Source organism: Hevea brasiliensis, chromosome 15 (genome assembly GCF_030052815.1).
Source record: "Hevea brasiliensis isolate MT/VB/25A 57/8 chromosome 15, ASM3005281v1, whole genome shotgun sequence".
Taxonomy (NCBI): Eukaryota; Viridiplantae; Streptophyta; class Magnoliopsida; order Malpighiales; family Euphorbiaceae; genus Hevea; species Hevea brasiliensis.
Window position 1 is genome coordinate 55244450 of NC_079507.1, and position 72089 is coordinate 55316538.

Consider the following 72089-nt stretch of genomic DNA (forward strand, 5'->3'; position numbering starts at 1 on the left):
TCAACACAGGCCTCCTGTCTCTTCTGTTCTCACTCGGGCTGTGGAAGTTTTTCTCCCTTGCACTTCCTTCTCCCTTGGATGCGCATGGCTTGGGTAGGTCCACCCTTGCCGTAGGGATTGGGAGAGTAGGGTGAGGATTGGTCCCACTTCCTTGGGCCACTAATCTTGTAAGCAACACAAGCTTTTCCCATATGTCCTCCATTTCTCCCCTCAACTTTTCTACCTCTTCTTTAAGCACACGGTTGTCTTCCCTCATGATGGACACTTCCTCGGCGTGGGCAATTTTCAGGACCTCACTTTCATTTGCCACCTTGTCAAGGGCCTCTTTGAGTGCGGCTTGAAGTTCTTCATGGCTCTCCTTCATGTCTCCTCCAAGCTCCATCAGCCGGCTCTCCAGCTCCTCAAAGCAATCCTCCCTATCGATCAAGTAGTGCTGCATTCTGGTCACCCTAAGTTCAATGTCCCCTAACTCATTTCTCGTTCGAGAAGGGTCCATAGGTTTGGCCAACCCCTTACTCCTTGCACCAGCCGTTTGCTTTTCCACCAACAAAGGACTACCTTGCACCTTGTTACTTGAATTAGCCATCTTGCCGAACACTCACCTTGGAGCTCTGATACCAACTGTCACGGGGGAAGATTTTACTAACCCAAAACAGCTCCTAAACCCCGTGCGCCACTTATTCCTCCACTATCTCAATTCCCATGCAAGTGCCATGCTTCACGTAAGGCTTCCCCATGCCATGCAATTCACGTCCCTCTTTTCCCATGGCTCGGCCACCATGTCCCATGCACACAATGCCGCTTCATTTGGGTAGCCTTCAAGCACAAAATATTTTGGACTTCTTAAAACAACTCTCAAATGTGTTCCTCTCGCACACTCACCCTAGATCTCTATGCTTCTACCTTTCTTTATGCTTGCTTGTTGTGTGTGTTGATGGTTGTTGAGTGCTGCGCATTGTTGTGTTGCCTTGCGTGAGATTGGTTGCTTGTTGCTTGAGTGAGTTTTGGCCATTGTAACTCTTGTGAGTTTGGGTTTGTTGGCATTGCCAACTTGTTGCCGTGTGACTCTTGTGTGTGTAAACTTGTTGCCGTGATCTTTGGGTGACTTGTGTAAGGCTTGTTGCCTTGAGGATCCTTGGGACATTGTAGTGAGGCCGACTTGCTTGAGGAAGTGCAAGTGCTGCACGGTTTGGGAGGTGTTTTGGGTTGTTAGATATTTCCCCCGTGACACGTCACACGGCGTGGCCGTGTGTTTTTGGGTTGGCACATGGTGTGGCTGACCTCCATTCTGTGCTTGTGTATTTTGGTCTCCTTTCTCTTGACAACTCGTGATTTGACTGTAGAGCTTGGTGGATCTTTTTGATGCCTTATCATGTGCAGTCAGTGTATTGAGTATGTTAAAAAGGCCTTAAATTTTATTTTTTTGGCCAAGTAAAAATAGATACATGCATTTAAGGTTAGTAATGATAATAGACTACACTTCAAATTTTGAGCTTTTTAGTATTTACAAGTATGTTTTTAAGTCAACTTATGTGCATAAAGACTAAATTTTCTTATCGACTTAGCTTAATCAAGATAAAAAATTTTAAAGTTTTTTTTAAAAGAGTTAAATTGTAATAACTTGAAAAATTTTTTTAAAAATTCATAATTTATAAATTAGACCATTATAATATTATTTTATTAAATAAATATATTTCATGAGATTATTATTTTTTTTAAGTTTTAAAATTTAATTTTCAAACTTTTAATTAAAATTACTATGATCGTGAAATTTTACAATTTTATGAGTTAAATATTTCAAATTTATAATTATTATTATTATTATTATTATTATTATTATTATTATTATTATTATTATTATAATATAATTTTAAATGTATTAAATTAGAATTTGGCCTAGTTGAAAACAATTTTTAAACTTGTTTAAAAGATCTCAAAAATTTATAGATCAATTTATAGTTTTGCTTTTAAATTAAAAAAAAAAAAACAAAAGTTAAAAATAGATGGCATCCCCCCCCCTCCACTTTTCTCTCTCTCTCTCTCTCTCTCTCTCTCTCTCTCTCTCTTTTTTCTTTCTTTTCATTTTCTTTTTTCTACCATAACTTCCTTTTTCGGTAATCGTTTCCAACGTTCTTGGTATCAAAACGCTCCTCTCTTTGTAGATATCGTGTAGATATCAAGTTTGCGCTATATCATTTTCCGATTTGTGCGAATTAAGCTTTAGAAGTTTTAACCCATTTTCACTTATGGGCTAGATCTTTCTCAAACCATAAATCCTACTGAAAATACGAGACTACCAGCGCGTCCTACATGTCGAGAGCTTCACAATGACACTAATTTGAAATTTTTTTGACATAAAAAATCTAGGGGTCATATGAAATTATCAGTGATTTTTTGGGTATTTAATAAGTCTTTTTAACTAAATAAAAATTATATTCTAACTCTTTGTGTCGTGGGCTTTGCGTAGGTATTTTCATTTCGAGGAAATTCCACTGGCGACTAGGACCACATTTTTGGGCTAGACAAGTAGGTTGCTGAACCCACTAATATTACAGTATTTTTCACCATTTTTAGATGCCTTGAATGCGTTCCAGGTGTCAAAATTAGTGTAGGTAAACCCGAACTCTAAATTACCCTTTTTGTCTAATGCTATGTTTAGAATAAAATTCATAAAATATTTATGGGTAGCCAGAAAATTATAATTCCTTTTGCAATAGTATATTAGCATCGCTAAGGACTGTCGAGCATGATTATAGAATTTTTGGGATTAGTTTGGATAGTTTTTGCAAAATGTTAATTTTAAGCTTAATAGCTAAATTGTGTAGTTATATAAGTTTTGACTGGTTTAGCGAGCATAGAAAGGGCAGTATGATGTTGTTGTGATGTGGGCTTGAGGCCATTGGATTAGGAAATGTTGTTTAAGTTACTTTACAGGTTGGGTAGGTCCTAAGTACAGGGAAAACTCTATCAAATTTCCGGCATAAATTTAGGATGCCTTTGACTCTTTAAATTCTTGTTTTATTTTAATATTGATAAATTTATGAATATAATTGTTTAGGTGATTCGAGTCAACCCTCCTCCTCTGCCTAGCCGCCTCAGTGATCTTCGGTTGATCTATGAGTAGATATTTATTTTATTTATGATTTTAATATTATTAAATTATATTCAAGGCGTGCTCATGTGTGTGTGTGTGTATATATATATATATAGTTAAATACTAAGCACACTTTTGTGTTGCATATTTTATTGATGAACTTGATTATGGATATCGCCTTAAGGTAATTTGGAGCTCTGTGTGTGTGTGTGTTTTTTGGCGTGCATGTGGTGTGGATATGGATAGGACAGGTAGTTGCGACTAGACTTATATGTGGATAAGTCAAGGTGAGTACAGCTTTGAGTTGATCTCGCTGACTCCCGCACTTGGATTATTAAGAGAAAGTCCGGTTTGAGTTAACCTCGCTGGCAAGTATTAGAATTAAGAGAGCTGTAGAGGAGATCAGCTCCCTTGTATGAATATTGATGTGACACATAGGCGTGTGAGTGCTTCAAGTTATCTTTTGTGTGAATATTATTTGACTGGTTTGAAATTATGTGTATATGTTACATTTCATACATAGGAATGTATTAGGTTTAGATAGTTATAGAAATTGTATTTAAAATTAGTATCTTACTCTATGAGTCGAACGCTCACCCCTGTTAAATTATTTTGCTCAGGTGATAGGTGAACTTGTTGAGAATAACCTACTTTCTTTCTCGCAGGTTCAACCAGAAAAGCTTAGTTGTGTTTTTATTATCCTTGCTTCAATTATAGAACTCCATATTTACTAGTAGCATATTATTTTTATTTGGGGTTATAATAACTTAATTTTCTGGAATTGTAAACTTAGTCGTATGGGATTGCTTATATGCTTGGGATTTCATTAGTATGGATGGAGGGAGCTGAGCTCCCAAATATTTATTTATCTGTTTGAGGATTGTGAGGGTAAGCTAAGCTCTCCAGATTTTTATTTTTTGTACTTACAAGTCGGGTGAGTTAATGCTCTCTGTTTGATAGTTCAATTTATAGCTGGAATCTGTCCGTTTGTTTTCTTGAATTTGGACTATATTCACCGGATTTATAGTTGGGCTAGAAATAATTAGGCTTACTATGGGTTTTGGGGGCCTTATGCCAACCCAAGTCCTAGTGTCGTTTCGGCCCAGAAATCAGGTAATGACAAAGTTGGCATTAGAGCATAGGCTATAGATTCATGGGAATTGTTATCTTAGATTTGTCACATGCAGAGTATAGGATCCTGTTTTGTCTTTTCTATAATTCCTTGCTATAGTTTCAGCATTTTCCCTCAGTAGCATTCCTTGGAATGTGTCTAATGTATCAGTTCTTATAGGAGTACAAGTGATATAATTTGAGTTAGTAGATGTGCCGATATCTACCATAGTGATAAGTACCCCAAGAGATAATTTGATTAGTCAGTATAGGGCCATGTGGCGTGCCTAATTAGTGTAAGGCACGAGTACATAAAAGGAGTTATGATAGTGTAGCTGCCCTAAATGAGTGTGAGAGTACTATTATGACTATTGTCAGTGGGTTGGCTGGTTAGGGCAAGTTTATGGTATTAATTTAGTATTCTATCATAATAGTTTTCCATATGATTTTTTAAATTAAAGTGCAAGGGGTTAGAGATGACAATCTTTTGGGACGTACCACAGTAACTTATGAAATGCTTTCGTTGTTTGTGCTGTAAGCTACAGATTATAGTACGAACACAAAATTATTGTGTAGAGCTGTGTGCATCCCCATGGTGTTCCATGATTAACTTTTACAGACATCCTCTATTTTGGTACAATTGCACCATAACAGAATTCTATTCTTAAAAAAGAGTTAGGAACTCCTAGTCATGGTTTAGAGTATCAGATGCTGCTTTTGGGCAATAACTAGAGTTGGTGATTCGGTTATCCTATCTTGAACACAGAGTTATAGCATGAGTTGTCATGGGATTAGAGGTTTAGTATGGTTGCAGTGTAAGAATGGCACCTGCAAAGTGAGATCATTTGGTTTTTGGTATGGAATTTTTGACAGTTTTGGAATTACGATGAATGTTTTGCCTAAAATTTAGTAAGAATAGTATCTCCTTTGTGTGGTAACGAGGTGCAAAGTACAACTTTGCTCCCTAAAGGAGACCAGGGGTTATGAATAATAGTCATAGCTTATGAAATAATGTTTAGGGAATTTTTATAATATGAGAAGAGAGTAGATAGCCTTACCTAGTTATGACAATTTGGTAAATGTAGTGCCTCTCTTACAGTCAATTGTGCTATAGAATATTGTAATGTCTTTTTAGGAGAGACAAAAGAATACTACCAATGTTAGTGACCTACTGAATGACATCCTAAATGGGATTATAGTGTGATAGAGAGTTGTTGGCTCATGTACCCTAAGTACGGTATAAGCTCTATTATAGGAATCATAAGTGATCAAAATTAGGATAGATGTAGTACTTTTAAGCTTAGTGATGGGAATTGAGTACTCAGTACCTTAAGTTCAACTGAATAAGTAGCAATGGAAGAAGGGCACCATACGGATTCCCCTCTATGAGGCTGTAGAGGGTAGTCTATAATCTAGCAAATAGGAATAGAGATCATGCAATATATGTGTGACTGCTATTTCCTGAGTTCTTTCTCAGCTTCTTACTACCCAAAATAAGAGTATAGTTTAACCAGAATAATGTTAAGGGTAGTAAGTTAGCGGAGATAAATCACAGAATGCCAGTAGATAGAGGAAGTGTAGAAATGAAATTTTGAATAGTTGGTTATAGATGCAGCATAACCTGAATGCTAGTGTAAGTGGTAGGAAGAGTGATCAGAAGATAAAGTCCAAGTAGCACATAGATGTGATGACCTAGCAGAGACTCTAAAAGATATAGTTAGCTAGTATAGCTATCAGGTTGGGAAAAAGAATGGAGCTAGGAATAAAATAGTCAGAGTTTTGTTCTGGGTAAGATGAAGGAAATAAATGAAAGGACAACCTGAAGGGTGCAGAATAAAAAGAATGAAGTTGAGATACAGAGTAGGCTAGGTGTTGTTTATGGAAAGGTAAATGACAAGGAAGGAGAACCTATAATGGGACCACATTAATGAGAATAGTGATGGAGGTATGGAACCCAGTAGTGTGATACTCATAGCTTGACGTAGTTGTGATAGTGCCAGAGGCTAGAATGTAAAGCTTAGAGTTATAGGATTGGATCATACTCTATCTGTTCCCTATTCCTAAGGTGAGGTGGGTAGCAATGGGACAAGATACCTTTAACCTGTTAATAGTACGAGAAGAGTTAGGCAAGGAATGCCACTTGGGCAAGTTGTGACTAGATAGTGTACAATGGTGTCTTGAACTATCTTGTTAGGCTGAGGAACGAAACTAGTAAACAATAAGTTGATTAAGGTCAATGTAATGGATCATATAGGTATGATGAGAGGATAGAAGGGTAGGTAATGACACATAGGCTTTAGGTTAGACTATTGAAATAATGAGAAGGTAGTTAAAGGTTTGTTATGAATATCAGGTAAATGTCTTTAGTGTGACCAATAGAATCACTTTGCGTAAAGCAATAATGACAGAACAGTAGTAGGGGTAGAACGGGAAGAGACTGGTATAGATGGTCATAAGTCACTAGTAAGTATGAGGACCAGAGTAATGATAATAGGTATGATTGAAGTTAGCTCTGGAAGAATATGTTAATAAGAGGTATCTTCCAAAATATAGCAGAAGGCAAGGTACAAGATAAATATGGTATGTCAGGTTAGACAGTGGTACAAAAGAGGATTGGTGTGGCTAATATTTTACAGGTAGAGCATGTAACACCCTTATTCCCTACTATAGATTTACTTCCCTTCTTTCCCCAGAACCGTGGAGTCTAGCCAATCGGAGCTTTAAAAACCATCAACCTGATTCTCAAACATTAACATCTGCAAAATCGATCGCAAGTACCAACTCATAAATATCACATCTCCATCCATAAATTCATACTTTAAAGCTTCTCCTGGACGGAAGATAAAGCTGCTGCCCCTGCTCAACCCCTGCTCTGCTACTATTCATCATCTTCGTCCCTTGTCTCTTTCTCTAATTTATGATATTGTAGACCAAATTCCTTCTTTTTCCCTTTCTAGCATCCTTCCTCACTAGAGAAACTCTAAAGAATTTAGCTATCCTTCCTCCTTCCTTCTCTTCTTCTTCTTTTCCTTCTTCTTTCTTTCTTTCTTTTTTTCCTTTCTTCTTCCTCCTCTCCTCTTTCCCGATTCCTCTTCCAATTTCTTTTTTTTCTTCTTTTATAGAGCCTGCTGGAGAGTCACATGGGTTGCAACCTGCTGTCCAAATTTTTTTAAACTAAATTTCATTTTGGTCCTTTAACTTTTTAACAATCTTATTTTTCACCTCGAAACTTCTATAACTTTTCTTTCAAGTCTAAGTTCAAATTAAAATTTTCTCCCCAAAATTTTATAAATTTTGTTTCTATTCAAATAATAACCATATATAATATTTTTTCAAAATTTGGGGGTGTTACAAAGCAAAAATAATTGCAAAGAGATGATGAAATTTGAAAAGGAAGACCAAGAGATACAGGTTAAACATTATTATATAGACAATCTTTTGTGGTTGGCTATAGGAGGAGATTTCTCCTTCTCTTTAAGTTTAGCTTATGCTTTAGCTCTAGAATGCTATATAAGGAAGGGAGACTGTGTCGAGGTAATCCAATTAATTGAGAATTTGGTAGGCATCAGTTCATACACAATCTCCCGAGAAGGGAATGACGGTAAATACATACTTAAGGTCAAGGATTAAAGGACAATCAGGGTAGTGATAAAAGTTAGATCAAGTTAGTTACTAAGGTTTGCAGCCCTTTTGAACTATAAGTTAGATGGAGTGCCACCCGCAGACAAGATTCGATGGATGTAACTTTGCTAATGGGTGAATTTTATGCTGAAGTTTAGAAAATTGTGGGCAATAGATGTGGTTATATCAAAGAGAATGAACATGTGAAATATCTTATCTAGGATTATAGTGCAACACATATTTTCCACTATCATGTTAGAGCTCCCAACTAACAATGATGAGTAATTTCCTACAAAGGATAGTAGGGAATGATAATATTCTAATGATCAAGTTGGGAAATGAGGAACAATAGAAACCTTCCATGGTGAATTATATGTGTTATAAAGCACGAGTAATAGGTCAACACTATAGTGTTGTATAACATGAAGGATGTGTTGGTAGGAATAAATTACAGCATTAAAATTCTATAAGAAGTGAAGCTAGCAATCATGTTAAACTAAGAAATAAATAAAGGCTCAAATTTGATGATGGGATGGACATCTTTGAAGGAAGAAGCACAAAGGTGAAAAAGGAAAAGTTATGAAAAATGATAGGTTAAGAGAGTAGTTGAGCTTTGATCTAAATGCCAATGTGTTAGAAAGTACATCAAACAGTAAAGAAGTTTTAGGTTAAAGTCAAACAACTCTCATTCTAGAGGAAAGGAAAATGATAAAGTCATGCTAACTAAGTTGTTTTGGAATACATAAACTTTTGTCAGGTCAGAGAAGAGACCCAGTTTACTTTCCAATATTGATAGATGGTATATGAATGTTCGGCACTTAAATGGAGCTCTACACAGCTAGTTACATAAGATAGGTATGAGTTAGTATAAGGACCTCATGGCAAAAAGTAAGCTAGAAGCTCATAATATCATGGAATTAAGAAGTATATGCGCCTTAAGCACGGAGAAAGATTTATCAAAGCTTTAATGACCAACAAGATCAGCAGTGATCTCGGGTAAGATATGCGAAAAAGTAGTTATTTCAAAAGGGCACTTTATAAGACTTTGCAAACCAGGTTATACGAGTCAAATCTTCACGCTACAGAGATTGGTAATAAAAGGAAACAAAGACTATAATTACAGGATATCATACATTAGGGTGTAGTGAAAGCATTGTGGGTACTAGAGATGATAGGAAAAGAATAAATGAGTAGTTAGATGTGTTAACTTGTTTCAGACAAATGACGATAGCTGAAATGCTACTGTAGAGGTAGATAGTAGTAAAATACTTTCAATCATCTATGCAAATCTCGAGTAACAAGTGCTCGCACTTGTTCCAATCTTCTTTTCTTTATCCCTGATTTGTTTAAGATTCGAGGATGAATTTTTTTAAGGGAGAAAAATTATAATAAACTGAAAATTTTTTTAAAAAATAGATAATTTATAAATTAGACTATTATAATATTATTTCATTAAATAAATATATTTCATGAGATTATTATTATTTTTTTAGTTTTAAAATTCAATTTTCAAACTTCTAATTAAAATTTCTATGATTGTGAAATTTTACAATTTTATGTTTTAGATATTTCAAATTTATTATTATTATTATTATTATTATTATTATTATTATTATTATTATTATTATTATTATTATTATTTAATTTTAAATGTATTAAATTAGAATTGGACCTAATTGAAAACAATTTTTAGACTTGTTTGAAAAGATCTCAAAAGTTTATGGATCAATTTATATTTTTGCTTTTAAATTAAAAAAAAAAAGACACAAAAGTTAAAAATCGACAGCACACGCTCCCCCCCCCCCCCCAGTTTCTCTCTCCCTCTCCCTCTCTCTCTCTCTCTCTCTCTCTCTCTCTCTCTCTCTCTCTCTCTCTCTCTCGTCTTTCTTCTTTCTTTTCATTTTCTTTTTTTGATCATAACTTCCTTCTCCGATAACCGTTTCCGGCGTTCTTGGTATCAAAACGCTCCTCTCTTTGTGGACATCGTGTAGATACCATGTTTGCTCGGTATCATTTTCCATTTTGTGCAAATCAAGTTTCAGAAATTTTAGCTCATTTTGATTTCTGGGTTACATCTTTCTCAAACCGTAAATCATACAAAAAATCCGAGACTACTAGTCATCCTACGTGTCGAGAACTTCGCAACTACACCAATTTAGAATTTTTTTGACACCAAAAATTTAGTAGGTCTCACTAACTTACCAGTGATTTTTTGGGTTTTTAATGAGTCTTTTTAATTAAATAAAAATTATATTCTAACTCCTGGTGTTGTGAGCTTCGCGTAGGTCTTTTCGTTTTGAGGAAATTTCACCAGTGACTGAAACTGCATTTTCAGGCTAGATAGATATGTTGCTGGACCCACTTCGGAAGTTGGTCAATATTACAGTACTTCCCACTATTTTTAGATGCCCTAGACGCGTTTTAGGTGTCAGAATTGGCATAGGTAAACCCGAACTCTAAATTGTCCTTTTTGCCTAATGCTAGGTTTAGAATAAAATTCATAAAATATTCGTGGGTAGTCAGAAAATTGTAATTCCTTTTGCAATAGTATAATAGCATCACTAGGGACTGCGGGGCATGATTATAGAATTTTTGGGATTAGTTTAGATAGTTTTTGCAAAATATTAATTTTAAGTTTAATAGCTGAATTGTGCAGTTATATGAGTTTTGACTGGTTTAACGAGCTCATGAGGAACAATATGATGTTATTGTGATGTGGGCTTGAGGCCATTGGATTAGAAAATATTGTTTGAGTTGCTTTGCAGGTTAGGTAAGTCTTAAGTATAGGAAAAACTTTACTAAATTTTTTGTATAAATTTATGATGTCTTTGACTCTTTAAATTCTTGTTTTATTTTAATATTGATAAATTCATGAATATAATTGTTTATGTGATACGAGTTAACCCTCCTCCTCTGTCCAACTGCTTCAGTGATCCTCAATTGATCTATGAGTAGATATTGATTTTATTTACAATTTCAATATTATTAAATTATATTCAAAGTATTTTCATGCATTTTCACACACACACACACACACATAATGCAGGTTGGGTAAGTCCTAAGTATAGAAGAAACTTTATTAGATTTTCGACACAAATTTATGATGCCTTTGACTCTTTAAATTCTTGTTTTATTTTAATATTGATAAATTCATGAATATAATTGTTTAGGTGATCCGAGTCAACCCTCCTCCTCAGCCCAACAGCCTCAGTGATCCTCGGTTGATCTGTGAGTAGATATTGATTTTATTTACAATTTTAATATTATTAAATTATATTCAAGGCATGCTCATGCATTCACTTATATATATATATGGATATGGATAGGATGAGTAGTCGCGATAGGAGCTTGACTCACTGGGACCTGATCCTTATATGTGGATAAGTTGAGGTGAGTACGACTTTGAGTTGATCTCGCTGACCTCCATACTTGGATTATTAAGAGAATATCCGGCTTGAGTTGACTTCATTGGCAGGTATTGAAATTAAGAGAGCTGTATAAGAAATTAGCTCCTATATATGTATATATTGATATGACACACGGGTGTGTGAGTGCTCCAAGTTATCTTTTGTGCGAATATTATTTGACTTGCTTGAAATTATGTGTGTATGTTATATTTCACACATAGGAATGCATTAGGTTTAGATAGTTGTAGATATTATATTTAAAATCAGTATCTTACTCAATGAGTCGAACGCTCACCCCTATTTAACTATTTTTCCTCAGATGACAGGTGGACTTATTGAGAATAACTTGCTTTCTTTCTCGCAGATTTAACCAGAAAAAGCTTAGTTGTGTTATTATTATCCTTGTTTCAATTCTAGAATTTCGCATTTACTAGAAGCTTATTATTTTTATTTGGGGTTATAATAACTTAATTTTCTGAAATTATAAACTTAGTCGTGTGGGATTGCTTGTATGCTTGGAATTCCATTACTGTGGATAGAGAGAGCTGAGCTCCCAAATATTTATTTATCTGTTTAATGATTGTGACGGTGAGCTGAGCTTCTCAAATTTTGATATTTTATGTTTACAGGTCGGATGAGTTAATACTCCTCATTGGATAGTCTAATTCATGGCCATACTTTGTCCGTTTATTTTCTTGAATTTGGACTATATTTATGGGCTTTATAGTTGGGCTAAAAATAATTAAATTTACTACAAGTTTCGAGAGCCTTGTACTGACTCAAGTTTTAGTGTTGGTCTGACTCAGAAATCATGTCGTAACATAAATCTTGATTAATAAGAAAAAAATTCACATTTTTTTAATTGGAGTAATTATTTTGACTTCACTTTTAAGCTTTAACCCTATTCTGTTTTATTAGTTATTTAGATAAAAAAAAAAGAAATAAGAGAGAAGAGAAGAGACTCGGTCATACTCTTAAGAGTGTAAAATTATTATAATATTCTCTTTTTAGACTACTTCAACACTTAAAATTTCTAAATGAGAAAGAGTTTGGTTTAGTTAGGAGATATATATTAATTAAAAAAAGTAAAATTATTAATTTGACTAATGATAAATTTAATAAATAGATTAAATAATTTAATGAAAATAAAATATAAAAATTTAATAAAATATATTTTAAAATATAAAAATTAAATAGTTAATTTTATTAAATATAATAAAGTAATAATATTTAGAAAAAAATTATTATTTCTTTACATATAAAAGAAAAATACGAAAGGAGAGAGAAGAGACTCACCCAACTCTCAAGAGTATAAAATTATTATAATACTCTCTTTTTTTGACCACTACAACACTTAAAAGTCTTTAAGTGTGAGAGACTCACATATAAGTGATTTATGAATTAAATAATTAGAAGGTCTTATAAATAATAATTTCTTAATAATAGTAAATAGTAAAAATAAATAAAAATTTATAGCAAAAAAAAAATATTTAATATGTATATATTTATTATTATTTTTTTAAAATTAGCGCGACTACTATGAAACAGAATTTCAAAATAAAAATAAAAAAATGGGAAAACTTACAAAATTTGACTCCTAGTCTGCTGCTGCTACGCGCTACAGCGAGCGTGTTATTTTTTTTAATAAAAATAAAAATAAATTTTGTTCCCTCACTATTTGATTCTCGCACAAGATATGTGCTCATTTCTCTAACTCCCTCTCTCTCTCTCTCTCTCTCTCTCTCTAAGAAGAGATCCTCTCTTCTCAAATTTCACGAGTTCTCTCACTCTCAACAAAGTCTTCTCTATCTCTCTGTCTCTGTCAATTTGTGTCTTGCATTCGTTCCTGCATGTAAGCTCGTTTCTTCTCCTGTCTCTCCGTTCCTTTCGACCCGTGTTTTGTTTTCTCCTTTTAATTTTAAGGTTGTTAGCTCTAATCTTTTGGGTTTCACCAGAAATTCTTCTTTTGCAGCGTGGAGGGACATTATATATAGGTTTTAAAGCAGTTCAGGATCAAAAACTGCTCATAGAGGTCAATTTCTTTCTAGTTTTATTACTTTCTTCTTTTTCCTTGTTGATTAGCGTTATATTGTACTTTTTACTGGAAGATTTCTCTTTTTCTTTTTCTTTTTCTTTTTTTTTTCTGTTTGGTTTAGAATTTAGAAGTTCTAATTAGATCATAATTTTTATGGCTTTAATTTAGATATATCATTTTTTTAGTGGGTTCCCCTTCCTTCTTAGTTCTTACGGGAACAATGCTCAATAAGACATGTAAAAGTGCACTCTATAAATTCTTGTGCAGTTTCATGAATTGCTTGAATGTGTGAAAATTCTTGTACTGTTTTCATGGAGAACATTTGCAGTAAGTATTTTGCTTGGTTGTTTGTATCAAGCCTAATAACAAAGTGAAGTTTTTTTTTCGTATTTGGCATGTAAGGTTTTTTAATTAATAAGTTTTGCTGATAAAATTTTTATTTAGTGATGGGATTTTAAAGGACCTATAAGCGGAGTTTTTGTCTTGTTGATTGGTTTTGTAGCCTTTATCATGTCAAAAATCTTAATCTAACATTTGTGGGTCTATACTTGCAGTTAGCTTCTTGTTTTATAGTGTATGATATCAATGGGAATCAAGTGGAATCTATTGTTCCCAAATTCTGCATGTGGATTCTTAATGAGAGCCATTGCTTATGGGTTTTGAATCTATTAATTATACTCTGGCCACTGTATGTGTACTTACAGCTGCTGGTAGTTTTGGTAGCTTTGATAATTCTGTTTCATAATAAGTTGCTTTTTTTTTTTTTTTTCTCACTTTATCCCTCATTCATTTCTCAAACAGCTTGAAGTCTTGGTCAAAGCTGTAGCTTGGAAGGAAATGGTACTTTTTTTGTTCCTTTTTTTTTTTCCCTCCTTTGTGTCTTCCTTGCATTCCTGAATAATTTTATCCTTTTGCAGACTAAATTATTGGGGAAATGATTGAATGACTGCAGGATGGAGATTCATTATGCGGAGAGGATGACAATTTTGACTGGGACAGCGAAGATGAGCGAGAAATTGAAAATTGCAGATTGTCTGCTTCATCTAGTCTCACACTTCCTACTGCAGAAGCTACAGCAAACACAGCAGTGGTAGTGATTTATAATTTGCTATTTGCCAAATTCTTTTCTACTTTTGGGTCAAAGCCTACAACTGGTGGTCATTTGTGCGGGACGTGTTGTGTGGAAAATGTTGAAGGTGATTGTCAAAAAGATTGTGTAGGATGAAAAACATTACATTCTTTTATTAAGGCACTAAGGCAGTATTTCATTATTATCTTTATTGCATTGATTAATGGATGAATATTATAAGAATTAATCTCAATCACCTTCAATAAGTATCTACTTTCTTAGTTATTTATTCTTCATGTGTACAATCTATTACCTTCTTCTGGTCAATGTTGTGCTTATGCAACAATATTGTATGGAATTTCTTTTGCTTTAAGGCATATGCATTTTTTTTCCTATATGTAGATAAAAACATAGATATACATTATTAACTAAGGTTTGCAATCCTTTCTTTGACTCAAGGCAAGCTCATCAGTAGGTTCTTCTGGTTCCAAGCTGATAGATCATTTTGTAGGGATGGGATTTCCTCAAAAAATGGTTGCTGAAGCAATTCAGGAAAATGGTAAAGGTTCTATCCTATTCTGATTTGGATTATCTAAACACATGCAATCATGCATGCACTTGCTCATGCATGCAAGCACACATTTTGAAAGCTTCATTTGTAACACTGCTTACTTAATTATTCAGGAGAGGAAAACACTGATTTGATACTTGAGACTCTTCTTAAATGCTCGGTGAGTTTGATTCTTGAATTTTCCCTAATTGCTTATGGTTGAGGAATTATGACTCATTAGGATATCAAAAGATGATATTTGTCACATTCTGACACTTGATTCTATTTTCTGTCTGAAGGCAAGATCATCTGCTGGCTCTTCTGGCTCCAAGTTGATTGATCACTTTATTGGGATGGGATTTGATGCAGAAATGGTTGCCAAAGCAATTCAGGAGAATGGTAAGATTATTAGTTTGCTTCCAAGCATTATTTCTCACCCAAAAAGTTCAATCTATAACTATCTCCTTTCGAATGTTCAGGAGAGGGAAATACAGATACAATTTTGGAAACTCTCCTCACATACTCAGTGAGATATGTCTACCTTTATGCTCTGCCCTATCTTTGTTAGTTACCTCTTCAGTCAGATTTGATGGTTGAGATGGTCTTGCACTCCACTATAAAATTTTCTTGTGTAGGTTTTCTTGATATGTTTAGCAACAGGAAAATGATAGCTTCAGTAGTATCTAATGTGTGTAAAACATAGTGCCATCTTTGACGCAACAATATTTTTGAATTGTACATTTTATTAACTTTGTTGACATCAAACTTAAATGGACTGATGTTGATTATCAGCTAGCTACAGCTACTTTTTAGATGTATGTTACAAGGAGGATTAATAAAAATTAAGATAAATTTAGGATTTTTTTTAACAAATGGTTTGTGGGTGCTCTATCAGAATATTTAAAACAAGACACTTTTAATCTTCACAAATCCTGCTGTACAACTGCTTATAAGATTATTTTTGTGAAGCTCTGTCACTAGTTTATTCTTGGTAAAATGGTCAAATGAGGGTTTGTTAATGCCAAAGATAAATGTTGGACCTAGAAGGGACAACAATAAACGAATCCATTTCTACTGCAGTATTTATGGTGTTGAAAAACAAAGGTAGAAGTGGCTCAGTTAGCTAGTAAAGTCATACGGTGTTGTCTGAAGAAGACTGGCTAATATGGTGCTCACACTAGATATGTTAGGTTCAAGAGAGCATTGTTACTCTCTGTTATATAGCGTTGCTTTCTTTTGTTACATCTGTTGATAATTGGTTTATTCTATTTTTCAGATCCGTTCCTCTTATACTGTTCTTTATCTCTTATAGAAAAGATGGTTGAGAAGAATTAAAAAAAGAAAAGAGGGTGAGAAAAGGAATCCAATAGGCATTTGGTGTTATCGTCCGTTGATTATAATGAACATATAAAAGTGGCTTGTATAATTCTTAGATGAAATTGTAACCTTTGTCAACTTACCATTGTCTGATTTGTGTGATTGGGCAGATCAATGAGCTTTGTGGTTGACATCAATTGCATAATGGCTATAATTCCAAATGGCTTTTGCCTTTAAAGATATCATTGGTTATGTTCAGCAACTATGTGCATTATGCAGTTGTCTATTTTTAAGTTGTAACTTTAGATGCTTGCTGCATTTTTCCTGGCTTCTATTCCTAGAACTATTAGTTTCTAATTTTAGTGCTCTCTCTCTCTCTCTCTCTCTCTCTGAGTGAGTATGTGTGTGTTTCAGGCGATTAAAAAGTCTCCTGAAGAACAACCACATGTGGACTCTGATCACTGGTCTTCAGAATATGATGGAGACTTGCTGGATGATTTTTCAGACATAGATAGCTTTGAAAATGAGGTAGCTACTGTTTTTGGCTATATTAGTTAGTTAGATGGTTGTTATATGGACATATAGACATAATCACTTGACTAAATATATGCCTTTTTTTTTTTAATTGTTTTCTCTCTGCCTTGATGACCACAAGCTTCAAATTTCCTTCTAATAATGCACTTGTGCATCTAGGATATATGATACTAGCGAATTTCTTTTGAGGAGTATAAGAAATGACATTTTTATTCTTGGAAGTGCATAAGAATTTTATAGTTGTAATTGATCTATCTGCCAGGAAATTGCAAAATCTGAGCCTGATGAAGGGAACACTTTGCTGTTCTTAGCAAGGATGGGCTACACAGTAGAAGAGGCTTCAATAGCTGTGGAAAGATGTGGTGTGTATTATGATTGTGGTAATTTTGCAATGGTTTCTGTATGCAACATGTAAGAAGTAATTGTTTAGCTTGTAATCCTCTTGTCAATTATGTTCTTACATTCTGAAGTGGGGTTTCAGGAAAAGGGAAAAGGATTTTTAGCGAGGGGGAGTGAGAGATGTCAATCATGGATTAAGATGAGACAATTTATTTTTCCGCTTTTTCTTTCATAAAAAATTTTCGTTTATCTTAAAATAAAAATTTACGATTAGATTATTCACTTGTAGACTTTTCTCATTGTGGTTGTGGTTGATATATGCTTAGATAAGTTAGTCACAACTGCAGTGGAGTGATATAACTACTGTATACAACTTATCTTGGCTTCCAAATGTTGGTCTATGACATGTATTTATACGTATGGCTTCTTAACTTGTTTCGGATGGTATTCTGCTATAAAATATGAAATAAAGATTGGTGCTAGTTTCTGGGGCTCCTAATGTTTTCTCCTTCAATTTGCAAAGATTTATGGCTATGAAATGTAATTTTGGTTGTGTCTGAACCTTTTAAGGAAAATTGTCCTGCTAAGAAATTTACCACTTGGGATTCAGATCTTTTCCAAATGTTGGGATTATGTTCTGTAATTTATTTGTCTGTTTCTTTTCCTGTTTGGAGTGCTATGACCGGTGCTTAATTTTGTCTCCTCTTATCAATGCCTTTTTTCAATACAAACTAAAGTTTCTTTAAGCTAAACTGGCAGTTTTTCCAATTAAAAATAAGGAATGCTTTTTCAAGTGCTCACTGCTGTAATTACTTCATTAATGCAATCAAATATGCCATATTTTAACTTTTTCCATTTGATAGGAGGGAACAGATTGGTGAGTGGACCTTGCTGTATTTTTCAATGATTTTGTCCCAAATATTTTTCGAGGCACTAAGGATGTTTTGTGCTGTCCCATTATGCAAAGTCTACTCCTGTGTCTTGATGAGCCATCCAAGTGATCAAATGAATTCAGACTTCATGAAATCTCTTTGAGCTCATGTTAGTTGTGGTGGATATAGGTTTTCTTTTTCCTCCCCTCCTAAATTACATGCTGTTCAAATGTTGCAGGGCCAGATGCCACAATTGCAGAGCTAACAGATTTCATCTGTGCTGCTCAAATGGCAAAGGCAGCTGATGCGTCCTTTCCGGAAGAGAAGGTTGTAATTTCTTTCCTCTTATTAGAAATGTGAATATACGATGCAGATCAAGTTCTTCTTACTAGTCACAGTTGTGTTTGATTGATTTGTTTGATTATCTGCCTCCAAATTAATAGCCAAAGCTCAAGCATTTTGATGATGATTATCCTAAACACAAGAAGAGGAGTTATTATGAATATGATTTGTGGAAAAGGAAACAGCGGATGAAATTGGAGAAGAGGATGCTGCATGGAGATGATGAGTTGCTTCGACTCCCAAATCCGATGATTGGATTTGGGGTCCCCACTGAGCTAGCTGTTGTAACTCATAGAACACTACCAGAAGCTGCTATTGAACCTCCCTATTTTTACTATGAGAATGTAGCACTTGCTCCTAAAGGGGTTTGGAGTACTATTTCACGGTTCTTATATGATGTGGAGCCAGAATTTGTTGATTCAAAATATTTCTGTGCTGCTGCAAGGAAAAGGGGTTATGTTCACAATCTTCCTGTCCAAAACAGATTTCCCCTTCTTCCACTTCCTCCACGCACCATACATGAAGCACTGCCTTTGACAAAGAAATGGTGGCCTTCATGGGACACAAGGACACAACTAAATTGCTTGCAGACTTGTGTTGGGAGTGCAAAACTGACAGATAGGATCCGCAAAGCCATTGAGGACTATGAAGGAGATCCACCTTTATCCATCCAGAAGTATGTTCTTGATGAATGCCGTAAATGGAATCTAGTCTGGGTTGGCAGGAATAAAGTTGCTCCACTTGAACCAGATGAAGTAGAAATGCTTTTGGGTTTCCCGAGGAACCACACAAGGGGAGGTGGAATAAGTAGGACTGATAGATATAAATCACTTGGTAACTCATTCCAGGTAAGATTATTGTGTAATTTGTAAAATCTCTGGCTACCTGTCAAATCTTCTCTGAAACACATTGCTCAATTTTGCATGAGTTATTACTTTCTTACTAATTTTCTTGAACAATTTTCTATGATTTGTTTTTGCGTGATTTTCCCCCCTTCAATATATCTGCCAAAACTTTGTCATGCTTGCTTGTGAATTATTCTGAATTCCTTCCTGCATATGCTACAGGTTGATACTGTTGCCTACCATCTGTCAGTTTTGAAAGACTTGTTCCCTGGGGGAATCAATCTTCTTTCTCTTTTCTCTGGGATTGGTGGTGCAGAAGTTGCACTTCATCGGCTGGGTATTCGATTGAAGAACGTTGTTTCTGTTGAGATCTCAGAAGTAAACAGAAATATTATTAGGTGCTGGTGGGAGCAAACCAACCAGACAGGGAACTTGATTGACATTGTGGATGTGCAACAACTGAATGCTGACAGGTTAGAGCAGTTGATGAACTCATTTGGTGGATTTGATCTTGTTGTCGGTGGGAGTCCATGCAATAATCTTACAGGTAGCAACCGACACCACCGGAGTGGGCTGGAGGGTAAAGAATCCTCTCTTTTCTTTGATTTCTGTCGCATTCTAGACTTGGTCAAGTGTATAATGACTAGAAATTGATGAATTCATGTAACCAATTTTTTGGAACATGTACTGAATTGAGATTTCTCACTTGAATTTCTATTTTTTTCCCCAAAGTTAAATATTGATACAATTGTTAGCAATTAGTCCAAGTTTATATTTGTTTAAAGGTGATTAAATTTCTGGAGTAGAGGAAGTTTGCCTGGTTGCAATTCCAAACTTGTTCTGTTGAAACTGACATTAATGAAACGGATTGCAAGTATATAGCCTCTTCTTTACACTTAGCCTTCCGATAGCACAAGTTGCTTTTTTTCATCTTAGTAGACATTTTTTTTTCCAGTTGCATGTTAACACAAAAGACGCAAATATGCAAGATTTTGTTACCAACTGGTTATTTCTTGAGAATCAGGTTAGGTTGCTTTTATTGTTTTTATATCAGAAATTTTTGAATGAGGGGTTGTGTGAGGGTTTGAATTTGACTAATGAGCTATTAGGTTAGGTTGCTTATTTTTATGTTGCTGTCGATTATGCACTTTGCAAGCAAATGGGATGAAGTAATTGCACTTCAAGGTGTCATTATTAAGGTGAAAACATTGCCTGTTATTAAGTTGGAACCATTGCTTTCTGCCTATCAGATTTTCGGAGGAAAGTTCTTGATTTTGGCGAGGGAAGTGTCTTATGAAAAGGTATGTAAAGATTCTTTACTTGTCGAGGGTTAGAAATGCCACAAGGAACGTAATGGCTCTTTTCGGGGAAAAAATTAGTAATCTAAGCACTTGTGATAATCTCTAATACTGAGGTAAATTTCAATAACAGTCCCTTAATTTAAAGTATAATTTCAATACTGTCCTTAACTTCAACTTGCCTCTTAAAAATCTTTCAACTTCAATTCAAAGCACAACAAAATGCTTTTAGCCATCTTCTGTTGGGGCTCCCCTAGATTTTTTATTTTTTTATTTTTTTATTTTATTGGTCTCCTTAAGGTTTTAAGTTGTAATCTCAGTTTTATAATATCACTAAATTGAAAAATTCTAAAAAAAAAAAAAGAAGAAAATATATGAATGAAATGCCAAATTGTAATTTCATTTTACATAATAATAAGTTCACTTTGCATGGACTCCTCATTTTCTCTAAATGTTCTTTTCATTCATCTTGGCAAGGCTACAACTGAGCATGCTGAGTTATAAATATTACTTAAGGGACTAAGACTAACATGGTCTGTGGGACTGAGGAAACTAATAGTTGAATGTGATAACTCTAATTCTTTTGTTGTTCAGTTCATTAACAAAGCTCGTGATGAATCGGGTAGCACTCGCCCTCTTTTGCAGGCAGCAGGGAAGCTTCTTAGTTTGGCATGCGAGGTTAGGGTAAAGTGCATTTACAGAGAAGCTAATAAGCCAGTGGATTGTCTCTCTCGCTTAGCTGGTAATTTCCAGGTGGGAATTTGCCATCTTGCTGTGCTACCTACGGTGCCATCCCCTTGGCTAGTTCATAATTTTATTGGGGTAGCTTACTTGAGTACTTTGTTCTTTCTTCTTTCTCTACTTAAAAAAAAAAAAAAAATCTTCTCGTACACCTTTTCTTTTTCTCCACTACTCCCTCTTTTCTTTGAACTTTGGGTAGCCAATATGACTGATAAGGGCCATTATCTCTTTTTCTCTTCTTCCTTTTCTAATTTTTGTTAGTTTTATACGATCAATGGTCATATTTATTCTCATTTGGAGTAGATTGGTACTTGTTCCCTCGATTTTTTGAGGATTTATGCTTTTTTTTATTAGAGTTCTGTGCGTTTGATTGCTGTGTTGTTTGGTTGGTAGTGCAAAAGCATGGACAAGTTTTCTTTTCTACAGTCATACTTTGTTTTCGTTAGTAGCGATTTTCATAGGCTCAGTGTTGGGTGAAATATTAATGTTTATTGTACTAGAACTTAAATTCAATTTATGGAAAATACAATATTGGGAGAGAGTTATTTTTCGAATTTTAAGGTATTAGTTTTTTATGTAATATAAAATAGACATAGAGGAATAATTTAATAAATTCTAAAAATATCTTATAATTAGATTCAATGAAATCCAACACCTTATAATAAATCTAATATCTTATAATAAATTCAATACCTTGAAAACTATATAATAATAATAATAATAATAATAATAATAATAAATACATATTTCTTTTTATAAGTAACTAAAAGACATTTATCAATTTATCATCTGCATAATTATACTATTTTATCTTAATAAAGTTTATTATTAAAAAGTTCACAATAAAATTTAAAAATAAATAAACTTTTAAATACACAATATATTTTTTTTTGTTTTAATTAATTTTAAATTTTCTTTAAAAAATAATTTAATAACTAAATTTATGGGGAATCAAAATATATATATTACCAAAACGAGGATTCCACTTACCCCTCATTTAATGACATACATTTGTGTTTTTATAATTATCTGAATGAACTCATAAAAAAATTATAAAATTAAATAATTATTAAAAATTATTACCAAGTGAAATGTGCTTTCTATCATTTGATCAATTTAAATATTCTATCTACTTAATTTGAGCCTTCAAGTTAAGATAATCATTCATGTATTTATTTTAAAAAGCTTATATTGAATTTATTTATAAAAATAAAATTATAAAAATATTGGTATTCTTAATTTATATTATTTTTCATTGGACAATAGTTTTCATTTTCCTGAAGAAAAGTTCACTTTCCATAATTCAGCTTTTTTTCTTTGGATTTTTTTCACACACATTATGAAGAACTAACCATAGTCAAAGGGCAGCTGAATCACAAATACATTATAACATTACAACATTAAAGAAAAGGAATTTTTTTGATAAGTACAACATTGCCACTTGTTAAAATTAATTAAATATGATTATTTATTATTAGCTTTGCATTGATAATATAAAAAAATTATATTTTTATGATATTACATCTTTTTTAATGTAATATTACATATTTTTATATAACATTGATGCTGTTGTGAGCTTCCTTTACTAGTCAATGGATGAAGTGTGCTTGTAAATAAACAAAAAGTGAGGTTGGTAGCATTTGGGTAACAACTTTGACACTCAAGGTATCCGTTTGTGTTTGATAGTTGATGCTGTTGCGAGTCTCTGAAGACCAATTAGAATACCAAATCAGCCTGTGAATGGAGAAAACAATGAGATCGGTGACCTATTGGCCAGCCACTCTAACGCTTAAGTTAGAGATTTTATTGAGAGTAGAAAATTAAATATTATAAAGCTTTAGTAGTTAATTTAGCAGAGTAAGTGTACCTGATTAATGTATAGTTCTCATATTTATATATTAAAGGCCAAATAGCCGTTGTAGCTATTTATGAGAATCTCGGTTACTCGGCTAATATTCCGAGTTTGCTGTTATAAATCTACCCTTATCGTTGACTATTATTGCTGATACTCGCTCTATCGGGTGAGCATCCACAATTGTTTTGATATCTCATTTGTGTTTGTTCGGTCTTACTAGTTGAATGTTCATTTGCTTAGTCTGGGTTACTAAACCATCTTTGCACGGTTCGGGTGGTCCAAGCCTTGTTTTGTTTTGAACTTCTGGATGAGCGTTGACTCTTTGAGTGCCAAGTTGGATTCTTTGACTGAGCATTGACCATTTGACTCAATGTTGGGCGGGTAGTATCATTAGTTCCCGCTGATACATCCCACATCAATTTTACAGGGAGGTATTGAATGTTATGTATATGGGTTTACAAACCTCCCCTTGTAAGCTAGCTTTTGAGGTGGAGTTTGGCGGGTTCATATCATTTGGTATCAGAACCTCACTTTGCATATGTCAGTAGGCCATGTACAAAAGTTTCCTGATGTTTTTCAGGAGAGGGCAAGGTGAACGAGTCATGACCCTAGTTGGTTCATGAGGACATTCAGTTTAAGGGGTCGAGAGTGATGCATCCCACATCGGTTCTGCAGGGAGGTCTTATGTGTTATACATATGAGTTTGCAAACCTCCCCTTATGAGTTAGCTTTTGAGGTAAAGTTAGGCATATTTATATCATTTGGTATTAGGGCCTCACTCTGTACGGGTTGGTGGGCCATATTGTAACACCCCTATTTGTATAGCCTGGTATATTTCAGTGTTCCGGTGACCGTTGTCGGTCCGGACAATTAAGAGGATTAGAACCACACTTAAGATAACTAAATAAGCCATAAACACAAATAATTAGTAATTGCCAATTAGTTAAGTATGAATAAGAAAAACAGAACATAAGAAGTTAAACGAGCCGAGAGTCACAGCGATGGGTGACCTTCTTGGGAACTACTGCAAAGTCGTTTTAAACTCAAATTTCGAACCGTAAAATGTGACGCCGCGGTCCTTAGGACCCTTATGAACACAGTGGAAAAGAGAAAATTACGAAAAAGAACTGTTAAGCTAGTCAAATAATTAGGTCAGGGAGCCAAAAGAAATATGGAATTAATTGCAAACCGAAAAGAACCGGTGAGGGGCAATTTGTTCAATTAACCCTAAGAGCTGACTCCTGACCTAACTGTCAAATAAAATCGGAGAAAAGAAAATTTCAGAATCGAGAATTAAATTAAAGAACTAATAGAAAAAAATAAATAGAAAAAAAAAGGAAAATGGAAAAGTCAAAAGGTGATGACATCATGCATGACTTCATGCATGATGCCATAAAAACAATACTTAATATATTTATTTAATTGGGATTTTTGGGTCTTCCATAAGGATAAAAGAAAACAATAGAAAAGAAAAATAAAAATCAAAGTCTTCTTCCACCAAGCTTGCCGCCTTCACACACACTCTCTCTCCCTAACCATTGCAAACTCCATTACAGCTTGTCTTCAAGCTTTGAAACCCTCACTAAATCTCAACTTCTCCCATACTTGCTTCACAAAAACTTATTCTAGTCACTTGGGAAGGAGCTTTACAACAAAAAGAAAAAGAAAGGAAGAAGTTTTGAAGAAAAAGAAATTCTACATAAAAGGTTAGTAATCAAATTTGATAATTTGAGTTTGATTCTTACATTTCTAACTTATTGAGCTTGTAAATAAACTTAAAATGGAAAGAAAATTTGTTGAGGGATTATATAGAATTTTGGACAGCTAGGGTTTGGTTGGACAAAGTATAAATTTGTTTGAGCTAAACATGTTAGGAAGCTTAATTGAGTTAAGGGAGCATGTTTATAAGTGTTTAATTAGCTAAATGCAACAAATGACATGAATTAGGGTTTTGAACATTAGGGTTTAGAGACCAAAAATATGAAGAAGTGCTAAATGATGTCTTTGACATAGTTTAAGGAAATAAATGGCCATTTGTGACCTAATTAAGTGTGTTAGAAGTGTTTGAATCAAAGCCAAATTCGGATTGGGTATGCACCATGACCAAAAGTCAACTTTGAGGGATAAAAAATGAAATTTTACAAGTCCAATTGGTATGGGACCAATTGGGACTGAAAATAGGCACTAAATGACACAATTTTCATTTAGGAAGCATGCCCAAAAAGTGACCAAAACCTAGTGAACAAATTGACCAAAGTTGAAAAATCGCAGTCTGCCTCTGTATAACTGACCAAATGAACAGTGTTTGTTCATTTGGCTATAACTTGAGCTACGCAGGTCTAAATGACCTGAAATTTTACCAATGGTTAGATGAGATATATACCTAAAACTTTCATGAAGAATACCAATCCAAATTATGCCATTAACCCAATCAAATTACTAAGCAAAGTTCGATCACTGAATCTGCAGACTGCAGATTTACCATATGAACAGTAAAGTTTCAATGGCTATAACTCTCTCTAGAAGACTCCGATTTAGGTGATTCTTGAACCAATGGAAACCTAAGGCATAGTAGAACATTTCATATGAAGAAAGTTAGACCAAATTATGGACTTAACTTGATCAAATTGTTGAACGAAATTGGATTAATAAATCTGCTAGAATAAAAATCTACAGCATGAACAGTAACCGTAATTTGGGTATAACTTGAGCTACAAAACTCCAATTGGAGTGATTCAAAAAGGAGAATAAACTTAAGGCAATAAGAAACATTTTCTATGAAGGAAGTTTTGCCAAATTCCAACAGTAAAATGACAATGGAACAGTGCAACCGAGACACCAAAAATTGAAAATTGACAATTTTGCCTAAAAGACTTAAGTGTTGAGAAAATGACCAAAACCAACAAGTTTGGTGACCAAAATGTGGTATGTGGGTGAAGTTGGAATTCCCATACCTATTAAGCCTTAGAAAGTCAACAATTTGACTTGAATAGTGTAGTGAATAGTAACCCGAAACACAAAAATTTCGAGAACGTCGAATTTAGCACGTTAGAGCTAGGTAAAAGTGAAGTTAAATTTATTTTTAGATTTATGCTAAGTTATAGTACTGAAACACTGTGAAACTGTGTGTTTCAGCTGAAAAAGACTTAGAAGCTCTGAGAGACTGAGTCAAGGCCTAGAGGTGACTTATGTCAGGTTTGTGCACAATAAACCTTATTTGAGCCTTTTGTCATTAATAAATTGATTTACTGTGATTTATGAAAATTTTAAGTTAATTATGAATTGTGTTGCCATCTTGTGAATGAAATTATGACTTTGGAAATTTATTGGATTTCTCACGAATCATTTGAATAAAATGTTTGAAATTGATTTTTGATTCACACTTAGCATGACAGTGCCTTATTATTCCTCTTACATTTATGGGGTGAGATCTATTATTTTCCTCCCTCTCTGGTTTACCAGTTGAGGTTGTAGATCGGATGAGTACTCATTAGCTAGCTAGCCACCTCCCTCATTGATTTCGATTAGTGGGGTTGTAGATTGCTTTGTCGTGGTGTACAACGCGGCATTGATAAGAAATTTTGTGTCATGGCTTAAGTTGTGTATGAATTGGTAACACTGTGTTCTTAAATTATTTGACTAAATTGTGTTATTATGAGCGTTGATAATTTGTAAAATGTGATTGAGAAATATTTAAATTATGTTTTGGGCAATGAATGATTTATGTATTGTATTTTAAATTTTTATTGTGCACCACTGAGTATTTTTATATTCAGTGATAGCTTGTTTTGCTGTTGCAGATAAGAGCAAGGAGAAGGCAGCAGAGTGAGCTGCTACTGATATTGAGGACTACACTGAAATTTTTGTACGGATATTGTTTTATACCCTTGTAGTTATTTTGATGTAAATATTACTATGTTTTATGTATCAATGTAAAGTTGAGTAGTTGTATAATAAATTGTAATAATATTATTTTTGAAACTTCTTTTTGTAAATTAAGGTTTGTATTTGTGAATTTCACACTTTATGCACTACGAATGAAGTTATGAATTATTTTGAGATGATAAACCTTGATTGGATTGTGGAATTATTTTGAAATGGATTGAATTGAGTTGATTTGAGATTATTTGAAGGTTGAGAGTTGTGGAAAATTTATTGGAAGTGTTTTTCAAAGGTTTTTGAAGAACTGATTTCTCAAAATATAGACGGAACTCTGTCAAAATTTTTATAAAATTTGCGGAAAAATTAAAAAGGTCAAAAAATTTTACTAGTATTTAAACTTTGAATAAATGATTTTAATTCCTACCAAAATGCTCACCACTTCCAAAATGTAAGAAAATTGTTCTAAAATCCCTTGTAGGGTACTTAATGAGTTATCGGTAGATGAAGTTCGATAGTTCATTAGGTATTCTACGGGATCATGTTATGCCTTACAGAGGGGTAAGGTGTGATATGTTTTAGTGGTATCAGAGCATGATTTTCCAATAAATTTTGACTATGTGTATGAATATTTCTTTGATAAGTACAACTGCTCAAGTGTCTTTAATTAATACATATGACATATTTACATCATGAATATGCACTAACGGAGGTCAACCTCCTTGTGTTTGATCTCAGGAAGTTGAAATTTTGGGAAAACGGAATGGAAGAAGGAGATCATTTCGTGGAACAATCTGTTGAGGCTGAGATTCAAAGGGAAGCCCCAGTACTCCAGAACGTGAGTGGGTCAGCCACTCCAGCTCCTACTCCAAAGACCGCAGCTTTCTCGCTCACTTGCACAAAGAGATGGTTGCGTTTTTCCAAAGAAATGGCGGAAATGTGCTACCCCAAGCTCGGATGCAAGTACCAGAGCACAACCACAAATTTCTCACTGCAATATGAAAAGTTGATGAAATTTGGGGCCACCGAGTTCAAGGGCACTGTGGATCCACTGGAGGCGGAACAGTGGTTCAAAAGAATGGAATGGGTTTTCAGGAAGCTGCAGTGTACTGAAGAATTAAAATTTGAATATTTAGTATCTCTTCTGCAAGGGGATGCATATGAATGGTTGAAGACCATCCCCCACAGCCTGGTTGAGCCACCTGTGCTGATATGGACAGACTTCCTGAGGGAATTCAGGCAGAAATGGGTTCCTGATGCGTATGTAGATATAAAATTGTAAGAATTCTTGAGTTTGAAATAAGGGGACAGAACCATAGCAGAATATGAGAGAGACTTCTCTCGACTGAGCCACTACGCTGGAAGTTTAGTCTCCACCCCCAGAGATAGATGTAAGATGTTTGAGTCTGGGTTAAGGCCGAATCTGAGGATGCAAGTTGTGGGTTTCCGCCATCAGAATTTCTCTGAGTTGATCTCACAGGCCTTGGAACTGGAAAGGATAGAATCAAAAGGGGCAGTGAAGAAGGGTACACAAGAGAAAGAGAAGAGTGAAAAGACTACTGGACAAGCACCTGAGAGTGGTTCAGGGAAGAGGAAACAGTCTGGAGGATCTAACTCTCGTAGATTTGGCAGAGGCAGATTCTCTGGCCAAAGACCACCCCGGTCTGGTCAGTCGACCCAACAAGCCTCTCGAGGATCTTTATCAGTCCGGCAGTGTGAAACTTATGGTAGAACACATGGTGGGGTGTGTTTCAAGGCCACCGGTGCATGTTTTAACTGTGGAGGGAGCGGACATTTCGCTAAGGATTGTACTAGTCTGCGCCGGTCTGCACCTTCTGCTACATCTGAGGGATCAGCCCAAGTCTCTGCACCTAGAGGGTCACAGTCAGCTGGTAGAGGTAGAGGCAGAGGTAGGGGTCCTGGTAACACTCATGGAAGTCAAAGCACTATTAACCAGCCAATATCCAGTGGCGCACCAGTCAGAGTGTATACCATGCGTCAGAGGGAGGAAGCTGAAACATCAGACGTAGTAGTTGGTATTTTCTCCATCATTAACCAAGATGTACATGTGTTATTTGATCCTGGCTCCACACATTCGTATGTTAGTGCTAGTGTGATGTGTTTTACTGCTATTCAGTGTGTACCAATGGACTATGATGTGCTAGTAACTAGTCCATTAGGCCAAGAGGTCAGGGTAAATAGACTATATAGGGACTATCCTTTGGTGATCCAAGGACACACTTTTCTGTCTGATTTGATTGAAATGCCCTTCAAAGATTATGATATTATCTTGGGCATGGATTGGTTAGCCAAGCATCACGCTATGATTGACTGTAGACTGAAGACAGTCACTTTTGGTCTTCCTTTGTACGGTGATGTGGTAATACATGGGGAGAGGTATTTACCGCTATCAAACATCATTTCGGCTGCACTAGCCAAAAGGATGATCAGAAAGGGGTATGAAGCATACTTGGCACATGTGATAGACACCTAAGTGGGGAGCCTAGCACTAAGGGACATCCCTACTGTATGTGACTTTCCGGATGTGTTTTCTGATGAATTGCCAGGATTACCTCCAGAAAGAGAGGTGCAGTTTGAAATTGATGTTATGCCTGGTGTGGACCCAATCTCTATAACGCCATACAGAATGGCACCAGCAGAACTAAAAGAATTGAAAGTACAGTTGCAAGAGTTGCTTGACAAGGGCTTTATCCGCCCTAATGTCTCACCTTGGGGAGCGCCAATGCTGTGTGTTAAGAAGAAGGATGGCACTCTCCGCTTGTGTATTGATTATCGACAGTTGAATAAGGTGACAATAAAAAATAGATACCCATTGCCCTGTATTGATGACTTGTTTGATCAGTTGAGGGGTGCAGCTGTGTTCTCCAAAATTGATCTGAGATCAGGTTATTATCAGCTGAAAGTACAAGAGCAGAGTATTTCTGAAACTGCTTTTAGAACCCGCTATGGCCATTATGAGTTTTTGGTTATGCCATTCGGGTTAACTAATGCTTCGGCTACTTTTATGGATCTGATGAACACTATCTTCAGACCATATCTCGACCAGTTTGTTGTGGTATTTATAGATGATATATTGGTCTATTCGAGGAATGTAGAAGAGCATGATAGACATTTGTGCATTGTACTGCAGACTTTGAGGGAGAAACAGCTATATGCCAAATTGTCGAAGTGTGAATTTTGGCTAAAGGAAATATCTTTCTTGGGGCATGTAGTATCAGAAGAGGGCATTAAGGTAGATCCAAGTAAGATTGAAGCTGTCCTTAATTGGAGGCCACCCAGAAATGTCACAGAGATTCGCAGTTTTCTGGGTTAGTTGGATACTACCGTCGATTTGTGAAGGGATTTTCCATGTTGGCATCTCCATTGACTAAGCTACTCCGAAAAGATGTAAAATTTCAGTGGACGGATAAATGCCAACAGAGTTTTGATGAATTAAAAAGATGTTTGACTGAAGCTCCAGTCCTGACTTTACCTACACCGGGTAAAGAATACACCATTTATAGTGATGCTTCTCACAATGGGTTAGGCTGTGTATTGATGCAAGATCGAAATGTCATTGCCTATGCATCACGCCAGCTAAAACCGCATGAGAGAAACTATCCAACACATGATTTGGAGCTTGCAGCTATAGTGTTTGCTCTTAAGATCTGGAGACACTTTTTGTATGGGGAGAAATGCTACATCTACACAGATCATAAGAGTTTGAAGTATTTGGGCACTCAGAAGGAGTTGAATTTGAGACAGAGGAGATGGTTAGAGTTGATAAAAGACTATGATTGTCTGATAGACTATCAGCCAGGGAAAGCTAATGTTGTGGCTGACGCCTTAAGTCGCAAGACTATGGCAAGTCTACGGGTTACTCCTTTGTCTTTGGTGCATGAGTTAAGATCATTACATGCCAGCTTAGAGGTTAATGACGATGGACAGACAGCAGTTGCATGGCATGTACAGCCAGTGTTGATTGATCAGATTAGAATGGCTGCTCAAAATGATCAGAAATATCAGAAGCTGTTGGAAGAAGTCCAGCAGGGCAAGAAACCAGAATTCTCAATCAGAGATGATGGTCTACTGCTACATCAAGGCATAATGTGTGTTCCTAATGATGTTGAATTGAGGTGGATCATTTTGAAGGAAGCACATGAGTTCCTTTTGCCATGCACCCTGGTGGTACAAAAATGTATAGAGGGCTAAAGGAGCATTATTGGTGGATGGGTATGAAAAGAGATGTGGCGGAGTTTGTTTCTAAATGCCTAACTTGTCAACAAGTGAAGGCAGAGCATCAAGTACCCACTGGGTTGTTACATCCACTATCAGTGCCAGAATGGAAATGGGAGAGAATAACTATGGATTTTGTGATGGGACTTCCGAGGACACAGAAGAGTCATGATACAGTACGGGTCATTGTTGACAGACTAACTAAGTCTGCTCATTTTCTGCCAGTCCGAATGGACTACAGTTTAGACAGATTGGCCAGGTTGTACATCGATGAGATTGTGAGACTGCATGGGGTGCTAGTATCCATCGTATCAGACGGAGATCCTAGGTTCACTTCTAGATTCTAGGGTAGTCTTCAGAGAGCCCTAGGAACTAGATTGAACTTCAGTACGACATTCCACCCACAGACAGATGGCCAGTCTGAGAGGGTAATTCAGATCTTGGAGGATATGCTACGGGCTTGTGTGATTGAGTTTGAGAGCAGTTGGGATACACACTTGCCTTCAATTGAGTTTGCTTACAACAACAGCTACCAATCAAGCATTGGGATGACTCCATATGAAGCTTTGTATGGCAGAAAATGTAGAACCCCGTTGTGTTGGGATGACGTGGGTGAAAGAAAGATGATTAGACCCGAAATTATTTAGCAAACTGAGGAGAAGATTAGAGTAATCAGAGATCGACTTAAGACTGCATCAGACCGTCAGAAGTCCTACATTGATCTGAAGAGAAGGGATATTGAGTATGCAGTAGGTGAGAAAGTTTTCCTCAAAGTTTCTCCTTGGAAGAGAATTATGAGATTCGGCAAAAAGGGGAAATTGAGTCCTCGTTTCATTGGGCCATATGAGGTTCTGGAAAGAGTGGGTCCTTTGGCATATCGATTGGCACTACCTCCAGAGTTGGAGAAGATACATAACGTCTTCCATGTGTCTATGTTGAGGAGATATCGATCAGACCCATCTCATGTACTACTAGTAGAAGAAATTGAAGTGAATCCAAACCTCATATATGAGGAAGAACCCATAGAGATTCTGGCTTATGAGGTGAAGCAGCTACAGAACAAGCAGATACCATTGGTAAAAGTGCTATGGAACCATCATTTAGGCCAAGAGGCTACTTGTGAACGAGAGGAGGACATGAGGAGACAACACCCACAGCTGTTCCAAGATTAATACCAGGTAAAATTTCGAGACGAAATTTATTTAAGGGGAGGAGAATTGTAACACCCCTGTTTGTATAGCCTGGTATATTTCACTGTTCCGGTGACCGTTGTCGGTCCGGACAATTAAGAGGATTAGAACCACACTTAAGATAACTAAACAAGCCATAAACACAAATAATTAGTAAATGCCAATTAGTTAAGTATGAATAAGAAAAACAGAACATAAGAAGTTAAACGAGCCGAGAGTCACAGCGATGGGTGACTTTCTTGGGAACTACTGCAAAGTCGTTTTAAACTCAAATTTCGAACCGTAAAATGTGACGCCGCGGTCCTTAGGACCCTTATGAACACAGTGGAAAAGAGAAAATCACAAAAAAGAGCTATTAAGCTAGTTAAATAATTAGGTCAGAGAGCCGAAAGAAATATGGAATTAATTGCAAACCGAAAAGAACCGGCGAGGGGCAATTTGGTCAATTAACCCCGAGAGCTGACACTGACCTAACTGTCAAATAAAATTGGAGAAAAGAAAATTTCAGAATCGAGAATTAAATTAAAGAACTAATAGAAAAAAATAAATAGAAAAAAAAAGGAAAATGGAAAAGTCAAAAGGTGATGACATCATGCATGACTTCATGCATGATGCCATAAAAACAATACTTAATATATTTATTTAATTAGGATTTTTGGGTCTTCCATAAGGATAAAACAAAACAAAAGAAAAGAAAAATAAAAATCAAAGTCTTCTTCCACCAAGCTTGCCACCCTCACACACACTCTCTCTCCCTCACCATTGCAAACTCCATTAAAGCTTGTCTTCAAGCTTTGAAACCCTCACTAAACCTAAACTTCTCCCATACTTGCTTCACAAAAACTTATTCTAGTCACTTGGGAAGGAGCTTTACAACAAAAAGAAAAAGAAAGGAAGAAGTTTTGAAGAAAAAGAAATTCTACATAAAAGGTTAGTAATCAAATTTGATAATTTGAGTTTGATTCTTACATTTCTAACTTATTGAGCTTGTAAATAAACTTAAAATGGAAAGAAAATTTATTGAGGGATTATATAGAATTTTGGACAGCTAGGGTTTGGTTGGACAAAGCATAAATTTGTTTGAGCTAAACATGTTAGGAAGCTTAATTGAGTTAAGGGAGCATGTTTATAAGTGTTTAATTAGCTAAATGCAACAAATGACATGAATTAGGGTTTTGAACATTAGGATTTAGAGACCAAAAATGTGAAGAAGTGCTAAATAATGTCTTTGACATAGTTTAAGGAAATAAATGGCCATTTGTGACCTAATTAAGTGTGTTAGAAGTGTTTGAATCAAAGCCAAATTTGGATTGGGTATGCACCATGACCAAAAGTCAACTTTGAGGGACTAAAAATGAAATTTTACAAGTCCAATTGGTATGGGACCAATTGGGACTGAAAATATGCACTAAATGACACATTTTTCATTTAGGAAGCATGCCCAAAAAGTGACCAAAACCTAGTGAACAAATTGACCAAAGTTGAAAAATCGCAGTCTGCCTCTGTATAACTGACCAAATGAACAGTGTTTGTTCATTTGGCTATAACTTGAGCTAGGCAGGTCTAAATGACCTGAAATTTTAGCAGTGATTAGATGAGATATAGACCTAAAACTTTCATGAAGAATATCAACCCAAATTTTTCCATTAACCCAATCAAATTATTGAGCAAAGTTGGATCACTGAATCTACAGACTGCAGATTTACCATATGAACAGTAAAGTTTCAATGGCTATAACTCTCTCTAGAAAACTCCGATTTAGGTGATTCTTGAACCGATGGAAACCTAAGGCATAGTAGAACATTTCATATGAAGAAAGTTAGATCAAATTATGGACTTAAATTCATCAAATTATTGAACGAATTTGGATTAATAAATCTGCCAGAATAAAAATCAGCAGCATGAACAGTAATCGTAATTTGGGTATAACTTGAGCTAAAAAACTCCAATTAGAGTGATTCAAAAAGGAGAATAAACTTAAGAAAATAAGGAACATTTTCTATGAAGGAAGTTTTGCTAAATTCCAACAGTAAAATGACCAATGAAACAGTGCAACCGAGACACCAAAAACTGAAAATTAACAATTTTGCCTAAAAGACTTAAGTGTTGAGAAAATGACCAAAACCAACAAGTTTGGTGACCAAAATGTGGTATGTGGGTGAAGTTAGAATTCTCATACCTATTAAGCCTTAGCATGACAGTGCCTTATTATTCCTCCTCCATTTATGTGTTGCCATCTTGTGAATGAAATTATAACTTTGGAAATTTATTGGATTTCTCACAAATCATTTGAATAAAGTGTTTGAAATTGATTTTTGATTCATACTTAGCATGACAGTGCCTTATTATTCCTCCTCCATTTATGGGGTGAGATCGATTATTTTCCTCCCTCTCTGGTTTACCAGTTGAGGTTGTAGATTGGATGAGTACTCATTAGCTAGCTAGCCACCTCCTTCATTGATTTCGATTAGTGGGGTTATAGATTGCTTTGTCGTGGTGTACAACGCGCCATTGATCGAAAAATTTGTATCATGGCTTAAGTTGTATATGAATTGGCAACACTGTGTTCTTAGATTATTTGACTAAATTGTATTATTATAAGCTTTGATAATTTGTGAAATGTGATTGAGAAATATTTAAATTGTGTTTTGGGCAATGAATGATTTATGTATTGTATTTCAAATTTTTATTGTGCACCACTGAGTATTTTTATACTCAGCGATAGCTTGTTTTGCTGTCGCAGATAAGAGCAAGGAGAAGGTAGCAGAGTGAGCTGCTACTGATATTAAGGATTACACTGAAATTTTTGTACGGGTATTGTTTTATACCCTTGTAGTTATTTTGATGTAAATATTGCTATGTTTTATGTATCAATGTAAAGTTGAGCAGTTGTATAATAAATTGTAATAATATTATTTTTGAAACTTCTTTTTGTAAATTAAGGTTTGTATTTGTGAATTTCACACTTTATGCACTGTGAATGAAGTTATGAATTATTTTGAGATGATAAACCTTGATTGGATTGTGGAATTATTTTGAAGTGGATTGAATTGAGTTGATTTGAGATTATTTGAAGGTTGGGAGTTGTGAAAAATTTATTGGAAGTTTTTTTCACAAGTTTTTGAAGAACTGTTTTCTCAAAATATAGACGGAATTCTGTCAAAATTTTTATAAAATTTGCGAAAAAATTAAAAAGGTCAAAAATTTTTACTAGTATTTAAACTTTGAATAAATGATTTTAATTCCTACCAAAATGCTCACCACTTTTAAAATGTAAGAAAATTGTTCTAAAATCCATTGTAGGATACTTAATGAGTTATCGGTAGGTGAAGTTTGGTAGTTCATTAGGTATTCTACGGGATCATGTTATGCCTTACAGAGGGGTAAGGTGTGGCACATTTACAGAGGTTCCTTAACGTTCTTTAGGAGAGGTTGGGGTGAACAAGTCATGAGTTTGGTTGCTTCACAAAGATGTTTAGTCTAAAGGGGGGGGGGGGTCAGGAATGATGCATCCCACAACAATTCTGCAGGGAGGTCTTGGGTGTTATATATATGGATTTGCAAACCTCTTCTTGTGAGCTAACTTTTGAGGCAAAATCAGACGGGTTCATATCATTTGGTATTAAAATCTCACTCTGCATGGGTCGGTAGATTATGCATAAAGGTTTATTGACATTCTTCAGGAGAGGGGTGAACAAGTCATGACCTTGGTTGCTTCACGAGGATGTTCAGTTTAAAAGAGTTAGGCGTGATGCATCCCACATTAGTTTTACAGGAAGGTCTTGGATTTTATATATATGGGTTTGCAAACCTCCTCTTATTAGCTAGCTTTTGAGGTAGAGTTAGACGGGTTCATATCATTTAGTCCCCCCCTCCCCTGAGTCCTTTCGAATCTTTAAATTCATGTTCTGTGCTAGTTCGGTTAATTTTGCAGAGTGTCCTTAGAGCGTGTGATTTGAGATTTATTTTGACGAGAGGACAGCTGTTAAGCATGCTTTTCAAGTAACATCTCTTTGATATGATGACCCACCATTTATTATCTCCTCGAAAATGTGAAAAGGGGTTTTAGTAGTATGTTTTGGTGGCTGGAAATTCAGAAAAAAAAAAAAAACATTTGTTGCCCCAGTATTCTCTATAAATACCCTTCTCATATGTTGTTTGTCATTTTTGCTTTTCACCTTCTCCATTCTTGAACTCTGATCTATCTCTTAGCATTTGTCGGTGAGTCTTCAAAGCTTTCCAAGCCTCTCGATTTACAGGTAACTTGCCATTTCATCTTTTTCTATCAATTTTCTTTTTAAAAAATGAGTGATTTAAGTGATAATCGAGGCTCCAATGCCACTCCCCTATCACTAGTGGTGGTTTACAGTGGCAACTTTAGCACCCGATTGCTATTTTTTGAGTCTAGCAGCTAAAATAATGAGGAAGTCTTCTCAAAGATCACTCCTAGCCCATCCACCGCAGAGGTTACTGAGATGGCTATTGAGACTCCTGGTGCTCTGAACACAGAGGCAAGGATTGCTACACCGAGCATTGCCTCTGGTGTAATTGAGACTATGTTTTGTTTAGATGGTTGGGGGCCTCTGGTGTAATTGAGACTATGTCTTGTTTAGATGGTTGGGGGCTCTTCCAGATTAGCAAGACTTATGGGATTGATAAAGAAAGATTTCGAATATCGCTAGCCGAATGGAATGGGAGGTAGACAACACTTTCCTTTGCCCTGTTAGGGTTGCAATTTATAAGAAGCCTTTGAAATCGAGCTTAAGGCTTTGGCTCGACCAGCTTGACATCAAGATTCTCCAATACTACCTGCTTTCTACTCCTCAGATGCACTGAAACTCGTGGAGATTGCTTTCGGCATTCCAACCATTATGCTAAATAAAAAGATTACATGCTTTTGCTTGGATATTCGCAGTATTCTTCTAGCTAAACACGAGGGAAACTGAAGAGTATTGACACTTCCATGCTCAGAAGGGGATGGATTTGTTTGCCAATCTTCCCTCATCCTTGAAAAAGTGGAAGGATAAGTTTTTCCTTGTCGAAGATACTGTGGACAAGCATTAGGTTAGCATCCAAGCCAGCTGAAACTGTTTTGCTGACAAAAGGGCTGGAAAAATGAGGCTTGATGCCGAGAAGAAAGCTGTAATAAAGGAGGTGAAGGCCCTTGTTCGACAAGATAAGATTTCGATTGGTGCACTGATCGAGGCTGAGGCTAAGTGGTGGGATGCCATGTATGTGACTAGGGACCCCGTGGTGGCTGAACATTATAATAATATGCTGATAGAGGGTAATCACTTGGAACTTTTTTTATCATTTTTACTTATTGAGATTCTTTTTGTTTGTGTAGAAATGTCAAGTCGAGCCAAGAATGTGTCAAGATAATGATACTACCGGCTCAAAACCAAGTCAAATGGTCAGTACTCGATCAAAAAATCTAATGTGACAGTCAAGGAGTCAGCGTTTGGCTAGAAGGTTAAAACAAAACAAGGCTTCGACTACTCGGACTAAGCAAAATAAGGCTTGGTAACCCAGACCGAGCAAATGAATGCTAGACTAGTAAGACCAAACAAACATAAATGAGATATGAAAATAAGTGTGGATGCTAACCCGATGGACTGAACATCAACCTTACTAAGCTTCAACAATAATAATTAACGATAAGAGTGGATTCGTAATTTGGAATCTCATAATATTAGCCGAGTATCTTAGATTCTCAGAATATTAACCTAGCATCTTAGATTCTTGTAGATAGCTACAACAGCTCTTTAGCCTTTAGTCTATAAATATGAAAATCAGGCATTAATTAGGTATACTTACTCTACTAAATTGACTACTAAAGCTTTATACTGTTCAATTTTCTACTCTCAACAAAATCTCTAACTTGAGTATCAGAATGGGTGGCTAATAGGTCACCGACCTCATAATTTTCTCTGTTCATAGGCTGATTTGGCATTCTAACTGGTCTTTGGAGACTCATAGCAACATCAATAACTATGAATGTAGAGAGTTTAGTAATATAATATAGAGAGTTACTTGAGGTTTTGTCATTGATATGATATTTATAGAACGAGCTTAAACGACCGTTGTAGGTGGTTGCTGAGCATCTACTGAGGTGTGAGATACTCAGCATTATTCAATTATGTGATCTCAAGATTTTCGATAGAAATATCTCATGTTAGGCATGTGATCTTTATACACTTATCATCTGATCTATAATTAAGAACTATTTTGAACAATCTAATAAATTAATGCCGAATTTAGCATCCAAATCACCATTTAACTGATCGACCACAACATCCCCTTCTTTGATTGGGCCATTTGACCCTTTGACCAAGTCAAACATGCTTTCTAACCTTTTGACTAGATGGCCTAGCCATTTGACTTGGTTATTTGAGTGCCATATCATTATTTCTCCCTTTAATCTCCAAATTTTTTGATTTAAATCATTAATTATGTTGTAACATTGATCGCTCGGCCGAGCAATTTTGGGAAAACATGTAGCAATCATTAACATTTAAGATAACAGAGGGGATAACTACTATCTTAATCGGTTTAAATGCTATTTCACTTTGATAGGTTAATCGACGTCACAACTTTTTTAAATTTCTCATTTAATGTATCTCATTTCATTCTTATAAAAGCCCCTTGTCACTATTGTTTTTAATTTTTCGCTTTCTTTTCTTCTTTATTTTTACTTTCATTTAATACAAAATTAGTAATAAATAAACATATTTAATAAACTTTAACAAGCGCAATATTATATTAATCAGAAATATTTAAAGAAAAAAAAAACCAGCAAACCGGAGACGGTTCGACCAGCCACCAGTCGGCAACTCAGTTATAAATATCCCATCCTTCGGCGCTCGTTTTCTTTCTACGCTTCTCTGCCCTCCGGAATAAAGCCTATTTTTCTCTCTGCGAGGGATAGAGAGTCACACAGAGAGAGAGAGAGAGAGAGAGAGAGAGAGAGAGGAGTGAAGTTCTATTATTACGTTGAAAGGACCAACGCATTTCTTGCTTCGATTCCTTCTCTCCTCCTCCATCGAAACCATATCGTCTGGTACGATCTCTCTATTTCTCTCTTCCTTTATCATTAATTTTCAGATCTGAATCCATTTCATCCTTCCCTGCTCTTCACGATAGCTGAGCCAAGTCTAGGGTTTATATCGTCTGTTTGGTTGCTTGTAGAACTGTAGGAAAATAGGAGAAACTTTGTTTGCATGTTTTAATTTTGTTCTCTGTAAGATCTGGCGGACTACGAATTCCTTTGTTCGTTCACAATTTGGTGCGATTTATAGCTTATTGTTTTTCATTATACGGTGATTGTATGGTTTTTATGAATTTAGGTCTGTTTCTTACTGATGGATTCGTTTAGGTTTTGCTTGTTATTGGCATTCGTTTTTGTTGCGTGATCTGTTTCTCTCTCTCTCTCCCCCCGCCGCCCCCGCCCCCTTCTTGTACTTTGTATTGATGCTAAGTAAACTTTTCTAGTTTTTTCCCTCATTCTGTTTTTGCTTGTCTACCAGATGAATTTGAAGCAAGTGCTTTTTCGATGTTGTAACTTGATTCAGTGTCTTGTGTACGATCATGTTTACCTTCTTATCGCCTTGAATAACTGTAGTTTGTTTGGCTTTATGTTGGATTGTCTTATACGTTGAATTACTATTTCAGTCTACTGGTTGTGTTTACTTCAAATTGTTATCTGCCTATTCTGTTTCTGTTTGTAGCTAATCATTTTCTTGTTGCAGGGTTGTGTTGGTGGGTTCCTGTGCAATGGCTGCTACCGCAACTGCTTCCTCAGCTGGTCCACGATATGCACCAGAGGACCCTACTCTCCCCAAACCTTGGAGAGGTTTAGTTGATGGCAAAACTGGGTACCTTTATTTTTGGAATCCTGAGACTAATGTCACTCAGTATGAGAGGCCTACTGTCTCAGCTCATCCATCAAAGTCTTCTTCAGTGCCCATAAGTTCATCAGTTCAAGTTCAGCAATCTTCTCGCTATGGATATGGCCCTGTTAAAGAAGATGATAGGTATGGCAGAGGCAATAATGCTGGATCAAAATTTGATGCTGGAGCAAAGAGTGGCCAGGCATGTGTTCTTTTTCATTTTGTCTTTAGACCTATTACTTGACCTTTGTGTGATACTATGATAAGATGCTTTTGGTTTTAGATCCAAATAATGGCTAACTGTATATTTATAACCTCTAGCCTATTAGAACTTTGAAAGAAGTTCATGTTTCTATATAAAATCTAACCAATCTGCTATCTTCACCATTTTAATGTTTTTTCCTTTAGTTTTCTTGGTGAGCATCAAATCTGTTTGTTACAAAGGTATCCTGTACTCCCTTTAGTCCATGCTGTTAGTAGTTACAAGGCAACAGAATCTAACATTAGCTTTTATAATATTGATAAATTGACAGTTCAAGCATTTCAGTATTTATTTTGTTCGGTAATATGTTAATGTTTGAGCATTCTTATCTTTAAGCCATGGAAAAATAGTAAGCTCCAGAAGTGCATGTTAAGTTATGCTTTGTTTGTGGTGTGGGGCATAGTTGTTGGTGCTCCTAAGGCCCAAGGCTCAATAAGCATTGGATCTAGCGCATCTATCATGATCAATTGGGCAACTCAACTAGTCACTAAGGCTCCATTTGTTTCACGGAAAATATTTTTCTGAAAAACATTTTTCGTATTTTCTGGTGTTTGGGGGCACTCAGAAAAATTGGTTAACGGAAAACACTTTCCTGGTCAAAGGAAAACTGTCATTTTTAAGAAAACTGACTTCCATTTTTTAAAAGAGGAAGTCATTTTTTATTTTCTAAACTTTAAAAATCTTATTAAAATGTAAACATACTTATGCATATATAAATAAATAAATAATTATCATTAATTTAACATTACAATCAAATAACGAAAAATATGTTCATGGAAAAATATTTTTTTCATATACAAGTCATTTTTCGTAAAACAAACGGAGCCTAAGGTGCACACCTTTTTCCAGGCACAAGAGTTTTGATGTGTGCCTCTTATTGTGTGTTGGCTGCCATTATTATTATTATTTTTTGTTTACTTGATGTTATTTATTTCATTTTACTGATATATGATTGAGCATTTGTGTGTGGTTTCTGGTCTCACAACCAATTAGATTGAAAGCAACAAAAAAAGGAATAAAGACGAGATTGTATAAATGTTGTGACTTTTTCAATTGGAAATAACATCATATAAAAATGTGAATTTTACCAAAAAAGAAAGAAAAGAAGACGATGATGCTCCAAATGTTGCTTCCATAGTCCATTGTATAGAGTTCCTCCACGCGTCTCTCCCTCTGCCTTTTGATTCTTCATCCTTATCTATTCATTAATTAGGTTAGGGCCTTTTGTTTTTTGCGTTGCCTTTTTTCCAGTGTCCTCTCTCTCTCTTTCTCTTCCTCTCTCATCCTCTATTTTATTCGTTCACCTATTTATTCTTCATTTTCCCCCCTTACTCTTCCAACTGAATTCTAAGAGACCTATAATATTGTTGTACCTCACTTATAAGGAGATGAGTACCAATATTCTTCTTGTCTTGAATGTTTATTTTAATATTTTTTTTCTTCCTCAATATCTTTTAGTTCTTTTGCCTTGTTATAGAATATGCATTCTAGTAATTCTATCATTAATAATTCTGTAAGGGATCCTGCATTGAACTCATTCATGTTAAATCCAAAAGCGATTTGTGACTGTAGATTAATTGTTTTATGTAGTAGTTGTCATTTAAATGTATGCAGTTGATTTTGGATTTTCTTGCAAATGTTTTTCCTTTTGAGCTTCACCTCTCAAAAGCATGTGCCTGTGCCGTCTTCCTTACTTGTAGGCTCCAGGACCCTTTAGTTCTTTTGGCACCTTCACCTATAATAATTATGCTGTGCGGTACATGGGCTGATGTTATGTGCTCTTGGTTTTTCATCAGGTTGCAAGAGGTGGAGCAGTTCAATCTCAAAATGTTCCAGGTGGAACAAGGAATGGACCTTCTGGATCTTCTGCTAGAGGACATGGTTCTTCAGCTGGAGGGAGCATTCTTTCTGCAGAGGCTTATCGTCGTCGGCATGAAATTACTGTTACTGTGAGCTTATAGAACTTTTTGCAGGACTTTCATATTGGTGCTTCTTACTCATTTCACGTGTCGCTTACATTTAGCTGTTTTGCTTGTGCATATATGGGGCATGAATTATGACCACTTATTCAATTAATCTTTAGAATTAAAGAATTCACTAAAAGGGAAACAGTGCAATCTAAACATAAAATAATTAAATTCCTTTGCGGCTGTAGACCAGTAATAACCAAGAAAATCTACATCATCAGATTTTTCTGCTAGAAACTCTTTAACTATTCCAAAAATTAATGTTTCCTAGCCAAGCCAAATGTCTAGTATGAACATGGGATCTGTGCTTTTTAGTAATATCTTTGCTTTTTTGGCACTTTTCTTGTATCAAAGCTTATAAAATCTGAACTGTTAGTTCTACCAGATGTTTTGCATGAGTAATTCGTCCATAGTTCTTATATTCTATTTTATATAATAATATACAGCCAAAATCAGGGTGGGTCCTTTTATAAGCTTAAATCTCCCTTTCCCAGAAATCTCTCTAGTTTCCACGTTATTCCAACCTGTTTTTGTTTTATTAGGGCCTAACAATTTGTCTATTCAGTGCAGCTATGATTAGATATAACTATGTCTAGCAAGTTAGTGGCAATTTGTTTAGATTTGTATTTGTATTTTTGCTTATTGTTTTTGGCAATTTGTCTCCTTTCTCATTTTGTTTTCTAGTGCACTTGTTTAACTCTTTACATGGATGCTAATTTTTTTAAACCTTGATGTTAGGGAGATGAAGTGCCTCCGCCTCTTACATCATTTGAAGATACCGGTTTTCCTTCTGAGATTCTGAGAGAGGTATGGACTTCCATTTTCTTTATTTTTAATGTCTGCACGCAATTCTTCCAGGCCTGGTTTCTTGTAAGTCAGCAAAGCTATAAGTGTTTTTGGTGCAAAGTTCTGTATTGCTGAAGGTCCAATGTTGAGTTTCAGATTCGTTAATACTTTTGCCATCTGTACTTTTTGTCGCAGGTGCGATATTTGCTCCTGGGAGGAGCTAATGTCGTACGCTGTGGTGCCCTCTCTTTGGGGGCCTTGCATATAATTTGGTGCGCCCTTATTTGGTCAACCATTTTTGTGAAGAGCTTTCCGAAACACCCAAGTTCGTGGCTGGGACTGCTGTTGGTGATGGTTTAGTCTGCCACTCGGTCCAGACGGAAGAAGAGGCCTCCTCATGCTCCAGCTTGCATCAGCAAGCATTTGCCGACTGCATATGGGGGATGATGCTTCTTCTGCCATTGCCACTGCTCTATAAGCCTAAAAGAAAACCAACCAGAAATCTTGAAGCCAGTATTTTGGCTTATGGGAGTTGCTGGCTTTTTGCTTTTCCAGGTACACAATGCAGGGTTCTCTGCCCCAACTCCAATTCAGGCACAATCATGGCCAATTGCTTTACAGAGCAGAGATATAGTTGCCATTGCTAAGACAGGTTCGGGTAAGACTTTAGGTTACTTGATTCCTGGGTTTATGCATCTCAGGCGCTGCCGTAATGATGCACAACTGGGTCCAACTGTGCTGGTATTGTCACCAACAAGAGAGTTGGCAACACAAATACAGGATGAAGCTGTGAAGTTTGGAAAGTCATCAAGAATTTCTTGCACGGTATGCCACTCAAGGCTAATTTTTGTTTTAATTTTTGGGTGCATTGTGATTTTCAATATTTATATCATGATTGTCTTCCTTGGATTCTCATTTTATGTCAGTTGATGTTTGCATACACAGACAAACGCATGGCCGAAAAAAAGATAGATTAATGTTACTTGGACAAAGTTTTTTTTGATGTGTATTGTCATCTTTGCCAAAGTGCAGTTTTGATCACGCATTACAACCCGATGCTTTCATTTATCTATTTGCTTTTTTGTCTCTTGGTGAGTTAGTATTTTACTCAATAGCATTTGCTTTGGATGAGCTTTCAATGAAAGATTACATTACTCCTTCTTTTGGAGAAAATTACAGAACCCTGAAGCAATTCCAGTGTGTGAGGAAATTCATCATATAGGAATTTATAGCACCCATGCGTTTTCAGTCATTCTTTAATTGAGAACACCTTGATTTAATGCTTTAGATGTTTATGCCTCTCATAATGTTATTGATGTTGGTGTGATTTGTTATTTTGTTGAAGTGCTTGTATGGAGGAGCACCAAAGGGTCCCCAGTTGAAAGAACTAGACAGAGGTGCAGATATTGTGGTTGCCACTCCTGGCCGCTTGAATGACATTCTTGAGATGAGGAGAATTAGCCTCAGCCAAGTTTCTTACCTTGTACTAGATGAAGCCGATCGCATGTTGGACATGGGTTTTGAACCCCAGATAAGAAAGATTGTAAAAGAGGTGCCTGCTCGTCGCCAGACTCTCATGTACACTGCAACTTGGCCAAAGGAAGTTCGGAAAATTGCAGCAGATCTACTGGTCAATCCTGTTCAAGTTAATATTGGCAACGTGGATGAGCTTGTGGCTAACAAATCAATCACACAGGTCTGAACTATACCATTGGCAATCTATTCTTGATGTAGTTTAAACCAAGTGAACATCTCTGCCATACTAGAAATGCTTTTCTGCCTACCTGGCAGCAAGCATTGATAGTTAAATATTTTAATTTATTGATATTTCATATCTGCTGCTGTCTTGCAGTATATTGAAGTGTTGGCACCCATGGAGAAACACAGAAGGTTGGAACAGATATTACGGTCTCAAGAACCTGGATCAAAGATTATTATTTTTTGTTCAACAAAAAAGATGTGTGATCAACTTGCACGCAATCTTACCCGCCAGTTTGGAGCTGCTGCTATCCATGGAGACAAATCTCAGGGTGAGAGGGATTATGTTCTGAATCAGTTTCGCACGGGGAGGTCTCCAGTGCTAGTAGCCACTGATGTTGCTGCTCGAGGACTGGACATTAAAGACATCAGGTTGGTTGCTGTGTTATTGTCATTTTTCTGTATTTTGGCTCGGTAGTTGGCATTGTTAGGATTGATTAATCACTCTACACTGTTTAATCGTTAGGATAATTGGCTTGGTGGACAATGATGGACCAAATTTGTTATTGTGGTTTTCAGTGTCTTCGTTATAATTGAATTTTTGGTAACTATGTTATACTCTTTAATAACTATATCAAATGTCTTTCTAAAGCACAGCAACAACAAAGCCTTAGTCCCAAACTAATTGAGATTTGCTATATGAATCCTTTTTTCACAAGTTAGCTCTGTTTGGGACCAATTCCCATCAATATTAAAAAATTATAGATCTTTTGAGTCTTCTGTCCACAATATTTTAGGTCTCTGTCTAGATAAAATGATTTTCTGCAAACATTATTGGAAAGAAGTGCAAGTTATAAATGGATCTTTGCTCGATAGAATTATAAAGTTAAGCAGCAAGTTATAACTGGATCTTTGTTTGTTTTGTTTGGAGAAAATAATTTACTGGAAGGGGTGGGGATGTAAATGAGATGATGCATCTTCATTTGTGTTGATAGGCTGCGAGAATTAATGGAGTTTCTTGATTCATGCTGAAGAACATTTGCAATTCCCCCCTTTTTTTTAATATTTATTCTACTCTTTCATTCTGATATCTTGGGGCTGTGTTTTTTTTAATGTGTTAGTGCTGTTCCTCATTTACTTTTCTTATTCCCTCTGTGGGGCAATAAAAAGAAGTCATGGAAATAATCAGTGGTTGATTTATGACAGGGTGGTCATCAATTATGATTTCCCTACTGGAGTGGAGGATTATGTTCATAGAATTGGGAGGACTGGGAGGGCTGGTGCTACTGGAGTTGCTTACACATTCTTTGGTGACCAGGATTCTAAGTATGCTTCAGATCTCATCAAAGTCTTGGAAGGGGCAAACCAGCGGGTCCCTTCAGAAATTCGTGATATGGCTTCTCGTGGTGGTGGAATGGGCAGGCCTAGGCGTTGGGGTTCTGGTCCTAGTGGACGTGATGGGGGCCGTGGTGGACGAAGTGACTTTGGTTACGGGGGAAGGGAAGGGGGAAGAGGTAGTTGGGGATTGTCTAGTTCCTCTTCCAGCAGGCCAGAAAAAGGAGGTGGCCGTGGATATGATTATGAATCACGAGACAGGTGCATGGCTATTTTTATTACGTTCTGAGTTTTCTGATTGTGATTTGGATTGCCTCTTGAAAGAAAAGTGACTTTACAACTATGCAAAGAAATCGAAGAATGTTTTGAGCCTCTCTTTCTCTATCTGTTTTGAACCTCTCTCTCTGTCTCTCTTTTCTTGTTCTTTTTTGGAGGGGGATGGGGTTGAAAGGGTTTAGCTGGTGGAGCTTATTATTCCACTGCCATTTCTTGTGTTTAATTGATTTATGGAGTAGCACCACTATTTACCTTTTCATGAGAACAATTTATCCTGTTTTGCCCCCTAAATTATTCTACTGTATTTAATCTTTAAAGTCTATGTATTGTATGGCTTTTAATCTGAATTTTTATTTTTCTTGATATCATCAGAATATTTCCATTCCTTACCTTGTTGAAGTTGTATCTGTGAAAATGGAATTGTAATCTATGCTATTGCTGCTGTTCTTTTTATTTTGAATATGTGAACATGGGTTTGAACCTAGAAGCTCTCTATTATCGCGATGGTTAAATGTTTATTTCACTGTTGGAAATGGCTTCTGCTGTGTATGGACAGGTATGAACGAGGATACAGTGATAGCTATGATAGAGGCCGTAGTCGCAGTCGAAGCCCTGATAGGGGATCAAGTTGGGTTGACCGCAGTAAGAGTTGGAATCGTGATCGCAGTCAGAGTCGAAGCCCTGACAGGGTTCCACTCACACGTGAACGGTCTCCAGTCCGCAGTTTTCACCAGGCAATGATGGAAACCTCACCAGCTCAAAACCAACGAGAGAGGTCAAGATCCCCTTATGGTGGTGGCAGCAATTCTCACAAGGTATCTACTCGTGAACATTCTCCAGTCCGCAGTTTTCACCAGGCAATTATAGAAAGAGCTCGAGCAACCTCACCAGTACAAAACCAGCGGGAGAGGTCAAGATCCCCATATGGTGGCGGCAACAATTCTCACAAGGTGTCCACTCGTGAGTGGTCTCCAGGCCGCAGTTTTCACCAGGCTATGATGGAAAGAGGTCGGGCAATGACGGAAAAAGGCCGGTCGTCGTCATTTGGTGCTCAGCAGGATCAAGGAAGATCTCCTGGAAGTAGACACGAGGGGAGAGGATATAATAATGTGTCTCAATCTCGTTTCGGGGAGGAAGAAGAGGAAGGCATGATTCCTGCTGATGAAGATGGCATGATACCACCAGATGATGAAGGAATGTATCGAGGGGCAGATGGAAACTCCCATCGTTCATAGATCATACCTTATTGATGGTTTGACATGTCTCAGGTGCCATCTTCATTTTTGTTTTTTTTTTTGTTTTGGGGAAGTATGGTTAAGTGTTAACAGGGGAATGGAGGTGTTGAGTAGTAACTAGTTGATTTTTGGTGATACTCCTCTTAGTTTGAAGGGGTAAAAGAACCTAGGGAGGTGCATCCTTTTGTCACTAATTCCGTTTGTTTTTGGGGAAAAATATGGAAGTGTATGTATCACAAGGATGAAATGTGGTATAAAGATGATGGATGCTTATATTATGATAATGTTTGTCGTGTTACCTTTTTTCACTTGGCATGTGGATATAGAAATCCTCTATGCGTTGTGGAATTGTTAATATAATTCATTTTTTAATGAGATATCAGAAGTAACTCCATTAGACTCTGGGTTTATGGTTTTCAATTTCATTTCTTTTTGGTTCCAACGAGTAGACGACTGAATTATGGAAGTAAATGATGATGGTGATTTGGTGGTGTTACTTGTCTTCGTACTTTTAGACAGATATTACTTATAAAATCTTAAGAATGAGTCATAAAGAATTTGATCTTAAAATGAACCTGTAGAAGGGATAGTTTTATTATTAGTATCCTTTAATAAGAACACTGGCTCAACAGGTGTTCGCTAGCTGCTTGGGGATGCTCATTGTAATTTCTTGGGTGGTTGTATGCAATCCCTTGCAGGCATAGGTATTCGGCCCTAGTGGCGGAGGTTATTCCGGCTAGCGAAGCTCTAAAGTGGCTCAAACGGCGTGGTCGTATGAGGGTGGTGCATGAATCTGATTATTTTTTTCCTCTCTTGTTAATCAGGCCATCAACAGCTCACATTCAGATAATTCTTATTTTGGTGGCATTGTTTCTGATGTAAAAACACTTGTTTTAGAGTTTGCTTTTTGTGCAATTTGTTTTTTTCACAAATCCGCTAATCAGTCGATTTATATGTTAGCTAAAGTTGTTATTTGTGTTTGATGTGAATGAGTAAGTTATTTCTCACCACCATTCTTAATTGATATATTTTTTGGGAAATTTTTATAAATTCATCTCTATTTCAATTTATTACTAAAAAATATTTAAATTTTAATTTTATTTTACAAAAATTCTTCTAATAATTTATTATAATAAGTTTGCAAATTAAAGAAATAATGAAATAACTTTTTTTTATCTTATTTCTTCTTAAAGATAAGTAATTTTAATTTGTAACACCCCAAAATTTTATTAATTATGGGTATTTTTGATATTTAAATTTTATTTAAATTTTAGGAATTTTTTTGAGATTTTTCGGATTTTAAAAATCGGGTTCGATTTTCCGAAAATATAAACTTTGATGATTTTTAAAAATTAATTTAAAGACCACGTGGCAAAACTAAAAATATATTTGGAGTCTACGTATTTTTCTGAGTTTTCGGGAATTTTTTTCGGAATTTTTGGACCTCGTTTTCGGTCCCGAGGCAGAGTAAAAATTCAAAATTTTGTATTTCGAATCGAACCGGCCGAATCGAACCGGACCGGATCGGACCGGTCGAATCGGACCGGTCTCTTCTCTTTCTTCCTCTTCCTCCGCGCGACGCCTCCCCTTCTCTCTCTCTTTTCTCTCTCCTCCCTCCTGCCGCCACCGCCTCCCTGCTCCTCCTCGCCGGCCGCGCGATTCTCCTGCGCGCCAGCCAGCTTCCTCGGCCAACCGGCCGATCCGGTCACCGATTGGACCGGGTCTTGTGTCCAAAACCATCTACTCGGCGAGAGCTTTCCATAGACACCAAGAACGCCGAAATCCATCGAGCGGATTGTCCGATTTTAGCTCGGGAAGATTTTAGCCCATTTCGACTTTTGGGCTAGATTTCTCGAAAACCGTGAATCCCACGAGAAAACCGAGGCTACCAGCACGCTCCACTCGGCGAGAGCTTCGGGATATTAATTTCAAAATTTTCCGACAACGTTTTTCGGTGGGTCCCACGGAACTTCGCAGTGTTTTTCCGAGCATTAAATGAGCTTAGAAAATTCTGAAAAATTTATGTACTAACCCCCGTGTTATGGGCTTCGTGTAGGTATTCTCAATTCGCGGAAATTCGACGATTGACCACGCAAATTTCGGACGAACACGGAAAAGTCTCGAATTGGGCGAGATTTTGCCTACCCCATTGTCGACGTCGAGCGCGTCCCAGGTCGAATCGGCAAAAGGTAAACCCGAACCTTGTTTTTTTCGTAATTTTCTAGTGCTTAAATAGGATTAAAAATCCGTAAAATATTCGTGGTAGCTTAGAAAATTACGATTCTTTTTGCAATAGCTTAGTAATATTGCTAAGGACCGCGGGGCAAAGTTTTATAATTTTTAGAGCTTGTTTGGGCTTTTGCAAAAATGATCAATAATAAGGACTAAATTGAAATTTTGCGTATTGTGATGGATAATTGATTTGATGGGCCCGGGAGGGGCTGTGTGATATGATTTAACTGTTGATATATGGATTGTCAATATAGAAGTGCGTTTTTAGCCCTTTTGCGAGTTGGGTAGGTCCTAGGTATAGGGAGACTCGATTTTCTACGACTTAGGAGGTAATTTGTCTTTTTCTTTGTTTGTATTGTGTCAGATTGTATTATTTAGATGTACTGTATTTGTCAGGTGAGCCGGGACAGCCTTCTTCCTCCGCCCAGCCGCCACAGTAATTTGTCGTCAAAGTCCGTGAGTAAAATATTAATTTTAATTATAATTTCGATATTATTATATGTTCCATGCCCATGCATCACTTATATGCATATATTTATGTAGTTAAACTCTAGGCACGATTTATGTTGCATTCATAACTATAAATGTGCCATGAGTGTTGCTGTGGTAATTTGGAGCAGTGTGCGTGCGTTGGCATGCGTGTGATGTGGTGTGGACTATGGATAGGACGGGGTAGTCACGGCTTGAGTTCTTCGGGACCCGTTCCTTCGAGGGTAGTCACGGCTTGAGTTCTTCTGGGACCCTCGATTTGGTTTATTGCGAAAGTCCGCTTGAGTTCTTCACGCACCAGTTGGATTTAAGAGAGCATGCAGGATCGGCTCCCAATATATTATGATTGATGCTACGAGTGCGTGAGTGCTCCAAATTACCTTTTGATGCTATGATGTGAATATGATGTTAATGTTGCATTTCACTCTACAGTTGCATTAGTTTGAGATAGTTATAGAGATTATAGTTAAGATTGATATTTTACTCTCGAGTCGAACGCTCACTCTGTTCAAAAATTTTTACAGCCACGGAGGATATTTTATTAGGTTAACTCGCTTTTATCCTTCGCAGTTGTTTATCCATGTTTGTGTAATTTTAATTACTCCTAGAATTTCCGCATGTGTTAGCGAGATTTAATTGAATTTGGTCTCTAATATTTTTATCATGTTGGACCTGTAAACTTAAATAAATTAATTAAGTTTGATGTATTGCATGAGGGAGCTTAGCTCCCATTTATTATTAAGTTGATGATAATGTGGACTGTGAGATGAGCTCCCAAATGGATTGTTTATTGTGTTTACAGTCGGGTGAGTCGAAAACTCCCGTTGGAAAGTCCATTTTATGGCGGACTCTGTCCGCTTGTTTTCTTGATATTGGGCCCAAATGGGCCTTAGAGTTGGGTTAATGAATAGTTAAGGCTTACTACGGGCCTCGGGGGCTTTAGGGTGGCCTGTGTCCTAGTGCGTCCGCCCATAGGTTGGGTCGTGACAAATGTGGTATCGAGCTTAGGCTCCGATTCTTAGGGAATGTTGTCTAAAGTGTCGGAAGAGTCTACTAGGAGTCACATGCGGAAATATAGGGTCCACATTCGTCTTGCATTGTCATCTTTGCTTCTAGTTTCGCTCCATATGTTATGTATAAATATGAGTCTATAGAGCCGTGTAATGTGCGCTTTGAATTTTGTGGGCTAATGTCGAATTTCAGAAAATGCGTAGAAGCGTAAGAGCGCCACGCACGAGCGAGATGTGCTGACGAGGTGTCGGACAGATGAGGCGCCGCCAGGAGGCGGGGTAGGAGGCCTAGAGCTCAAGTAGAAGAGCGGCTACCCACGCTCAGAACAGTCTTTCATGGCACAGGTCCCATGGACCCCATGGCGCCTACTCTAGCTGCAGAGAACCATCGACATGATGGCGCGAGATATGGTCCACCCTTCACCGCACCAAGAGAGGAATCTTACAAAGCAGTTATAAATTTCAAGAAGTTGGTGCTACCTATGATGTGTCGACGATGCATATCGGTTTTGGATTCTATGACAGCAGAAATGATTGGATGATAGAAGATTGATAGAGTGTATGCAGCACGTCATGGGGCCTATGCCTAGACAATGGATGAATGACTACGTGTTACCCCGGATGGAGGGTTTGACATGGGCTCAGTTTGTGGAACTTTTATTAATCGGTTTGTGCGAAGCTTCAGAGATCGAAGCGGTGGGCCTTTGAGGCCTTAAGACGAATGGCAGTGCAGTAGATGAATATGCTCTGCAATTTGGAATTGAGCAGATATGCCCCTGCAGCGTAGCTCTGAAAAGATGAAGGTGAAAAGATTCCTAAAGGGGCTTGACAGAGATATGCAAACACGCCATGATGTCTGATCTGTCTTTTGATGTTGTGGTTGATCGAGCTAGAAAGATTGAGATCAGTTATGCTGTGGATGACATCGGAAGAGCACAGAAAAACAGAGCAGAGGGTTCCTCAGGTGTCCCTTCCATGGGTACTCCGGATAGTGGTGGCGAGTAATTACAGAGGAAAGAGTAGGAACAAGAAAAGTGGTTTTAGACACAAACCACGAGGATTGCACTCAGTGCGGATCCAAAGGTGGTCACGATTCAGTACAGCCTCAGATCCTCTTTGGCACCGTGTCCACGGTGTGGAAGAGGACATTCAGACCTTGTTTGATGGGGTCGAGTATGCTTGGTGTGGCCAACCGGTCACTTTGCTAGAGATCGCCGTTTTGATGAGCCACAGATGGGGTCACGAGGTTCATTGCAAATGTTCCTCGACAATTGTATCCGGTGCTTCCAACATGGCGGCGATCGATTCGGTGGCCAGGCCGAGGACAAGGGGGACGTGGATTTGGAGGCGGTCAGAGGTAGAAGTCGATTCAAGGTTACGCCACTCGTAGGGGTCAAGCTCGGGTTTTCACCACGACCCACCGGGATGCTCAAGCTTCAAATGCGCTTGTGGCGGTATTCTTACTGCATTCTTATGAGGCTCGTGTTTTGATAGATCCGGGTGCTACGCACTCATTTGTCTCCCCTGTGTTTGCCATGAGGTTGGGTAGAAACCCTACAACTTTAGAGTGCCCTTTGTCAGTAGCTACCCCACTTAGTGACAACATAGATGTAGACATGGTATTTCCGGGTAGCCCAGTGGTAGTGGATGGAAAGATCCTCCCAGCAGACTTGGTTCCTCTACCAGTAATGGATTTCGATGTAATCCTGGGGATGGACTGGTTGGCAACTCATTATGCCACCTTAGACTGCAGGAACAAAAAGGTATACTTCCACATACCTGGTGTGGAAGAGTTTAGCTTTGATGGTGACAGGAGCGTGGCTCCATATAATTTGGTGTCAGCAATTAGTGCCAGAAAAATGTTGAGGCGTGGATGCCAAGGGTATTTGGCATTGGTGAGAGATACATCTGTAGAAGGTGTCAATATGGAAAATGTTCCTGTTGTCAGAGAATTCATGGATGTCTTCCCTGAAGAGCTTCCAGGGTTGCCACCAGAAAGGGGAATAGAGTTCTGCATTGATGTTATTCCGGTACAAACCCCATATCCATGCCACCTTACAGGATGGCACCAATGAATTGAAAGAGTCAAGGAGCAACTACAGGAGCTTTTGGACAAGGGTTTCATACGTCCGAGCACTTCACCCCGGGTGCTCTGTTCTATTCGTGAGAAAGAAGGATGGGTCGTTGAGGTTGTGTATTGACTATAGGCAATTTGAACAAAGTGATGTGAAGAACAAGTATCCACTTCCTCGGATCGATGATCTATTTGATCACTCAAGGGCTAGATTCTTTTCCAAGATAGACTGCGATCGGGCTACCATCGATTGAGAATCGGGGATGAGGACGTGTCCAAAACGGCTTCGTGACAAGATATGGTCATTATGAGTTCTTGGTGATGTCTTTTGGACTCACTAATGCACCGAAGCAAAACTTCATGGACTTGATGAACAGGTGTTCAAGCCATTTTTGGACCGTTTGTCATCGTATTCATAGATGACATTCGTATACTCGCATCGAGGAAGAACACGTGTGGCACTTGAGGATGGTGTTGCGGACGTTGAGGAGCACCAAAATACGCCAAATTTTCAAAATGTGAATTTTGGCTAGAAAGCATCTCATTCTTGGGACACGTGGTTTCTAGAGCGGTATTCAAGTGGATCCCAAGAAAATTGAAGTCAGAATCGATTGGCTTAGGCCTACAACACCGAGGTGCGAAGTTTTCTGGTTTAGCTGCTACTATAGGCGTTTTGTACAAGATTTCTCCAAGATAGCGGCTCCTTAACTAAGTTGACCAGAAGAATGTTCCATTCATTTGGACAGATGATCGTGAGGAGAGTTTCCGAGCTCAAGGAGTGTCTAACCACCGCCTCGTGTTGACACAACCTGTGAGTGGTGAAGGATACACCGAGTATTGTGACGCCTCCAGAGTTGGCCTAGGGTGTGTTTTGATGCATAATGGAAATGTAGTGTCTTATGCTTCAAGGCAGCTGAAGAGGCATGAGCAGAACTACCCCACCCATGATTTGGAAATGGCGGCTGTAGTCTTTGCACTAAAAATCTGGAGACACTACCTGTATGGTGAAGTGTGCGAGATATACACCGACCACAAGAGTTTGAAGTACATCTTCCAACAGAGGGACTTAAACTTGAGACAGAGGAGATGGATGGAGCTTCTGAAAGACTATGATTGCACCATCCAGTACCACCCTGGGAAGGCAAATGTTGTGGCAGATGCTTTGAGTAGGAAATCTTCTGGCAGTTTGGCGCACATTTCAGTAGAGAAGAGACCATTGATTCAGGAGGTACATGAGTTGATGGATCAAGGTTTAATCCTAGATCTTTCAGATGAGTGGTTATTGTTGGCTCACTTTTGGTGAGGCCGGACTTGAGGGACAGAGTTAGAGTTTCCAAACAGAGACCAACAATTGATGAAGATTATAGAAAGAGTACAGCAAAGGTGAAGGTGGTGAGTTTAGATTTGCCAATGATGGCGCCCTAGTGCAAGGTTCTAGAATATGTGTGCCCGATGTGGACAATCTCAGGAATGAAATCATGCAAGAGGCACACTACACACATGCAAGATTCACCTGTGTTCCACCAAAATGTACCATGATGTGAAAGATAGCTATTGGTGGAATGGCATGAAGAGAGACATAGCAGACTTTGTGTCCAAGTGCTTGACTTGTCGAAGGTGAAGTTTGAACACGAGACCGTCGGGAAGCTGCAAGAGCTCCCTATCCCGAATGGAAGTGGGAAATGATCACTATGGATTTTGTGACGGGGTTGCCTGCACCACGCGAGGATATGACTCGATATGGGTAATTGTAGACCGTCGACCAAATCAGCTCACTTCTTACCAGAAGACTACATACTGTGGCACAAGATGCCCGGCTCTACATTCGAGAAATAGTCGATTGCATGGAGTTCCTTCCATAATATCCGACAGAGGGCCCCTGATTCACTTCTGGTTTTGGAGAAAGTTGCAGGAGGCACTTGGCACACAATTGAACTTCAAGATGACCTTCCACCCTCAGACGGATCAGAAAGGACAATCCAAACATCGAAGACATGCTCCGCATGAGTGTCTTGGATTTTGGAGGTCAATGGGATGAGCTAGCTTTGGTGGAGTTTGCCTACAACAACGATTATCACTCCAAAGATAGGGATGGCACCCTATGAGGCACTATATGGAAGAAAGTGTAGGTCTCCTCTGTGTTGGACAGAAATGGGGAAGCGAAGGTGCATGATGTAGACCTAGTGCAAGACACTTGGTAGTTCCTTTAATCGAGGAACGATCAAGACTTTTCGATGGCGTAAGAGTTATGCACCCTGACGGAGGGATGTGGAGTTTGCAAAGGCGACTATGTATTCTGAAGGTATCTCCAATGAAGGAGTCATGAGATTTGGAAAGAAGGGCAAGTTGGCACCTCGGTATATCGGACCTTTGAGGTTACCGATAGAGTTGGAGCAGCTTGCTCACCGGTTGGAGCTACCACCCAACCTTTTCACGTTCATCCCGTGTTTCACATCTCCATGCTCAGGAAATACATTCCCGATCCTTCTCATGTACTGCAGCCGGATGTGATAGAGCTAAAAGAGAACTTGACATTTGAGGAGCAGCCTGTAGCCATAGTGGACTACCAAGTGAAACAGCTGAGATCAAAACAGATCCCTATGGTTAAGGTTTTGTGGAGGAGTCAGTCGGTGGAAGAGTGCACCTGGGAGTCAGAACGGGACATGCGTAGCAAGTACCCTTACTTGTTCAATGTATAATCATGTACTTTATTCTGCCTTGTGTAAAAATTCGAGGACGAATTTTCTGTAAGGGGGGAAGAATGTAACACCCCAAAATTTTATTAATTATGGGTATTTTTGATATTTAAATTTTATTTAAATTTTAGGAATTTTTTTGAGATTTTTCGGATTTTAAAAATCGGGTTCGATTTTCCGAAAATATAAACTTTGATGATTTTTAAAAATTAATTTAAAGACCACGTGGCAAAACTAAAAATATATTTGGAGTCTACGTATTTTTCTGAGTTTTCGGGAATTTTTTCGGAATTTTTGGACCTCGTTTTCGGTCCCGAGGCAGAGTAAAAATTCAAAATTTTGTATTTCGAATCGAACCGGCCGAATCGAACCGGACCGGATCGGACCGGTCGAATCGGACCGGTCTCTTCTCTTTTTCTTCCTCTTCCTCCCGCGACGCACTCCCCTTCTCTCTCTCTTTCTCTCTCCTCCTCCCGCGCCACCGCTGCCTCCTCGTCCTCCTCGCCGGGCCTCAGCCGTCGGCCCACTGGCCGCGGAACGCGCGATTCTCCCCTGCGCGCGCCCAGCTTCCTCGGCCAAATCCGCCGATCCGGTCACCGATTGGACCGGTCTTGTGTCCAAAACCATCTACTCGAGAGCTTTCCATAGACACCAAGAACGCCGAAATCCATCGAGCGGATTGTCCGATTTTAGCTCGGGAAGATTTTAGCCCATTTCGACTTTTGGGCTAGATTTCTCGAAAACCGTGAATCCCACGAGAAAACCGAGGCTACCAGCACGCTCCACTCGACGAGAGCTTCGCGGGATATTAATTTCAAAATTTTCCGACAACGTTTTTCGGTGGGTCCCACGGAACTTCGCAGTGTTTTTCCGAGCATTAAATGAGCTTAGAAAATTCTGAAAAATTTATGTACTAACCCCCGTGTTATGGGCTTCGTGTAGGTATTCTCAATTCGCGGAAATTCGATTGGCCTGTCCGCAAATTTCGGACTGCATGCACTGGAAAAGTCTCCGAATTGGGCCGAGATTTTGCCTACCCCCCCATTGTCAGACGTCCCGAGCGCGTCCCCGAGGTCGGAATCGGCAAAGGTAAACCCGAACCTTGTTTTTTTCGTAATTTTCTAGTGCTTAAATAGGATTAAAAATCCGTAAAATATTCGTGGTAGCTTAGAAAATTACGATTCTTTTTGCAATAGCTTAGTAATATTGCTAAGGACCGCGGGGCAAAGTTTTATAATTTTTAGAGCTTGTTTGGGCAGTTTTTGCAAAAATGATCAATAATAAGGACTAAATTGAAATTTTGCGTATTGTGATGGATAATTGATTTGATGGGCCCAGGAGGGGCTGTGTGATATGATTGAACTGTTGATATATGGATTGTGAATATAGAAGTGCGTTTTTAGCCTTTTGCGAAGTTGGGTAGGTCCTAGGTATAGGGAGACTCTGCGGATTTTCTAACGACTTAGGAAGTAATTGGTCTTTTTCTTTGTTTGTATTGAGTCAGATTGTATTAATTAGATGTAATGTAATTGTCAGGTGAGCCGGGACAGCCTTCTTCCTCCGCCCAGCCGCCACAGTAATTTGTCGTCAAGTCTGTGAGTAAAATATTAATTTTAATTATAATTTCGATATTATTATATGTTCAGCAAGATGCCCATGCATCACTTATATGAATATATTTATGTAGTTAAACTCTAGGCACGATTTATGTTGCATTCATAATCATAATGTGCCATGAGTGTTGTTGTGGTAATTTGGAGGCGGTGTGCGTGCGTTGGCGTCGTGTGATGTGGTGTGGACTATGGATAGGGCGGGGTAGTCACGGCTTGAGTTCTTCAGGGACGTTCCTTCGAGGGTAGTCACGCGGCTTGAGTTCTTCAGGACCCTCGATTTGGTTTATTAAGCGAAAGTCCCGCTTGAGTTCTTCACGGCACAAAGTTGGATTTAAGAGAGTCATGGGATCGGCTCCCAATATATTATGATTGATGCTACGAGTGCGTGAGTGCTCCAAATTACCTTTTGATGCTATGATGTGAATATGATGTTAATGTTGCATTTCACTCTACAGTTGCATTAGTTTGAGATAGTTATAGAGATTATAGTTAAGATTGATATTTTACTCTCGAGTCGACGCTCACTCCTGTTCAAAAATTTTTACAGGCCACAGGAGGATATTTTATTCTGGGTTAACCTGCTTTTATCCTTCGCAGGTTGTTTATCCATGTTTGTGTAATTTTAATTACTCCTAGAATTTCAGCATGTGTTAGCAGTATTTATTTGAATTTGGTGTAATATTTTTATCATGTTGGACCTGTAAACTTAAATATTTTAAGTCTGTTTGATGGATTGGATGAGGGAGCTGAGCTCCCATTTATTATTATGTTGATGAGTATGTGGAGGGTGAGCTGAGCTCCCCAATGGATTGTTTATTGTGTTTACAGGTCGGGTGAGTCGAAAACTCCCCGTTGGAAAGTCCATTTTATGGCCGGACTCTGTCCGTTTGTTTTCTTGATATTGGGCCCAAATGGGCCTTAGAGTTGGGTTAATGAATAGTTAAGGCTTACTACGGGCCTCGGGGGCTTTAGGCTGGCCCAGGTCCTAGTGCCGGTCCGGCCCATAGGTTGGGTCGTGACATAATTACCATATAAATTTATCATAAAAATATCAATATTATCACAATAATATGCTTCTTAAAAAAAAAATTATCTTTCATCGGCAAAATATTAAAGTTATACTTGTAGACTTTATACAGTAATTTAGAGGAGTTATTATAATTATAAACAAAATTAAAGTTTAGAAATTTTTTTAATAATAAATTAAAGTTAAGAAATATATGAGAAATTTAGGTATGGAATTTTCTTTTGATATTAGTGATATATAATTCTGTTTGGTTTGTTAAAAAAAAAAAAAAACTTTGTTTAAATATAAAATGAAGTGAAATTAGTGAATAACGATTAGTTATGGATACTTTATTGACCCAAAAACGTTGACTAATTTCATTACCGGGTCATATTCTACAATATTAGCAGTTAATTGGTCTAGTAGCTATTAATTATTTTATTAATTATTATTTATTAGATAGTAATTATTAATAATTAATTATTTATATAATGATTTAAAATAAAAATATTTAATAAAAATAATTATTAAATTAATAGTTAAGTGTAAAAATAATAATATCATCTTATTGATCTTAGTTGAAAACATTTTTCAATATCTAAGAATTTAGGACATTCTCTTAATCTCTAAACACTAATATAAATATTATTTTATTAAATAATATAAATAATAGAGTTAATTTTTTAACTAAATCAAAATATTAAATATCACCTTAAAAATTATTGCTAAACAGGCGTTGGCCAATCCTCTTCCGGCTTAATTTTAGATTTAACTCGGCCATTGTCCAAGCATATGTTCATGCATTTGATAGCACATCCTCATCCTTGGATGCGCATTGTCTAATTTCTTTATTATTATTATTTAATTTTTTGCCTTCTTACAGCTACATCAAAAAATGATTTGACTGCTATGATGCCTCACTCTCCTCTCCATCTCCTCCTCACTTTCTTCTTCTTTTATTTTTTTTTATTTGCAAAGGAGGAATTGCATTATAAAGCCTCAAGGCCATCAGAATACAGAAAAGAAACTAGCATATGTGGGGTTGAAACAAGCCAATTAGCAGGCAATTCCCCAGATAAAAACATCCGAGCTAGATAATTAGCTGCCTTACTGGCAGTTCTTTTAACCAGCGAAAAAAACATCTGAGATAAGTGTACACGCCTTAATAGCTAAAACAGTGGAATTAACTTCCCACCAAGGATTAGCATCAGGTTTAGTAAGGGCTTGAAATAAAATAGTAGAATCTATTTCCAGGATAATGGATTTAAAACCCTTCGAGCGAGCATATTTCATAGCCAAGAGAGTTGCTGCAGCTTCGCCTGCTAAAGGAGATGAAGCTCGAAGTCGGGTAACTGTTCCATCCACAAAACGTCCTTTATGGTCTCTTACAATTACTGTTGAAGCTGTCTAAGAGAGTTTGTCCTGCCAACTTACATCTGTGTTAAACTTGAAAAAACCATGAGGAGGGGGCCTTCGAGAAGTAGGGACAGGAGCAGGGACTATATGTCTTAAGTCAGAAAATCTTTGCACAACAGATTGAAGAGATTCAGAAGCCAATACAAATATCCATCAAGTAGCTGCTATTGGATTAAGGTCACCTCGATCAAATAGAGCTCTGTCGCACTCTTTCCAGATTATTTATCATGATATTACTATCAAGTCAAGTAAATAAGAATTCCCTTAAAATTCTTGAAACATGGAAGACTACCAATTCCCAAAAAAAGTAAAACCCACTGAATTGGGCTTGTAACTACAAGGACTAGCAAATCAGGTGGCTCGAGCATGGCTACATCAAAAGAGGGTATGCTATAAAATCTCTTCTGGCACTGCACATAATGAACAACTTGGATTAATAATAATGCCTCTCTTGATCAAGTTGCTGCGATCAATCCATGCCACCCCTTTAATATACTTTGTTAGGTACAAGGACCCACTAGATTGTCCCGGTAAATTGCAATATATTTTTTTTCTTTTTTACAATTAAATTTTACTGAAATCCGAATTCGAGATTTATAATTTTAATTTATTTAATTTTTATAATTATATTTTTAATAAGTCATTTAAAAATATTTGACTATAACTAAATACTAATATTAGTATTATTATTATTATTATTATTATTATTATTATTATTATTATATACTTATTGGTAATATGATATTTAACAAAAATTGGATGACTTTCAATAAAAGAAATGAGGTAAAATATAATTTCAGTAATTGGTTAAAATATTTTGAGAATGGACTTTAAAATAAATTTAGTATTATATCCTCCATAAAAAATAATATACATTAAAAAATAATCTTAATTGTCTTTTAAATTAAGGATCGGGCTGCATTCATGAAAATTGCTATTCCCACTCACTAATTATCACTATAATTCCTTCTTAAATGGTAGCTAGCATACTATGTGACTTGTACAAGGGTAAGCTCTATATGGTTCAAATAAAAAACTCGGATTTTTCTATTTTAATTTTTATAATAAAAAATTTTTTAAAAAAATCATATTGAATAAAATACTTGTTGATGTGAAGGAATGTATGTTTAAAATAGTTCACTGTAGATCTAGATTTTTACCCATTTTTTATTTAATTAATAAAATTATATTTAAAACATAAAAATTATTAAAAATTATGTTTTATTAATAGTTAATTTTGTAAAATTTAATTGTAGTAATTAGTAGCTAATTTTGTAATTAATAATTATTTATAAAATTAACTTATAATTATGTTAAAAATTTTAAAATGTAATTTGTAAAATTTAAAATTAAAACAATTAAAATTTTTAATTATCGCATTAGAGACTATTTTATTAATAAATCAAAACGACATTGACTATTTTGTTTCATATTAAAATTCATAATAAAATGGCATTTTGATTATTTTATTAAAATTAACTGCAACTTGAATGGAAAACTATACGGAAAGATTAATTTATAGGTTTATTAAAATATCAGATATTTAATAAAATATAAAGACTAAATTGTAAAAAATTAAAAAAAAAAAACCACATTGAGTAATATACCTAAATATATAGATTGATATAAAAGAGTATATTTTTAAAATCGTCTAAAAAGGAACTTAATTTTAATGGGCAAAAATTAACCTAAAAATATTTCTTACCATAAATGACAAAAAGAAAACATTTATATTATATTATATATACATATATATATATATTATTAAAAGTAAATGGACTAATTAAATATCAAATTAAATAATATTAATTTTAATTTGATTTAATTTAATTCATAATTTATGTTAATTTAATTCTTAATTTTTTTTAAAAAAAATTCATTTATTTTGATTTAAAAAAATTAATTAATTTTAATTTTATTTTACTTACTCTTAAATACATAATAATTATGGTGTAATAAAAATAAAATAAAAATTAATAATAAAAGAATTGAGCTATAAAATATGAGATGTAACCATATATTTTTAAATGATGATTTAATTAGTCATTAATAAATGAGTAATTGAATTATAAATTAAGGATGAAATTATAATTAATAAATTAATTATGATTCGGTTACAAACAGAAAGATGCTTTTGCTTTTACCAACTTGACAAATGGCTCAGATAATCCCTTTTCCAGTTTTTTCAACCTCCTTAAGGAATAAGGACAAAGAATTTGGTTTCAATTTTCAAAAAAGAGCTACCTACCAAATTCCTCAATTTCCCTTAATAATAATAATAATAATAATAATAATAATAATAATAATAATAGAATTTGTAATTCTATTAATATAACACTTCTTTTAATATTAAAAAAAAAATTATCAATTATATATATGATGTCTAAATATATAAACATTTTTATTTTGAGATAAATAATAATTAGGTAAATATTCATAGACTTGGAAAATTTAGAAGTTTCATAAATGAGGGTATGGTCATATAAAGAAGGTGGAATACAGCTTGATAATTTTTGGAGTAATTTGAGTCTTTTTTTGTTCTTTAATAAGAATCAAAATCCAAAATTTAACCAAATTTTCCACTTATCACTTGAGTCTTTGACCCTCTTACTAAGTAAGAAAAATAGCTTTTAAAGCAAAGAAATATAAACACAAATTAACAATTTCCCCTCAAGATTTGTTCCAAAAGGAATTAGTTGGCAAGTGCAAATACACTTACCATTAAGGCAAAGGCATTAAAAAATTTACTCAATTTTGAGCAAAATCAATATTTAAGTGACTAAATGTAGATCATTTACTCGACGGAGTCAGATTCGAATATTTATTTTTCTATTTTACCTATTAAAAAGAAAAAAAAAATTTCAAGCATACCCTCTCTTTGAATCTTTCTGGCCCACCTAAGAGTAGCAAGAACATTATACATCTCTTTATCTTCACCATGTGATGGTAATCTCTAGCCTTAGTGATCATCAAAAAGCTATATATGGTTTAAACTATAAACAATTTATTTTTTAGTTTTTACCTATAGTTTAAATGTAACGAAGGGCTGCACATGTTTGCCAAATGTCCTTAAACCTGACTCTGAATTTTCCTAAAGTACAAGTCCTTATAACGACCTAATGATTATAGGTCCTTCCTTACCTTTTTTTTTTTTCTCTTTTTTTTTTTCTCTTAGCAAGTAAATAATACAAAAGAATGGAACCTCAACAGTCACTCACAACAAGCAATATTAACCCTTGCCTACAGTATCATCAAGGGCTAAAATTTTGCCAAATGTGCACTTCTTATGCCCATTTCACCCACAGAAAATATAGAAATTAACCCGTATTACTCTAATACATTAAGCCTCCCTTCCTTTCTTGTTCTCTCTCTCTCTCTCTCTCTCTCTCTCTCTGTGCTGCATGGAGCTTGACAGAAAGTTGAGAGAGGAATTCCCTTACCTTTCAAGCCTTCTCTCTGAATATCCCTTGAAACAAGAGATAGCAAGTGTGTTTTCCTCCCATGAAGCTCCTCTCTCTTCTAATAAAGGATTGTTTCACAGTATTCACCATCTTGATCATCATAATCACCACCTGCCCATTAATGGTCCATCACTTTTCAATTCTCAGTACCATCTTGATCATACCATTGAAGGGTCCTCAAAGAATCCCTTTGTAGGGATTTCAGCGACATGCATCGATCCTTTGGAGCCTTTCACAAATGGGTTCTCTAATGATCTCACTGCTTTTGTATCTGCAGCTTTGTTGCCAGTCAATGGTGGAGAATCTGGAGATGATCATAGGCTCTTGCGTGGAAGTTTAGAGAGAAGACCTTTTGGGGATCATAATCCTCAAAAAATTGATGAAACTACTGATCTATTGGATCAAAAGTTCACATATCATCATCAGTCTCTAAATTTTGAAGAAATGGGTTCGATGAATCTTGCCAAGGTACCAGATGAGGTCTCATGCATTACTGCAGATAATGGGTATAACAAGAAAACTGATCACAGGAAAGATAAAAGGTTTCAGATTAAAAAAGAAGGAAAAATTCATAAGAAATCCCACATAATCAAAGGCCAATGGACTCCTCAAGAAGACAGGTGCCAATTTTAATTTCTCATTAGGGTTAAATATTTGGAATTAATTTACATGAATTTTTTTGAGCTGAACTGTCCATCTGCAGAGTATTAGTGCACTTGGTGAAACAAAATGGAATAAAGAAATGGTCTCAGATTGCTAAGATGCTGGAAGGAAGGGTAGGGAAACAGTGCAGAGAGAGATGGCACAATCATTTGAGGCCAGACATCAAGGTTAATTTCTCCCCTTCTTCTTGATCCTATATTACTTTCTTTCTCCATTTTTGACAGATCAATATTACCCTCCTCAATTATATGAACATTATGTTCAGAACATATATCAATGTCTTACTTGCATGTATGCACACATTTATTTTTGCGTATATATGTATTAAGAATTAATTTTTACGCACACCATCCTTTTTTTTAATTTGATTAAATTCAAATATAATTATCTGTCTCACCATACAAAAATTGGTAAATAATGGTGTTAAATATATTATTAGAGGAGATATATTAAAAAAAAAAGAGAAATTAATAGAGATTATTACATTGGATTGTGTCGTTTTTGCATCTTGCCTTGTTAATTATTTTGTCTTTACGAAATTGACAACGCATGGACATGCACAGTGACGAGTGCCAGATTGGAGTAGGATTATCTCAAACGGATTTGTCAGAACAGTAACATAAAATGCCAAACTTATCCCTACAAAATTCTTCTATTTCTTGTAAAAATTCTCCATTTATATGGGTAATTAAGGTAAACTCCTCATCAAAACTCCTTAATTTCTTTTTCTTAATAAATTAAAAAATAAATAAAATTTTAAAATGATGTTGATTGACCATTAGTTTCTTGATTATTCCCATTTCTGCCATTGTAATTTAGCCATGAAATATGCATATAAAAAAATTAAAGAACCCTAGGCAGCTATAGCCAGATTGATGATAATGTGTTGATGAACATGCAGAAAGATGCTTGGACTGAAGAAGAAGACGAAATCCTAATTGAAGCCCACAAAGAAATAGGAAACAGATGGGCTGAAATAGCCAAAAGATTACCTGGAAGAACAGAAAACACCATCAAGAACCACTGGAATGCAACCAAGAGAAGGCAATTTTCCAGGCGAAAAGGGAAGGACCCAAACTCAAAACCCACCCTCTTGCAGAGCTACATCAAGAATCTAACTTCTTCTTCAACTGCTTATCATCATCCGGATAACAGGAATCCACGGGATGATCATCACAAGGAGATCTCGGTTTCCTTCTCAGCTGATCATCATCACCTGATGAGAGTCCCATCATCATTAACGCATTGTGATGATAATGAGGGATCAAATAAGTTTTGTGTGGACGCAAACTTATTGTTTAGTGATAGTTATGGGTTTGTGTCGTCCTCGCTTGATGAAATTCCCTGTGCTTCTGTGGTTGATGAGAGCAATATGGTGTACGACATGTCTTTAGAATTGTATAGTCTGATGAAGGGTACTACTACTCAAGCAAAGGAGGAGATGGATTTGCTAGAGATGATCACCCAACGAAGCCATTAATAAATTAAGTCCTTGTGGTGCCTCCATGCATGCAGTGGTGTAGCTAGAATTGGCTTCAAGCAGTACTTGGTATATATATATATATTTTCCTTTTTTAAATTAATGCTTTTCGTGCTTGCTGGTTTTAATTTCTGCTTTTTATATATAAAGAATGTTTCTCGGATTTCTAAATTTCTAATTATTTAAGGCTTTTAATTATTAGTATAACTATTTCATATATTTTACATGATGATAATTATGAAATTCGAGGGGTGCCTGAAAGAACTCTACGTACAAGTAACTGTTTTGGCATTCATCTACGACCTTCCAAAGAACGCTATAAACTTCCTACAGCCTTCTTATGACCTCTATGAGCACTCTACATCTGCGGTAAGACGAACATGGTTATTTGACACTCTGATTAAGTTAGAAAGGGTAGTAAAATGCTTTAAACAGAGTAGACGCTAAGGTATAAATGAATTGGGAATTATGGAAGATAAGAAATGCCTCATACCTAGCACTTGTACAGAATATGTATGCCTTCAAAATCAATAACATTGTGCCAGGTGTTGTATCAGTACAAGTGAGCAATTAAAGAGTGACTCAGCCTGTACTATCCTGTCTTATCACTCCGTCTTTTTTTTCAGAAGTCTTATCACTGTGTCTTGTGTGAGTATTATAAAGATCTGACTTTCTCTAGGACGACTAAGGATGACAAAAGTTTTTTGAAATTGATTCCTTCCGTCTCAAATTCGATTAATTTTTATTTTGATTCGTGTGGAGCGAAAGTTTTCTCTTCACCCTAAAACTCGCCACTATAGTAATATATTATTATTATTTTTATTAAAAGTAATTTATTTTTATATATTTATATATTTAAATATAATAATTTTAATAAAAAATATAAATATATTGATAAAATAATGTGTAAAGAATACAATTCTAATTATATATTAATAAATTAAAATAAAAAATAAAAAAAATAAAAAGAAAATTCCTTGCTGAAAAACTCGCCTCACCCAGAACTCTTATGGTGCAGCGATGGGAGGAGCGATCCCCGCCCACGATCCACTCCATTGTCATTCCTACTATTATGGGAAAACTTGCTTTGTAGTAGCTAGAAAGTAAAGTGCCTAGAATTTTAGTACATTAAGGTGATGTTTAGTATGATGTAATTAAAATTATAATTTGATGGTGATTGCATTATATATTTCATTACATTATTTGGTAATATAAAAAAATTTAACGTACAGGGATGACAATTTTATAGCGTAATAATTATATTTAAAATAACATAATGATTATTACATACAAAAACATATATAATTACGATTACTTATTTTTATTTTTTTTTGTTTATTATTAATACCATCACCATCACCACAATCTAGCCATTACTGCTATTACCACCACTACCTCTACCTTGTCACTACCACAACCATCATCACCACCATTATCATTAACACTCGACCACCACTATCACCGGTAGCCACAGTGGCTACTGTCCAAAATTAGGTATCTAATGTTCCAAGGTTTGGCAGTCGAAACTCAAGGCTCCAGCAGCCAAACTTAGTTTTGCCCACTTATTTTCTTCTTTGATTCCAAAATTCCAAAACTTAATTTCATGATTCCTAAAGGTCTAGAATAGGGTGTTTATGTTATGTATATAGTTTTAGAGCCTTGTATAATACTCTAAGATCCAATTTTATAGGATCGGGCTTGAGGGCCTTGGAAGAGTAAGGATGTGAGGATAGCTCCTATTTGAGTAAGGAGATTGATAGGCTACAAGAAATGAATAACTCTAACCTTAATAAAATGAAAACTATTTACAGGTAATTAATAAACATACTCATGCATCATATCATATTTATTTAGGATATATGTATCTAGAACACAAAGATGTTGCATAATTACATAAATTATTGTTGGTGTATTGATGGATATTAGATGACCCATTACTCTCCCCATGTTATGTTATGTAATGTTATGGATCCATATGTAAATCCTAAGGGGAGATCTTGATGTTGCCTTTCAAGGGAGATATGATAGTTGCCCCTGGATGTATGACACAAATCATTTTTAAAAGGAAAGTTTGGAGAGTTATTAGTGATAATGTCCATCTTACGTGAAATGTTTGTGATGTAAAAATCCATGTGAATGATGCGTTGCACATGTATGAATAAATGATGAAATTAATGATGGTTAGTTCACTCACTGAGCTTGTGCAAGCTTATCTCATTCCCCCAACCCCCAAGTGCAGGGTTGTAGGACTAGAAGAGTTCTTGAAGAGAGAGCTTCAGGGCTAGTCTTAACCCTTCCTTTTGTATGCTGTATAGGTAGATGGACATGTAATTTACAAATGGATAGTGTTTTGCTAGTGATTTAAAGAAAATATATAATAATTATTTAAAGTATAATGATATTTATGTTGTGTAAACCCTTTTGAGGGTATGCATGTTGAACCATTACACTTTGGATCTTATATATGTTAAGGTTCAAACTATGAACCATTTTTATATTATGAATGTTTATGTATGAATGAAAAGACTAAGGTGTAATGGTTTAATGTATGTTAAGATGGTGAGATGTAAGAATGTATGTATGTTTCACGGGTCTCTAGCGTGCTACGGGTTCCGACAGCTTTAAGCTGACCCAATCTCTAGCACCAATAACAGTTCCTGGTTTGGGTAGTTACATCCACATCCTCCAAAACTTCTAATTCCAAGATTAAAAAGTCTTATAATGGAATAAGGGTTCTCCAAATAAAAAGAGAAAGAGATATGAGTCCAAGGATAGTAATAGAAAGAAGAAGAAAGGACCTTGTTTTGTATGTGGAAAGATGGGGCATTTTTGCTAGAGTTTTCAAATTTCACAAAAGCCAAAAAGAGGAAGCCAATGTTCGAAAGCAAGATGATATGATTGTTGTTCTTTCTGAAATCCTTATGGTGGACAAGGATAATGATTGGTGGCTAGATTTTGGAGCAACTTGCCATGTCACTCCATTTAAAGATGTTTTCAAATCATATGAAGATGTTGTGCACTGCAAAAGCATGCGAAATGCAAAGAAACAAAGCAAACACACAATACACCAATATTTACGTGGTTCACCCTCTCAACATAGGGCTATATCTATGGGTATGCTATTTTTCATTATTTTCAAATAATAAATCATCAATTATAAGCTCAAACTATACTATCTATAAACTCAATTACACCCAAGAGAATCCACATTACATATCAAACTGCTCATAGTAAATATATTAGTTAGTCCATTGCAGTCTCCTCTAGACATAACCCAATATATTTACTATTTTAATTACTACACCACAAAGTGTGTCGTCAACTATAAAGGCAAGAGCCCTCTCATAAATGGACAAAAATTCATTCCTCTTGAATTTTATGTTCTTTCTCTACCTTAGGCCGAAGCTTCTTTCAACTGTAATGGGCTAAAGCCCCTCATCAATGGGCAGAGCTAAATCTGCAGCAATTAGCAAGGCCTCTCTCTACAATGGGCGACAGCCTTACTCAATGAGCTGAAAGCCAAATAAATTTTTTCACCATTGTTCTATTTATAGTGTTAATTCCCTCAATCCTAATCTGATTAGGAGTCCCACTTAATTTAAGAATAACACTGAAATAAAAGTTCTACTCAATATAGAAAATATACCTCTATTCAATTGATGAATATTTCTCCAACTCAAATTGGGAAAAGATCTCTCAAAATTCCTTTAGGATTTTGAGTCATAATTCTAACAATCTCCACCTTGACTCAAAATCCATCAACCATTGCATACCTCGAATTCTTGGGTATCTTTAATCATTACATCTCCATGCTTGAGCTTGAACTCTTCAAATCATAAATCTCTCCGATCTTCATCTTGAGTGTAATTTACTTCTTTCTTCAAAAAAATCTTTACATCATTACTTTTCTTGATTTTGTATCAAGAACTTCACCTTAAATTCAACTTTCCACTATCACCATTGTTGCATGGGCGACTTTCCACATGTCACAGCAGCTCCACCTTTAACCAAACTCCCCAAGATTATCCCTATGCTCTGATACCAATTTATTGTGCATTGCGAAAGCTTGTAAACTGTAAAGAAACAAAGCAAACACACAACACACCAATATTTATGTGGTTCACCCTCTCAATATAGGGCTACATCAACGGGTATGCCATCTTTCACTATTTTCAAATAATAAATCATCAATTACAAGTTCAGACTATAATATCTATAAACCCAATTACACTCAAGAGAATCTACATTACATATCAAACTGCTTATAGTAAATATATTAGTTAGTCCATTTCAGTCTCCTCTAGACATAACCCAATATTTTTACTATTTTAACTACTACACCACAAAGGGTGTCTTCAACTACATAGGCAAGAGCCCTTTCATCAATGGACAAGAATTCCTTCCTCTTGAATTATATGTTCTTTTTCTACCTTAGGCCGAAGCTTATCTCTACTGCAATGGACAAAAGTCCCTCATCAATGGGCAGAGCCAAATCCGTAGTAATTGGCAATGCCCCTCTCTACAATGGGTGACAGCCTTACTCTATGAGCTGAAAGCTAAATAACATTTTTTACCATTGTCTTTTTTATTGCGTTAATTCCTTCAATCCTAATCTGATTAGGAGTGCCACTTAATTTAATAATAATACTAAAATAAGAGTTCTACTCAATATAAGAAATATACTTTCATTCAATTAAGGAATATTTTTCTATCTAAAAATGTAAAAAAATCTTTCTAAATCTTTTTAAAATTTTGAATCATAATTTTAACAGAAGAAGAGATTAATGGAGAAATGATAGTGAGCATGGGCAACTCCTCTACATAGTCTCGTGACCTACCCTCATGACCACTAGGCCGTAGTATGGCTTGCACGTGGGCTGCTCCTATATGCCCTGCTTGTTTCGTGTCTATATCTCCATCTGCTATCGACGGTACTATGCGAAAAGATACGTGTCATCATCTCAAGGGGTCAGTGAATTCATATTGTATCACATAATATTAAAAAATTCATAGATTAATATCATATTAATAATTTGAGAATTAAATGATCTCTAGTAATATAGAAAATTTAAATGTTATATTCGAAAGATCTTGCTTCAAAATTGAGTTGGTTGTCACAACAATAATAGCCAATTAATAAACGAAATCAATTGACTATAATAGTTATAATTATTTATAGAATTTTATTTATATGTATTTTGTAAATAATTATCATACAAAATTTCAATTATTATCAATAATATTATATAGTGAATAGTTTCAAGTTAATTATCATTTTGAGAATTTTTTTAAAAAATAATTTATTAAAAAATTCAGCTCGAAATTAACTGAACGCTCATATATACTTAGTTGATAATTATATGGTCTTGATGGCCACGACATAGTTGTAATGTAAAATAAATATTTTTTTAGTATAATTAATCTTAATTAGAATTAAAATTTATAAGATATTATAATTTTGAAAATAAATTTTATATTATTAAATTAAAATTTATTAATTAATGGAAAACAAATTTATTAGTTTATAACAAGTGTAATTCATTTAAAAAAACATGTGGATGTTTATATAGAAAACAATGAAAAATAAGTTCATTAGCTTTCAATAAAAATATTATTTGAAAATTAACCTGTGAGATCATTTTACAACTTTTACTCTCCAGTAGAGAAGGCAGTGGTTATAACTCTCCACAAAAGGAAGGGTTTTCCTGTTACTATTAAAATAATTTATATATAAAAAATATTTTTTAAAAATATATATTTTTTTTCTTATTTAATGACATTAAATTATATATCTATATTATGTATGTATAAATATTTTTAAGATTTAATAAAATTATCAAAATTAAAAAAAAATGAAAAATGACTTATTATCCATTAATTTAATTTTTTTAGTGTCTCAAATGCTAAAAGTACAATGTAAAATTTACCTTAAATTCTATTAGTCTAAAATAAATAAATTTTAATTTTTTACTAAATTAATAAATAAAAAATCCAAACTTGAGACTTGTACCATTCTTTATATCTTTAAAAAAATATATAAAATAGGCGAGAATAGGCTTAATTGATAGGAGAATTATTAAGTGCACCTGGTGCACATACACCTTCTCTCATAATCATGTGGGACCCACTTCCTATATAATAGGAAGGACCCACTTTCTGTGAGAGAG

The 72089-nt window shown here is 36.0% G+C and overlaps 3 protein-coding genes and 1 long non-coding RNA gene across 13 annotated transcripts; all 4 read left to right on the top strand.

The window, feature by feature from the left end:
• Positions 1-12920: 12920 nt before the first annotated feature.
• On the top strand, positions 12921-19893 carry LOC110667898 (DNA (cytosine-5)-methyltransferase DRM2). Of its 9 annotated transcripts, XM_021828875.2 has the most exons (14): positions 12947-13084; positions 13205-13264; positions 13822-13986; positions 14069-14107; positions 14220-14357; positions 14796-14895; positions 15021-15067; positions 15186-15285; positions 15366-15412; positions 16618-16731; positions 17000-17099; positions 18187-18275; positions 18392-19138; positions 19358-19893. In XM_021828875.2, the coding sequence occupies exons 3-14, from the start codon at positions 13891-13893 to the stop codon at positions 19787-19789; spliced, it is 2049 nt and encodes a 682-aa protein (XP_021684567.2). In that variant the 5' UTR covers positions 12947-13084; positions 13205-13264; positions 13822-13890; the 3' UTR covers positions 19790-19893. The 9 variants fall into 9 exon arrangements, with proteins under 9 accessions (XP_057993250.1, XP_021684569.2, XP_021684570.2 ...); XM_058137267.1 differs by having other exon boundaries at positions 12921-13084; positions 13205-13977; XM_021828877.2 differs by having other exon boundaries at positions 12921-13084; positions 13205-13955.
• A 19306-nt stretch (positions 19894-39199) lies between these two features.
• Positions 39200-48184, top strand: LOC110667897 (DEAD-box ATP-dependent RNA helicase 46). 2 transcript variants are annotated; one of them, XM_058137310.1, is made up of 10 exons: positions 39200-39394; positions 40083-40425; positions 42282-42434; positions 43191-43259; positions 43794-44063; positions 44584-44934; positions 45091-45368; positions 46143-46532; positions 47104-47290; positions 47414-48184. In XM_058137310.1, exons 2-10 carry the CDS (start codon positions 40108-40110, stop codon positions 47780-47782), a joined length of 2385 nt encoding a protein of 794 aa, XP_057993293.1. In that variant the 5' UTR covers positions 39200-39394; positions 40083-40107; the 3' UTR covers positions 47783-48184. The 2 variants fall into 2 exon arrangements, with proteins under 2 accessions (XP_057993293.1, XP_021684566.2); XM_021828874.2 differs by having other exon boundaries at positions 47104-48184.
• A 9100-nt stretch (positions 48185-57284) lies between these two features.
• On the top strand, positions 57285-58538 carry LOC131174171 (uncharacterized). The gene is made up of 3 exons (XR_009144421.1): positions 57285-57372; positions 57820-57878; positions 58444-58538. It is a non-coding gene; the product is annotated as an uncharacterized LOC131174171 (long non-coding RNA).
• A 5116-nt stretch (positions 58539-63654) lies between these two features.
• On the top strand, positions 63655-66093 carry LOC110667882 (transcription factor MYB118-like). The gene is made up of 3 exons (XM_021828847.2): positions 63655-64399; positions 64483-64609; positions 65344-66093. The coding sequence occupies exons 1-3, from the start codon at positions 63720-63722 to the stop codon at positions 65920-65922; spliced, it is 1386 nt and encodes a 461-aa protein (XP_021684539.2). The 5' UTR covers positions 63655-63719; the 3' UTR covers positions 65923-66093.
• Positions 66094-72089: the final 5996 nt, after the last annotated feature.

Excerpts from the sequence above, each read along its gene's own strand:
- LOC110667898 (XM_058137266.1), top strand. The coding sequence starts at position 13,891 with ATGTGGATTCTTAATGAGAGCCATTGCTTATGGGTTTTGAATCTATTA. Across the intron at positions 14,108-14,219 it reads CTGTAGCTTGGAAGGAAATG|GATGGAGATTCATTATGCGG; the intron begins GTACTTTTTTTG and ends GAATGACTGCAG. Across the intron at positions 15,286-15,365 it reads CAAAGCAATTCAGGAGAATG|GAGAGGGAAATACAGATACA; the intron begins GTAAGATTATTA and ends TCGAATGTTCAG.
- LOC110667897 (XM_021828874.2), top strand. The coding sequence starts at position 40,108 with ATGGCTGCTACCGCAACTGCTTCCTCAGCTGGTCCACGATATGCACCA. Across the intron at positions 43,260-43,793 it reads CTTCTGAGATTCTGAGAGAG|GTACACAATGCAGGGTTCTC; the intron begins GTATGGACTTCC and ends TTGCTTTTCCAG. Across the intron at positions 46,533-47,103 it reads GATTATGAATCACGAGACAG|GTATGAACGAGGATACAGTG; the intron begins GTGCATGGCTAT and ends GTGTATGGACAG.
- LOC110667882 (XM_021828847.2), top strand. The coding sequence starts at position 63,720 with ATGGAGCTTGACAGAAAGTTGAGAGAGGAATTCCCTTACCTTTCAAGC. Across the intron at positions 64,400-64,482 it reads TGGACTCCTCAAGAAGACAG|AGTATTAGTGCACTTGGTGA; the intron begins GTGCCAATTTTA and ends GTCCATCTGCAG. Across the intron at positions 64,610-65,343 it reads ATTTGAGGCCAGACATCAAG|AAAGATGCTTGGACTGAAGA; the intron begins GTTAATTTCTCC and ends ATGAACATGCAG.